General features: G+C 35.9%; 1 pseudogene; it reads right to left on the minus strand.

The window, feature by feature from the left end:
* Positions 1–38,391: 38,391 nt before the first annotated feature.
* Positions 38,392–38,739, minus strand: LOC122744310 (annotated as a pseudogene).
* Positions 38,740–72,089: the final 33,350 nt, after the last annotated feature.

Genomic DNA, 72,089 nt, shown 5'->3' on the forward strand with positions numbered 1-72,089 from the left:
TTATTAAGCATTGTGATAAGTGCTGGGCTTACAGATGCAAGCAAAAAGAGACATTGTTGTTCACCAGGAGCTTCTGTATACTAATGGAGGAAGACAACACATAAAAAGAGGACTGAAAAGCAGGGGGAAAGTAACCTAAAAGTGGAACAGAATGAAGTATGGAAAGTCATGAGCAGAGCCAGATGGGAAATGAAACATGGATAGCCTTGGCCTTCCCCAAAATGGAGACCCCAGTAGGAACTCACTAATGCGGGAAAGTAACTGACATGGTCAAGGGATGTTCCAGGGTGAAAAGGATCTAGAAGCTAATGGATATTCCTAGCAGAGCAGGGCAGCTAAGTCATGGTGGCAAAGTACAGAGTCAGAGGCACAGCCAGGAGAAGAATTCTACTCAACTTTTTACGAATCTAAGTCCTGAGCTTTGTCCAATGAATCATGAAGCATCATCTCAGCTCTCATGTCTTTTGAGGATTCCATAGACACAGAAACTTCAAGGTATTATCATCCTTGTGGTCAATAATTTAATTAATCCAACTGAAATATCTCTTAGCTTTCAACATGTTTAGAACAAGTTGCTATTTTGTTGTTGTTGTTTCCTTATTACAACTAGCTAAAGAAAAAACAAATATGCAAAACCAAAATTATTAATATTTCTTTAAATGTGTTTTAGATGAGTTTATATATGTTTAGTACCTTTCTAAATCAATCCCCTTATGTTTAACTTGGATGTTTAATTGTAATTTTTTTTGGGGGGGGCATAGCATTGAGGGTTAAGTGACTTGCTCAGGGTCACACAGCTAGTGTTAGGTGTCTGAGGCCGGTTTTGAACTCAGGTCCTCCTGAATCCAGAACCAGTGCTCTATCCACTGTACCACCTAGCTGCCCCCAGAAGTTAAAATAATTTTTAAAAAACTATACTGCTACATGCATACGTATGTGATATAGCTCATAAAATAATCAGTTTTACTGCCTTAGTTCTGCTGTTTACATGAAGATTTAAAAAATGGAAATGAATAAAAGTATAATTTATAAAAAATATACTTTTCTTAGATTTATAAACATATCCTCTTAGATTTGCTAAGGTTTTTCAGGATGCTTTGCTAAGAGTGTAGATGATACTTGCTTTCTATATTTTCATCCACTAGATTGCCATAAAAGATTACTCTATAACATTGGGAAATTAAGATTTTCTTTTCAGGAACTGAAATAAGACCCTATAACTCATTAAACATAATGTTTAAAATTTAGTCCCATAGAAGTGGGGCATCAGCACCTGAAACAAAAGATGACCAAGACAGGCTAGCAAGACCACCTCAAGTAGGAATTTTGACATCCAGGGACTGCTACCTACTTCCCACTCAAGGGGGAGAAAATGATATGTGAATCCTAGGCTAATTTTTAAATGATGGGAGTAGGGCATGGAGAATTTTATTACATGTAAATCACTGTATGGACCTTATGTGAGAATCAGAGCACCACTACCCTGTTGAGAAAGACATTTTGATAAACAGGGCAGGGTCCACCCCGAGGAAAAAGCATGTGACTAGCATCTGAACAGTTGCATCTCTTCATAGAAATGCCTGTAAGTCATGTCAATCAACACTACCAGCCAATTAGCTTGGAGCCCTGTGTGGAGGGACCATGCCTGGGTGGCCTGCAGGGAGCTTCCACTTGGGAAAAAGGGGGTCACCCTTTCTGCTGGAGATTGTGAGAGAAGCAGATGCAAGTGCAGGGATCTAGGGCATTTTTATTTCTTTCTCCACATGTTCTCTTTACTAAACCCTAATATACTTTAATAAATACTTAATGCCCAAAGATTGGTGCTATACATTTTTAATTTAAGGCAACCACTCATTGGATTTTTAGACATCACAGTTAGATTTTTAAGCTTCACACTTATAAAGGTGCTAGGAGGATACTTGAAGTCTTTGGAAATATTTGAAATCTTTGAAGGAAAGTCTCACATAAAAGCATTTCATGCATCAATCTCTGTTCCTCCCATATTGTCTCATTTTGTAGAAAGGGAAAACGAGCAGTATTTGTGTGTTCCTGATACTGTAACTGGTCAGAACAATTCATTGTAACTCTACTTTTTACTTTCTTCGGCAATCAAAGACCTAAATATTTATATTAAGTCAATGAAGATGCCCTGCAATTATGTCTAACATCTTCCCCATGTGTTTCTCTGTGTAGTCTCAATAACTTTTGTAGATTAATATATTAATGTTTCCAGCAACTTCCTTCCTTTCCTCTAGAGGGAGGAAATGATAATGTTTGATGTTGGTCAGAGGATTTGGTCATCTGTCTAACTGAGGATTTGGGGCTATAACTATATATAGAAATAATATTTTTCCTCTCACTGAAATAGGGGTGGGGGAATTAAAATCTTTTTTTTTCTTTTTAGTGAGGCAATTGGGGTTAAGTGACTTGCCCAGCAACACAGATAGTAAGTGTTAAGTGTCTGAGGCCAGATTTGAACTCAGGTACTTCTGACTCAAGGGCTGGTGCTCTATCCACTGTGCCACCTAGCTGCCCTGAATTAAAATCTTTTGAGGAGAGATACCTGAGGTAATTGTTTGGAGGATTGCTCATTAGGTGGTTCCTTGGGGATGTGGAAAGCAATAGAAGAAAAGGCAATAAAAGAATGGTCCTGGGGCAGGGAGGGGGAGAGGAGGCAGTGGTGAAGCCCAGTGCCCAATGTAGTTCCTATTACTGTCACTGCTTCTGTCCCACTTGGAAGAAATGGATGGGTTGACAGAGGCTGGGAAAGGACTATAGTTGTTATTTATTAAGAACTACAAATGGTAAAATCCCAACTTTCTTGTCTCTTACCTTGTGTTTGTATTCATATAGAGCTAATATATACCAATTGGCATTAAGAAAAAAAAATCTTTTCATTTTCTACATTTTTTGCTCTTTGCTTCTCAAAGCAAAACTTTTTTTTCTTTTATGGTTTAGTGTGTGTGTGTGTGTGTGTGTGTGTGTGTTTCTGTTTGTCATTGAGGAAAAGTAAAAGTAGCTAAGCAGGATTATGGTCAGTCTCAAGAATACCTGCAAAGAGGCCAGGACAGGTCACTCCCTTTTAATGATCCAAATGAGTCAGCAATTTTTCCTGCTTAGTGGCCAATAAGAGTACTTCTTTGTTATCTAAAGATACATAGCTTTTTATTGTTGAGCAGTGTGTCCTTGGAGTCCCTATAGGCCTATTTCCATGAATACCGCATAGATACCTTTTCTTTTCTTTCCTTCCTTCCTCCCTCCCTTTTATTCCACCCTTCTATTCTTTCTTTCTTTCTCTATTCATTAATATATTTGTTTTGACTAGGAAAAGGAGGCCACTCTTTGCCTTATTTCTTACCTAACCTTAATCACTGAATGGGCATTGCCTCAGGCAAACAGACCTTGGGAATACCTTAGCTTAAAAGGCCAAGGTCTCCCATTGCATCTGGGGCCATCTCCAGTCTTGCTGATGTATATTTTGCCAATGGAACCAGATGGTTTTGGAGGAGAGAGTGAGGTTGGTGACTTTGCACAGTCCTCCCTTACTTAAACCCAATTCACTGCAAGTCATGATATCACTTCCTCTTTGAGAATGAAGGGCAAACAACAGGCATGGAAGCAACCTGAGAAAAAGAAGGGAGGAAGGAATGTAAGAAGGGAGGAAAGGAAGGAGGGAGGGAGGAAGGGGAAAAGGAAGGAAAGAAGAAATATAAGAAGGAAAGAAACAAAATAGGAAAGAAAGTAGGAATGGAAGGAAATAAGGGAGTGAGGGAGAGACAATGTCAGTTTGCATTTCTCTCTATTGTTCCATAAAATAAAATAAACAACATTCAGTCCTTACTTTAATCTTGATATTTTTTTGTTCCCCAAATGCTTCTAGCTCCAATTTCTATGATTTCTTTGTCTTTTAATTGCAAAGCAAACAAACAGAAACAATGAGAGCATTCCTTAATTTCTTACACAGCTTCTACCTCTGTACTGTTTTGGTGCTCTTAATGTTTAATAAGTGCACAAAGCTAGTGTTCTAAAAATAATGGGGCCCAAAAGACAGTTTTCTACCCAATATAGTACTCACTGTATTTATCACCCTTTCTCTACAGCTGTTCATATTTTGAGCAGTCAAGAGAAAAGCTTCCTGTTTTTCATGATGTCAAGAAATATTCCTCTCTATCCAATTTGTTTGTCCTATGGTCAAGAGGGAGAAAATTAGTATCTTCCTTATTCATTATTTTATATTGGGAATGGTCCAAAGAATTAAGGCCCTTGCATTATATCTATATTTCCCTAAATGATATTTTAGTTTCATGAAAACTATACTTACCAGTTTGGGTTCTTCAGCAAGCAGTATTTTTAATTTATTTTTGATACTGTTTTTCTTCATAAATTTTAATTTCAAGATTCTCTCTCCCCCCAAAAAGACAAACAAAATATTAATTATACATGTGAAATCATGTAAAACTTATTTTCATATTAACTATTTTGCAAAAGAAAGACAAAAAAGTGAGAAAATTATACTTCAATTTGCACTGAGTTCATCAGTTCTCTCTCTGGAGGTGTGTGTGTATATATATATATATATATATATATATATATATATATATATATTTGTCAAGAGTCATTTAGAATTATTTGGAATCAGGGCAGCTAGATGGCTCAGTGGTTAAAGCACCGGCCCTGGATTCAGGAGTACCTGAGTTCAAATCCAGCCTCAGACACTTGACACTTACTAGCTATGTGACCCTGGGCAAGTCACTTAACCCCCATTGCCTGCAAAAAAAAAAAAAAAGAATTATTTGGAATCACTATATTGAGCAGAGTAGCCAAGTCTTTCACAGTTGATCATCATTAGAACATTGCTCTTACTGTGCACAATAATGTCTCTGTTTTTCTCACCTCATTTGGCATCAATTCATATGGGTCTTGCCATGTTTTTTTGAAACCATACCTTCTCATCATTTCTTACAGAACAATATTACTCCATCACAATCATATGCCACAACTTGTTTACCCATTCCCCAATGATAAGGATTTCCTTTTGTATATATAAGTCCCTTTCTTTTTCCTTTGGTTTCTTTGGGTGTACAGACCTTGTAGTGGTATTATTGGATCAAAGAGTATGAAGTTTTATAGCCCTTTGGGCTAAGTTCCAAATTTCTCTGCAGAATAGTTAGACCACTTCACTTTTCCAAAAACAATTGATTACCATACTTAATTTCCCTCATCCCTTCCAGCATTTGTCATTTCTGATGGGTGTGAGGTGATTTTAATTTACCTTTAGTCAATAGTAATTTAGAGCAATTTCTTCATGTGACTATAGCTTTGATTTCTTCTGAAAACTGCCTGCTCATGTCCTTTGACTCTGTATCAATTGGGGAATGCCTCCTATTTTTATTAATTTGACTCTTTTCCCTATATATTTGGAAAATAAGGCTTTTATCAGAGAAACTTATTTTAATTTTTATCATTTCCTTATTGATGGTATCTTTTAGCAAAATATAATTTCCCTGATTATCTCTTTCAATTAAGTCTAATTTTGCTTTTGCTATGTCTGAGATCATGATTGCAACCTTTTCTCTCTTAACTTCAGCTAGGCCATAATATACTCTTGATCCAGCCCTTCATTTCAACTCTTGTGTTTTCCAATACAGTCTGCCATCCACTTCCATTCTATGAAGTTATTGTTCTTCAGTCATACAGTCATGTCTGACTCTTTGTGATCCCAAGGACCTACAGCATGCCAGGACCTCCTATCTTCCACTATTTCTTGAAGAATGTTCAAATTCATGTTCAATATTTCTATTACACTATCTATTCTTCTCATACTCTTCTATCCCCTTTTTCATTTACCTTCATTTTCCCAACATCAGAGAGAGTCTTTTCCAATGAATCTCATCTTCTCATTATGTGGCTAAAGTATTTAAGCTTCAGCTTATGGTGACATTCTTCTGTTGTTTGCTTATTTTCCCAGCCTATTTCTTCATTTTGAACTTCATGTTAAAGTAGGTCTATGCTCACCTGGGGGTGGGGCAGCACTGTGTCAAGCTTCAGGTGATTTTTTTTGTGTTGTTGTTTTCAGAACTAGTTTTTTTTTGGGGGGGGCAGGGGGAGGCAGAGCTTCAAGTTTTTGGTACTTCCTAGGTGATGTTATCCTGGGAGAGGTGAAGTGATTGCTCTTAAGGTCTTCTTTCTGAGTTTTCCCCAGGAAGGACCCCTACTTGTCTGAAGCCACGACTTATAGTGCTCTTCTTGGCCATGGAACTACAAACAGGATCTCTGCTCCCTTCTGACCAATCATATTGCTCTTCTCTGTCCTGGAACTGTAATCCAAAACTCCTTATGTGAAATAGAGTTGCCAATCAGTGCCAGCTATACCCAATGTCAGGGTCTTCTGTAACTCTTTCTGACAACTTGTCTGACCCCTTACTGTCTCTGGTCTGAGAGCTCCTGAAGCCAAGGCTTCTGATGCTACTGCTGCTATTGCAGCTGCCTCCAAAGACCAGTGCTGATGCTCTTCCCATTAATTAACCCCAGTGTTACAGACCTTTACTCTTGATTGCCTATGTTATCTTAGACTGGAAAAAAAATGTCTCCCTCTGAACTTTTGTTGGTTCTGTAGACGCAAAAGATGATTTAAAAACTTATTTTAAAGTTTTTTGAAGGGTTATATTGGGGATTTCAGTTGGCTCTCATCCTGTACTCCCTCATTTTGGTTATGTCCCTGCAGCAAGTAGTATCAAAATACCCAGGATATGAAACATTTTCTCAAATAAACATTTAATTTGGGACAATACCTTGTTTGTGGGATACAAACTGCAGAAATTACAGTGTACCCGCAAGGAGAGTAGAGGGAAGAGGTTCAAAGTAGCCATTGAGGAGGAGCTTATTTCATGGGAAGGAAGTAGAAATTTCACATCTGATAGCCTCCTATTTTAACTAAATATTTGCAATCACTATATGCTAAACTCAGTTGTTTTAATTATTTATCTAAAGAATTTTAAATGTCTTCATATTTCTTCAAATTTCACACCTTAGAGCAAGTCGCAGAAGCCATGTCCTTTTTATAGCTCTGACAAGAACTTCTTTATATTGTCTCTATTTAGTATAATCGCAGCCCCAAGTTTAATTGATATGAGATTCTTTCCTCATTGGTGGAGAAGATCAATATTTTGTGCTTAGATGAGGGGTAGAGAACAGTTGTCAAAAGCACAAAAGAAGAGAATATTTAACTCCACTTTTCTTTGAGTCACTGAACCTCTTTGGACTTTGGGCACTAGGGGCTTCTATCAGAGATGTGAGGGTGTAAGGAGGCAGGAAGGGTGAGGGAGGGAGGGAGAGAGAGACAGAGAGAAAGACAGAGAGACAGAGACAGAGAGACAGAGAAAGAGACACAAAGAGAGAGATACAGAGACAGAGAGAAGCAGAGAGGTGGGATGGAAAATACCAAACCTCACTTCAGGTTGCTGAAGGAAAACACTGGGAAGCAACCAACCCCCAACAATATGCTCAAAGTATATTGCTTAAAGCGGGGAAGAATAGACATCTCTAACTTCTTATCCTTCCACTCTTCTGTATGGGAGACTTTATTTCCTGCCAGGAAGGGAAGTAGGAGGTAAAAGAAAAAGGTAGCCAAAACCTTGATGACTTTGAGCCAGTCCTCAATTGATAAATAAGTAAAAGATATGAACAGTTTTCAGATGAAGTAATCAAAGCTATCCATAGCCATGTGAAAAATGCTCTAAATCACTATTTTCCATAAAAAAAGTATTTTATTATTTTCCAGTTACATGTAGAGATAGTTTTCAACATTTGTTTTTATAAGATTTCTATTTTCAATTTTTTCTCCCTCCCCAAGAGAGCAAGCAATCTGATATAGGTTTTATATGTATAATCACATTAAGCATATATCTGCATTAGTCATGCTGTAAGAGAAGAATCAGAGCAAAAAGGAAAAACCTTAAAAAAGAAAAACAAAAAAATCGAAATAGTATGGTTCAATCTTCATCTAGATTCCACAATTCCTTTTTTTCTGGATTTGGAGAGCATTTTCCATCATTAGTCCTTTGGAACAATCTTGGACCATTGTATTGCTGAGACGAGTCAAGTCTAAAACAGTTGATCAACACACAATTTTGTTGATACTGTGTACAATGTTCTCCTGGTTCTGCTCATCTCACTCAGCATCAGTTCATTTAAGTCCTTCCAGGTTTCTCTGAAATCTGCCTGCTCATTGTTTCTTACATCTGTTGTTAAGCCATTCCCCAGTAGAGCAGCTAGAAATATTTTTGTACATGTGAGTCCTTTTCCTTTTTTTATGATCTCTTTGGGAAAAAGAACTAATAGTGGTATTTCTGGGTCAAAGGATATGCACAACTTTACAGCCCTTTGGGCATAGTTCCAAGTTGCTCTCCAGAATGGTTGGATCCATTCACAGCTCCACCAACAATGCATTAGTGTCCCAATTTTTCCACAGCTTCTCCAACATTTATTATTTTCCTTTTTTGTCATATTAGCCAACCTGATAGTTGTTTTAATTACATTTCTCTAATCAATAGTCTAAATCACTTTTGATTAGAGAAATGAAAACTAAAACATTTTTTTTAGGAGGGCAATGAAGGTTAAGTGACTTGTCAGGGTCACACAGCTGGTAAGTATTAAGTGTCTGAGGCCAGATTTGAATTCAGATCCTCCTGAATCCAAGGCCAGTGCTTTATCCACTGTACCACCTAGCTGCCTCCACTAAAATAATTCTTGAAGTACTACCTCATACCTATTCATTTGACTAATAGGACAGAAAAGGAAAATGACAAATATTGGAGGGTATATGGAAAAAGTTACACATTAATGCATTGTTGGTGGAGTTGTGCACTGAATCTACCATTCTGTAGTGTAATTTGGAACTATGTTGAAAGGCTATAAAACCCTGTGACCTAGCAATACCACTACTCTGTCTATATCCAAAAAGAGACTGAAAAAGTAAAAAGACATATATGTTAAAATATTTATAACAGCTCTTTTCTGGTGGAAAAGAATTGGAAATTGAGGAGTTACCCATTGATTGGGAAATAGCTGAACAAATTATGGTACATGACTGTGACGAAATGCTATTGTGCTATAGGAAAGAATGAGCAGAATGCTCTCAGAAAAACCTGGAAAGACTTACATAAGCTGATGTAAAATAAAAGGTATTGTGTACAAAGTAACAATATCATCAGATGATCAACTGTGAATGACTTAGCTATACTCAACAATACACTGATCCAAGACAACACTGAAGGACTTATGATGAAAAATGCTATCTATCCTCAAAGAAAAATACTGATGGTGCCTGAAAACAGACTGAAGCATACTTTTTACTAACTTTCTTTTTCTTTTTTTTTTGGTTTACATTTTCTTTCACAACATAAGTAATGCATGACCATGTATGTATAGCCTATATTGAATTGCTTGATTCTCAATGGGGCAGGGGGAGGAAGGGAGATAATTTGGAACTCAAAAATTTAAAAATAAATGTTAAAAATTATTTTTATTTGTAATTGGATAAAAAATAAAATACTAAACAAAAAAGTTTGACCACTGTCCTCTCCTCAGAGAGATGGGGTGCCAGGCTAGAATCTACTGCTCCCATAAATATTATTATTCATAGATTTGTGGTATTCATGTTCAATATAACTTCTGATTTCTGTTTCACTAGTCGTGGAAGCAGGAGGACCCTAAACTTTATATCTAAGGCTTAACACCTTTCCCATCAGATATTAATTTCACAAAAAACAAACAAAGCAATTATCAAAGAAGATGATTTATCCAGAATTCAGAGAAAGTATACCCAGGAAAATATGTATATACCATAGAGAGTATAGTTCTCCCACTGGGAGGCAAGTAACTAAGCCCAATTCAGAAAAAGTCTCAGTTCTCAGACAAGGGTAAACTCTCTAGTATAGCAAGGTGGAGATAGGGATATGATGGACATTGCTAACTCCTGCTAACTTCTTCCCAAAATATTTCCCTTTAGTAACCTGCAGTAGGGCTGGAATCATACATCCTTGCAACAAAGCTGGATGCCTGAAGTACCCAAAGTCTGAAGACACTTATAGACTCCAAAAAAATAAAAGAGACTTGAAGACACTCCTCTCTCCCATTCTCATCAACTCTGCCACATCTCTTATATGTGCCTAGGACATTATTGATCTCTATTAATGAGGAAAGAGTCACATTCCAATGAGTTTTGGGACTGGGGTGACATTAGGATAAAGCGATTTTGAAAATTACTTCCATCAACTGGCACCAATTGTAATAGTAATAGCCCTTATGACTCAAGGACATGGCATTATCTTGCCAAGCCTCGCAAGATGGCTCCACCCTGAGGCAGCTCTTTTCATTTTTGTTTTGTTTCATCTATGGCTTGAAAGCAAGTTACAAAAATGTACTGAATCCTTTTTTTAAAATATTACATGCATTTTAATATGTCCTTCCCTTCTCTTTCACTTCTCCTCTCCCCCTTCATAAGCCATATTTTAAGAAAGATTTTTATAAGGAGATTATAGTTTAGCAAGTCCAATCAACACAATGTGTCTGAAAGTATGTGTGATAGTCCACATCTCAAGTACCCCACTTCAGTAAAAGGAAAACATTTCATTTTCTCAAGCACTTGGCTTTTGTTATATAGCATTAAGTTTGAGTCTGACAATTCTTTTTCTTCATATTGTTTAGATAATATGCATATTTCTTTCCTGGTTCTGTTTGTTTTGTTCTTCATGTGTTCATATAAGAATTATCCTGTCCCTCTAAGTTCTTTGGAATCATCTACTTATGGCACAGTAATATTTCATTCCATTCACATGACACTGTTCTCAGTAAATCTTCAGCTACTTTGTTTTCAATTCCTTGCAAACACAAAAGTGCTACTTTTAATATTTTGATATATGTAGAATCTTTCTATCTTCAGCTTTCTTTGTATATATACCTAATAGTCAATAATCAGTAGGTCAGGAAGCATTTATCAAATAGTTATTATGTTCCAGGCACTGAGCTCGACTACTGGGATACAAAGATTTTTTTAATGACCCCCAACTGTCAAGTAGTTTAAATTTCAATGGAGGAGAATATACAAGCAACTATGTACATATAAGATAGATGCAGTATAATTTGGAGTTAATCTGAGAGAAAGCACTAGCAACAGGGTGTGCTAGGAAAGACTTCTTGCACAAGGTGGAATCTGAGTCTTGAAGGAAGCCAGTAGATGAAAATAAGTAAGAAAGGCATTCTAGGGAATGGAAGGAAACTAGCAAAAAGGTATAGAGTTAGGAGATGGTATGCTGTATGTGAGGAAAAACAAGCAGGTTAATAGCAGCTGGATCATCATGTTTTGTTTCAGCTCTATTTAGATGTTTATTAACTTTTTAAAGCATATTTCCAAATGCTAATGGTAATTAAAAATAACATGCTTGAGAAGGATCTTTTTAAAAATATAGGTGTGTCAAAGTCAATATGAACAATTGTTCCACTATGTCTAAAAATGCTTGCCCACAATTCTTTGTCATTCTGCAGCAAGTCATCCTGAAAAGGTAATGACTCCACTGTGCAAAGTGGCTGAGCTACAGTTTTTCCCTGTCTCTCATCCTAACATATGGAGGAGAAATCAATATTTCTTACCCAGGCTATTAAAAAAATGCTGCCGTTGTCTGGGTCATGATATGGAAGCTGATGCCAGATTTAAAAAAAATACAAAACTAAAGGATGCACTAGAGAATAATATTCAACTTTATTTTTACAGACAAGCAGGGCTTCTTTCACTTTAGTGGTGTTATAAGACTACACATATCTCTATTGCTGTCCTTCTCTCCTGAAGGTTAGACCCCCATCTGTTCAGCTTCTTTTCATTTGATCCAAGGAAATATAATTCAGTGAATTCTATTTTTCTGCTTTTTAAATTCTAATTTTCAATGAAAATTTATTAAACATCTTATGTGTCAGGGTGGAATGTTGTTTTTCTGCCATTTTCCAGCAGTGCCTGACTCTTCATGATCTCATTTGGGGTTTTCTTGGTAAAAAGATACAGGAGTGATTTGCCATTTCCTTCATCAGGCCATTTTAAAGATGAAGAGTATCAGGCAAATAGGGTTAAATGACTTGCCCAGGATTACACAGCTAGTAAGTGTCTGAAGTTGGATTTGAACTCATGAATATAAGTCTTCCTGATCACAGGCCTGGCACTCTATCCATTGCATCACCTACCTGCCCAGGGTGAAATTAAAAGGTAAAACTCTATAGGCCCTGCTCTCAAAAAGCTTGAAGTCAAATGGAGAAAAAGACAAGTACATATACCCAAATAATTAAGTTATAAGGGAGGAAGACATAAACATAAGGTTAAGACACAGGCAAAGTAGTGTGAAATATCGGATGTCAAAATCACTATATTCTGATATTCAGGAAAGTCTTCATGTAGGAAAAAAATCATCTGAGTTCATAGGATCATAGGATAATAATGTAACAAAGGTTACACCTCATAGAGTATTCATGAGAATAGAATGATAGAGGGCATTCCATAGAGCATTTGCTGAACTTTTCTGGAAACTTCTAAGACGGATTATTGAGTGGAATGTTGATTGATTCAAGTGGACTTCTGGTCTTCCCCAACCCTGTGACTGAAGCATGAGGATGGAGAGATACATCATGTAAAAAAAAAGAGAGAAATATTTTTATTATCTATTCTTGCTTCCAGGACATGTGGTGAGTACATTTTCCATGAGAGGGGGAGAGAAAAGTTAGAGGAAGAAGACAGGGCTCTCCCTCTGCCCTGGACACATGATGGCTCTGAGCACATGGCAGCAAAATACATGACTTGCCTAAGCAATCCTGATATTGGATCTCAAAGCCTTAGTTGCTTCTACTTTGTGACTCTTGTTTGATTGCAGGTAACCAGACAGGATTTTTGAGGTTCAACCTTTTAGGGTAGCTGCCTCAGTGTCTCTAGACATTCTGTACTCCTTAGCATCATATTGAATAATGAAGATGCCCTTTCTGCATCCACTTTATTACTTCTTGGAGCTGGAGTTAGCCATGGACTGGAGGATAACTCAAATTCATGACCTGACTTGTCAGAAGACATGGACCTAGAGAAAAGTGTATAGTACAGAAGAAGGTAAAGTATAAAATGCTTCTTCAATACTCTCACAAACTGATTCTTTTTTAGTGTTTAAGTCTCAACTTTCCATAAAACTAAATCAGGACTTATATTACAAAAACCTGTTTTCATTTTTATACAATTAACCTTCTTGAGTTGCTTTTAAGCATTTAATTATTTAGGGGAAATAATTCATTGTCCTATACATAAGTTTACATTGTGCAACTAGGACCCCTCTACTTCCTACATTGGAGAGTAACTAGACATGACTCAAGACTTGAGCTTAAGTAACATTTGCCCAGGATCCAAGGTGGAGGTAGAAAAAAAGAGCATCAAGAAAGGAGGCTGACTTTTTAAAAGGTGATCAGAGCCCCTCTAAGACTGAACCTGGTCTATGAATCAAGAACTGATAACTGATAACTCAACCTAAACCTCCTGGGTCAAGCAGTGTTTCATATTCCTAAATGATGTTAAATATTGAGAGTTTGATATAAGCATAGAAATTATCTAGTCCAACCTATTCATCTGAGAAGTCAATGGTGAGCCACTGAAGATTTTTCCACCTTATAATAGTATTTTATTTTTTCCAATTACATGCAAAGATTGTTTTCAACATACGTTTTTATAGGATTTTGAGGTACAAGTTTTTCTTCCTCCCTCTCTTGCCTCCTCACTCCTAAAGGCAGCAAACAATCTGACATAGGTTATACATGTAGACTCATGGTAAACATTTCCATGTTAGCCATGTTGTCAAAGAAGAATCCAAACAAAAGGGAAAAACCACAACAAAGAAAAAAAATGGAAAGAAAAAGTGAAAATAGTATGCTTTGATCTGTATTCAGCCTATGTAGTTCTTTCTCTGGATGTGGATAGCATTTCCCATCATGAATCTTAGAATTGTCTTGGATAATTGTGTTTCTGAGAGGAGCTAAGTCTATCATAGTTGATTATTAAGCAATACTGCTGTTACATTGTTCATCGTTCTCCTGGTTCTGCTCATTTCATTCAGCATCAGTACATATAAGTCTTTCTAGGTTTTTCTGAATTCTGCCTGCTTATCATTTCTTATAGCACAATAGTATTCCGTTACATTCATATAACACAACATGTTCAGCCATTCCTGAATTGATGGACTTCCCCTCAATTTCCAATTTTTTGCCACCACAAAAGTAACAGTTCTAAATATTTTTTGTATATATGGGTCCTTTTTCCCTTTTTTATGATCTATTTTGGATATAGACCTAGTATTGTTATTGCTGGATTAAATGGTATGTACAATTTTATAGCTCTTTGGACATAGTTCCAAATTGCTCTCTACAATGGTTGGATCAATTCACAACTCTACCAACAATGCATTAGTGTTCCAATTTTTCCACACCATTTACAGAACTTGTCATTTTCCTTTTTGGTCATATTAGCCAAACTGATAGGTGTTAGATGTTACCTCAGAGCAGTTTTAAGTTGCATTTCTCTAATCAATAGTTATTTAGAGCATTTTTTGGGGGGGGAGAGGGAAATGAGGGTTGTGACTTGCCCAAGTTCACAGAGCTAGTAAGTGTCAAGTGTCTGAGGTTCAGATTTGAACTCAGGTCCTCCTGAATCCAGGGCCAGTGCTTTATCCATTGTGCCACCCAGCTACCCCCATGAGCATTTTTTCATGTGACTAAAAATAGCTTTAATTACTTCATCTGAAAACTGACTCTTCATATCCTTTAACCACTTATCAATTGGGGAATGACTTGTATTCTTATAAATTTGATTCAGTTCTCTATGTATCTGAGAAATGAAATCCTTATTAGAAATACTTTCTAAAATTTGTTTCCCAGTTTTCTGCTTTCCTTTTTATCTTGGTTACATTGGTTTTGTTTGTGAAAAAAACTTTGTTAAATTTAATGTATTCAAAATTATCCATTTTGCATTTTATAATATTCTCTGTCTCTAGTTTGGTAATACATTTTCCCCTTCTCCATACATCTCACAAGTAAACAATTTCTTGCTCTCCTAATTTGCTTGTGGTATCACCCTTTATGTCATCCCAGTCATAGTCATACCCATTTTGAACTTATCTTGGTATATATAGTGAAATACTGGTCTGTGCCTAGTTTCTGCCATACTTTGTTCCAGATGTCCCAGTACTTTTTGTCAAAGAGTGAGTTCTTCTCTCAGAAGATGGAGTCTTTGGGTTTATCAAACAGTCAATTATTATAGTCCTTTAGTACTATTTTTTGTGTGGCTACCCTATTCCACTGATTTACCACTCTATTTCATAATCATTACCAAATAGTTTTTATGATTTCTGCTTTATAATACTCCTTTAGAACTGTTAAGTCTAGGCTACATTCCTTTGATTTTTTTCTTTAATTACCTTGATATTCTTGACCTTTTGTTCTTCCATATGAATGTTCATATTATTTTTTCTAGATCTACAAAGTATTGTTGGTAGTTTGGTTAGTAGGGCATTGAATAAATTAATTAATTTAGGTAGAATTCTCATTTTTATTATATTAGTTCAGCCTACCCATGAGCAATTTATAATTTTCCAATTGTTCAGATATGACTTTATTTGTGTGAAAAGTATTGTTATAATTGTGTTCATATAGTTCTTGGGTATATCTTGGCAGGCAGACTCCCAAATATTTTACATTGTCTATAATTATTTTAAATGTAATTTCTCTTTTTATCTCTTGATGCTGGGCTTTATTGCTAACATTGTTAAAGTTAATTGTTTCAAATAGTTTTTTAGTTGATTCTCTAAGGATACTATCACATTATCTACAAAGAGTGATAGTATTTTTCCGCATTGCCTAATCTAATTCCTTCAATTTTCCTTTCTTTTCTTATTGCTAAAGTTAACCTTCCTAGTACGATATTTTTTTAGTTTTCTATTTACTTTTCTTCCTTTATTTCTTTTTTAACTTACAAGAAAATATGTACTTCAAAAGGTATAAATATTAATATACACAAACTCCCCTAATACATAAAAAGCATAGTTCTACTCATCCACTCACCCCTCTACCACCTCCCTATCTGAGGAGAGGAAGGAGAATTAGGTTCATACCTTAGTTTAGTTCCTATAGAAAACAGTACTAGTTCCAAGATTTTAAAAATCTCTTTGGATTTGACTCTTAGGAACCCTACCTTCTCCAGATTACCCTACCAGATTAGTTGTCTGCACCTTGCTGCCTGGAATCCTGAATCCAAGTTCACCATAGCTTGAATTCCTTGTCTGGTAGAGATCACTGCCTACATATGAAACTGAGGACAAACTAAATAGAACATAGATTCACTATTCCTTTTCTCAGAGCCAAAGTAAGAGAGAGAGAGATGGAGAGACAGAGACAAAGAGACAGAGAGACAGGAATACAGAGACAGAGAAACACAGAGAGAAAGAGTTCCTAGTACAATATTGAATAATAGTGGTAATAATGGCTGTCCTTGTTTCATCCATGATATTATTTGGAAAGCTTATCCGTAGTGCCTATTACATATAATGTTTGCTGATGGTGTTAGATATATACTGATTATTATTTTAAAGAAAACACTCTTTCATCTGAGTTTTCTTCAAATTAAGCCACTCCTGTGCTTTCTAAATAATTGCTGTTGCACCATTTTTGGCAGCAAGAATATTATTATTTTATTAATATATCAGTAAAAGATATCCCACATGTCTCCCTAACTTCTCATGGTCTGAGGCCATCAGACTTATGCTGTCCTAAAAAGAGCATGTGCCAAGAGAGAGAGCCAAGTGCCAGCTAAGAGAGAGAGCTTTTGGCTTCTTCCAATTTTTATTTTTATTTTTATTTTTTATTTATTTATTTTTGTGGGGCAATGAGGGTTAAGTGACTTGCCCAGGGTCACATAGCTAGTAACTGTCAAGTGTCTGAAGCCAGATTTAAACTCAGGTCCTTCTGAATCCAGAGCCAGCGCTTTATCCACTGTGCCACCTAACTGCCCTCTCCCTATCCTCTTTTTTTTTGGTGAGGCAATTGGGGTTATGACTTGCCCAGGGTCACACAGCTAGTAAGTGTTAAGTGTCTGAGGCCGGATTTGAACTCAGGTCCTCCTGAATCCAGGGCCGGTGCTCTATCCACTGCACCAAACAGCTGCCCCACCCTATCCTCTTTTGATAGAGGTGAGTCATTAGACATTGATCGCTAATGTTTTTAATAGGAATGGGTACTGTATTTTGTCAAAAGCTTTCTCTCCATCTATTGAGATAATCACGTTTTCTATTGGTTTTGTTATTGATATGTTCAAATATGTTTATGTTTTTTCTAATATTGAAGCAGCCCTTCATTCCGGGTATAAATCCTACCTGGTCATCATGTGTTATCCTGATGATAAATTGCTGTTATCTCTGCTAATATTTTATTTAATTTTTTTGCATCCATATTCACTAGATAAATTGTTCTATGATTTTCTTTCTCTGTTTTGGCTATTTCTGGTTCAGGTATCAATACTATGTCTCATAAAATTAATTTGGTAGGACTCTGCCTATTTTCTAAAATAGTTTATGTAGTATTGGAATAAATTGTTCTTTAAATATTTGGTAGAATGCATTTGTAAATCCATCTGGTTGTAGAGATTTTTTTCTTAAGGAATTCATTTATGGTTTGTCGAATTTTTCTAAAATGGTGTTTGTTTCATTATTTTATTTCCTCATCCATAAATCTGGGCAATTTATAGCTTATTAAATATTCATTCATTTCACTTAGATTTCAGATTTATTGACATACAGTTTAGCAAAACAGCTCCTAATTATTGCTTTAATTCCCTCTTCCGTGGTGGTGAATTCACCCCTTTTATTTTTGATATTGGTATTTTGATTTTCTTTCTTTTTGAAAAATCAAATGAATCAAAGGTTTATCTTTTTCATAAAATTAGCTCTTAACTTTATTTATTAATTCAATACTTTTTCTACTTTTAATTTTATTAATCTCTCCTTAGATTTTCAGAATTTCTAAACTGGTATTTAATTGGGGATTTTTAATTTGTTCTTTTTCTAACATTTTTAGTAGCATTACCAATTCATTGCTCTCCTCTTTCTCTTTGTTATTCATGTAAGCATTTAGAGATATAAAATTCCTCCTAATAACTACTTTGGCTGGATCCCATAAATTTGGGTATGTTATCTTATTACTGTTATTCTCTTATATGAAATTATTGAAAGTTTTTATGGTTTGTTATTTGATCCACTAGTTCTATAGGATTAGATCATTTAGTTTCCAACTAATTTTTAGTCTATCTTTCCATGGTCTCTTATTACACGTAATTTTTTTTATTTTATCATGATCTGAAAATGATGCATTTAATATTTCTGCCTTTCTGTATTTGATTGTGAGGTTTTTGATGCCCTAATACATGGTCAATTTTTGTATAGGTGCTATGTACTGCTCAGAAAAAGATATATTTCTTTCTAACCCACTTCAATTTGTCCATTAAAATGTTTGTTTCTTCCTGTGACTCACTTAACTTCTCCTCTAATAATCTGGATGCTATACCACTTAATGTATACATGGTAAGTATTGATATCACTTTGTTGTCTGTGGTACCTTTTAGCAAGATATAGTTTCCTTCTTTATTTCTTTTAATTAAATCTATTTTTTTGCTCTGTCTGAGAAAAGGATTGCTACCCCTGCTTTTGCTTTAACTTCAGCTGTAGCATAATATGTTCTGCTCTGGACTTTTTTACTTTGTTCTATGTGTGTTACTCAAGTTCAAATGTGCTTCTTATAAACAGCATATTATAGGATCCTTGTTTTTAATCCACTCTGCTATCCAATTCCATTTTATGGGAAAATTCATCCAATTCACATTCACAGTTATGGTTACTAGCTGTACATTGTACTCCATCCTTTTCCCCCATTTAGACTTTTCTCTTTCCTTTCACCCTCTCCCTCCTCACTAGGGTTTTGCTTCTGACTACCACCTTCCTCAATCTGCTTTTCTATTAGCCCTCCACTCCCTCCCTTTTCTTTCCCCTTTCTACTCCAACTTCCCTGTAGGGGAAGATCAATTTCTGCACCCAACTGAGTGTGTATGTTATTTCCTCTTTGAGTCAAATTTGATGAAAGTAATGTTCAAATAATACTTACCCCCTCCCTTCTTTTCCTGTCATGTAATTGGTCTTTTGTGTCTCTTCATGTTATGTCATTTACCCTATTCTGCCTCCTCCTTTCCTCTTATCCCAGTACAGTCCTTTTTTCACTCCTTAATTTTTTTTTATCATAACATCAACATCAACTTAAATCTATACCCTCTATCTATATATAGCCCTAATTTCATTATAGTTCTCAGGAGTTACAAATGTCATCTTCCTGTGTAAGGATGTAAACAGTTTAATCTTATTAAATATGATGTATTTCTCTTTCCTGTTTATCTTTTTATATTTCTCTTGAGTCTTTTATTTGAACATCAAATTTTCTGGTTAGTTCTGGCCTTTACACTAGAAAAGCTTGAAAGTCCACTATTTCATTGAATGTTCATTCTTCCCCCTGAAAAAGTATAGTCAATTTTGCTGGATAGTTGATTCTTGGTGGTAGTCCAAGCTCCTTTGACTTCCTTAATATAATATTCAAAGGCTTCCAGTCTTTTAATGTTCAAGGTGCTTAGTCCTGTGTAATCCTGACAGTGGCTCCTTTATATTTAATTGTTTCTTTCTGTTGGCTAGCAGTATTTTCTCCTTGACCTGCTACTTCTGAAATTTGGCTACAATTTTCCTTGGAGTTTTCATTATGGGATCTTTTTCAGGATGTAATCTCTGGGTACTTTCAATGCCTATTTTGCCCTCAGGTTCGAGGATATCAGGGCAGTTTTCCTTGATAATTTCTTAAAAGATTCTGTTTGGGTTCTTTTCTTGAACATGGTTTTTAGATAGTTCAATAATTCTTAAATTATCTCTCCTGGATCTATTTTCCAAATTGGTTATTTTTTCACTGAGATATTTTACATTTTCTTCTACTTTTACTTTCAATTTTGTTTGACTGATTCTTGATATCTCATAGAGTCATTAGCTTCTACTTGTGCAATTATAATTTTTAAGGAAGTATTGTGTTTAGTTGGCTTTTGTACCTCCTTATCTATATAGTCAGTTCTACTTTTAAAGGACTTGTTTTCCTCACTGGATTTGTTTTTTTTTTTTTTTTTTTTCCCATTTGGCCAATTCTGTTTCTTAAGGAGTTGTTTTCTTCAGTCAATTTTTGTACTTCCTTTTCCAAGCTGTTGACTCTTTTTTCTTAATTCTCATACACAACTCTCATTTCATTTCCTGTTTTTTCTACCTCTTTTACTTGATTTTTAAAATGCTTTTTGAGCTCTTCCAAGAGGACTTTTGGGGCTTGAGACCAATTCAGATTCCCCTTTGAGACTTCACATGTAGGCATTTTGACATTATTGCCCTCTTCTAAGTTTGTGTTTTGATCTTCCTTGTCTCCATAGTAGCTTTCTATGGGCAATGCTCTTTTTTGGGTTTTGTTCATTTTTTAAAGTTGAACTCTGCTCCTGCAGTACAGGGAGTACAGTCCCAATCTACTTGCACTGGTGTATAGGGGCCTGGTCATTGGCTTTCTGCATTAAGGCCTCTAGTTCTGGCTGCTTACTCACTACACTAATGTGGCCCAACTAAGTTGTGCCTATTGTGTCCTGGGTTCCAAGATTGGCAGTTTTCCTGTTGTGTTGGGGCTGGAGATCTCACAGATAGCCTGCTGTGCCACTGGCCTGCTGAGCCAGGACCTAGGCATGTCAGTTTCTGATCTGTACTGTGGCTAAGAGCTTCCCACTGGCTTGCCCAGACACCCTCTGTGCTGAGCTGCTTTCCCCTTTTTACTCAAGTGAGACAGACCTTTACTGAAGTCTTTCTAAGTTTTATTAGTGGCAAAATTGGTTCACTCCTTCTTTTGGTAGATTCTGTGTTCTTTAGAATCTGTTTAGAGACTTGACTTAATCTGAGGGAAACTGGAAAGAGCTCAAGCAACTTCCTGGCTTCTCTCTGCCCCAAAGAAAAAGATTTTTACACAGAGGAATAGTATGATCAGGACTCTAGAAAGATTATTCAATGATACAAAAAAAATATTGTAGATGAGAAAGTTGGAAGGCATGAAACTAATTAGGAGAATATTATATTAGAGCATAGAAGAGGTGATTAAGACTTGGTTGGAAGGAAAGTAGAAAAGATGAAATGTATATAGAGATATTGCAAAAACAGAATTGAAAGGTCTTGTCAATGTGGAATGTTTATCTTGGACTATGCATTAAGTATACTATAAGAATGAATTATGGCTCCATAATTTAGCATAACATTGTAGATTTTCCCCTTCCATTGGACACATTTTTTGTCCCCTGAAGCTATGATGAAATGAGAGTTCAGTCGCAGTTGTTTGCCTTTCTATCTTTTTTTCCCCTTACATGAGAGATAAGTTAGAAAGGTCAGTGCAATTGCAGTGAGAAAACCTGAATTGAATTTTACTTACAGATATTGTGACATTGGGCAAGTCATTCATGCTCTCTTGGCCTCAGTTTCCTCATTTATAAAAAGATGAGGTTGGGCTGGACTTTCAAGGTCATACGATATAGAGCGATGGTATAAATGAAGGAGCAGTGTCATTGAAAGAGGAATATCTGGTTCAAATATTGACTTTGTTAGTTAATTACCAGAGTAACTGAGGGCAAATTATTTAAACTTTCTTGGCCATAGTTTCTTCATATACAAGTTGAAGGATTGGAGTAATTATCCTCTGACTTACCTTTTATCTGTAACAATTAAATGACATTTTCTTCTGAAAAATTAAATCTCATTAACTTGCATTGATCTGGGGGTTCAAATTTCTTGTCCAGCTTACCCAGTTAACCCATTCAAATACAAATTTCATCCCCTTTCAGTTTTTTGTTTGTTCATTTGCTTATTTGTTTTTTATTCAATGGACCCTTTTGGAAGTCTGATGAAGACTGTAAATCCCTTCTTTGAATAATATTTTTAAGTGAATGTAATAAATTAGGATAAAAAAGGAAAAACAATTATATTGAAATATAGTTGTCAGTATAGTTCAATATAAATATTCAATTGACAATTGCCTTTATATGAGCATTTCAACATGATTGTGTTTTGTGTATATATTCATATATGTATATATACACATGCGCATGTATATGTGCACCTATGAATTTTCATATGTATATATGTATACACACACATATAATACACATGTATATTTATATTGTTTTCTATGCTGGAGTCAGCTTAAAATGAGAAACTATTGTTAAACTTTCATTGTGAGTATACCTCAGAAAGCCTTGTACACCATAATTTAGGGATCAATTTATTATTTTGTTTATCGCCTAGACTTAGGAAAGTGATGGACAGAATAAACTTAAAATGTATCATGCATGTATTTTTACTTTTTTTCTTTGCATAAAAAATTATTAAACATTTACTAGTATACCCCTGTGTATATACACACAATATACATAAATACGCAAACAAATATATGCATATATATAAGTATACATATAGACATACATACTTGTATATGTATTGTACTGATATACATATATGTATATATATATGTATGCATGCATACATACACATAAATTCGTAGACTTCACATTAAGAATCCCTTTCTTACTGAGACCCTAGAGTTACAATTGTTTTTCAATTCGTATAAGAATATCCTATTGATATTCTCCTGAAATAGATTGTTGTGGAATTTTTTTTTGAGTCATTCAAGTGAGATGGTGTAACATGATTAATTAAAGATTAATCTTGGGGCATCTAGGTGGCACAGTGGATAGAGCACCAGCCCTGTATTCAGGAGGACCCGAGTTAATCCGGCCTCAGACACTTAACACTTACTAGCTGTGTGACCCTGGGCAAGTCACTTAATCTCAATTGCCTCACAAAAAAAAAAAAAAAGATCAATCTCCCCTACAATTAATTGGAGGTCAGTACTAACTCTTCTGGTTTAAATTCTCTGCATCCATTATTTTTTTCTTGAGACATTTCATAAGTATCAAGTGATATAGCATTCTATCAGGCTTTAGGAAGGATTTTACTTACAACTTCTAGAGGAGAAAGCTGTTGGGCCCCAAAGCCCTCACTGAACAGAATGCTTTTTCTCTTAAGAGTAGTCCACTGTGGGTGGAGGGCAGGGGGATTTCTGTGGTTCAGAATGCTAAAGCTATGGCTGAATATGAGGCAGCACCAAACCTCCTAGCAGGGGGTTGAAATTGAGAGTATGAATCTTGCTAAACAAGAGGAAGCATATCTGAAGGGAAAGAGTGTATACTGAGCTACCATGGATTGAAGAAAATAATTGCCCAAAAAAGACAAATACTTTCAGCAATACAGAGGAAAATAAAAACAGGGAAGGGAAGGAAGGGTAATCTCTACTAAACAGTGAAATTAAATGAAAATTAAGACCAGGCATCCACTAGTTTGTGGGATCTTTTTAACTGGGGTTGCTTGAAGAAATGACAATCTGGGGGTGGCATAGTGGTGTAGTGGACAGAGTACCGGCCCTGGATTCAGGAGGACCTGGGTTCAAATCCAGTCTCAGACACTTGATACTTACTGGCTGTGTGACACTAGGCAAGTCACTTAACCCCAATTGCCTAAAAAAAAAATACAAACCAATTTACCCTGTTATCTAAAAACAATGGAGTCTGAATTCTGGCATCAATAGGTGCCAGCTTTCTCATTTCTTTACCATTTCCTGAGCAAGGAAAGATTCCAAGAATGTACCTTAAATTTTATAGATTATTTGTTCATCTATCTTATAAAATGTGAATTGTTATTATCAGCCCACCAAATGAGGAACTTTGTATTTAAATTGTCAGTATGCTTGGCTTCCCAAGTACCTTTATCTTCTAATTTTCTATAATGGATATGCTATAGGAAGTCAATGGTATTTTAAAAAAATACAGTTTGTGAATAGAAGACTTACACAAACTCTTCTGTAACTCAAAACCAAACCAAAGGTGTACTGTTGACTGGTACTAGGCTTCTAGTGAGCCTAATATTGTTCCTAATTGAATCAGCTTTGAATAAACACCTTTCCAAATCTGGTTCGAAAGTAGGCCTGTCTGCTCAAAATGCTAAGTTTATATACATTAATGGTTTAAACAAGTTAAGTGACTCAGAGAAACACACCACATTTGTTTGTTTTCTGACAGTTATCTGTTTTCTAAAATATGCAGATTTATCAAATAACTAACCTAATATGCATGCATGTAACCAAACCAAGCATCCTCTCAGGAGAGCAAGAGAGATAGAGACAAAAAGAACACAGATGGAAATGGAGAAACAGAAAGAAGCAGAGAGATACAAAGAGAGAAGAAACAAGATATCAGTTGTATTTAGCAATCCGACCTAAAAATTGAGAACAATTGGATTAATATACTAGATGCATGATAATATGGAAATATTTGACCTTTTAGTGATCCCAGATAATGCTTTAAGATTGTAAATTGAGTTGTTGATGTTTAATATTGTAAAATTAATTACTAATCTATATTGATGGAGGGAATTTCCATAATGATATTTCCTGAACCAAGTGAGATAATGTCTCAACCAAATATATATATATATATATATATATATATATATATATATATATATATATATATATTTACATACATATGTACACACACATTTTATGCTACTTTTTTGGCTAAGATGTCTGATTTATTTTTATTTTTATTTTTTTATTTTTGGTGGGTCAATTGGGGTGAAGTGACTTGCCTAGGGTCACATAGCTAGTAAGGGTTAAGTGTCTGAGGCAGGATTTGAACTCAGGTCCTCCTGAATCCAGGGCCAGTGCTCTTTCCACTGCACCACCTAGCTGCCCCCAATTTCTGATTTTTTAAAAAAGGATGGGTGACTTAAGAACTGAATCAAGTTTACTGGAAGCCTGGTGGCAGTCAATAATGAATAATTACTTTTGTTTGAATATGGTTTGAGAGGTGTCCATTGAATATAGGCTGTGCTCTAGGTCCAAACAAGCTTGGCATATGGGGCATATCCTGTGTCTGGAAGGCCTCCTAATTATATCTAAATCAAAGAGTAGATGTTGTTGTTATTGTTGCTGCTATTTAGTCTCTAGAGCAGCAAGATGGTAGGGAGACACATGATGGAGATGGCTTCTTCCTCTCATGCCTTCACAGAGTCTTTTCCTTTAGAAACCTGAAATAGGGTTACTCCTCCATCATCTTTCTCAAAATTAGTAACTGACAATGTCTGAAGAGAACCTGAAGATTGAGGAATCCCCAAAGGGGATGAACTGCCATTTGAAAATTCCCAAAGTAGGGGCAACTGGGTGGCACAGTAGGTAAAGCATTGGCCCTGGAGTCAGGAGGACCTGAGTTCAAAACCTGCCCTCAGACACTTGACACTTACTAACTGTATTATCCCGGGCAAATCACTTGCTAAAAAACAGTTCCCAAAGTGGAATGGCCTTTGGAGGGACTGAAAGGAGGCTCTCACTTGGAGAGTTCCAAAAGGGACAATTGGGAACTGAAGCTCATATCTCTTGGCAACTATTGTTCTCCACCAATAAGGAGAGAATTCCATACCAATGAATGACCTTGGGACAGGGGTTAGTTACATATGTAAAGTAATTAAATTACTTAGTTGCTTTAAATGTACTATAATAACTTAAAATTACAAAATTTTTGGAATATCCTATATGAAAAACACTTCTAAACTAAAACTGCAATTATTTTGTTATCAAATTAATAATATTTAACAGAACCCTCATTCCTGTTGAGTTTCAATGGGGAACTTTTAGTAAATTAGCAGTAACCAAGAAAATAGCAATTATAAGGTTGAAGATTTTACAATTCTTTTCTTCTGGCACCTGAGAATTGAATCTCAGGAGTGAATCCAGTACACTTTTAGGAGGAAAGAACTGTCCTTTTTGTCTGATCCAGGAAGTAGAAAAGATCCCTTATGGGTATTACAATTCAAATAATCCAAACCAAACAAACACATTCAAAGAAGGAAAATTAAAGGAATGAAGAATGACTTCATGACATGGATCATCCCTGACAATTCTTTGCTGTGTCCTTGTAATCACTTTTGCAAAGTTAAAATTAAGGAAATATTAGTTGTTCAGTCCTTTCAGTCATATCTGACTCTTCATTACTTCATTTGGAGTTTTCTTGGCGAATATACTGGAATCATTTGCCATTTCCTTCTCTAGCTAGTTTTACAGATGAGGAACTGAAGCAAACTGGGTTGAGTGACTAGCTAAGGATCACAGAGCTAGTTAGTGTCTGAGGCCATTTTTGAACTGTGTTGTTTAAAATCTAAATTATGGGTTCTAATCTCCTGCCCCCTCACCCCAGTCTTGAGAGGAAGCTGGCTAAAATCACTGATAAATTCAGCAAGAGTTTAGGCTTTTAAACATTTATTAAAATATATATTATAAGTTAGTAAAGAGAGCTTGAGAACAGATTCCTTATAGCATGGAAATCCTAGCTCAGATCTAATTCGGTATAGCCAGAGAGAAAGAAAACAATTTCCTTTCCTAGTAGGTCCCATGAAATATCTCACCACCAAGCTGGTGTCTTAATGACTAACAGGGACCCCTCCGAGCCCCCCCCCCCACTGCCCCATTTTCCTTCTGCCACCATGCTGATGTGTTGAGTGGTTGAGAGTGGTCTCCTGTTCATGTCCCAGTCCACAGCCTCTGAGAACACTTTTACTCAGGGTTGGCCAAGTGTGGTCTCAATTTAACTAGGTTCTCAGTCTCTTAGTCTCACCCAATTCAATCAATTCCAAATCATTCTTCAGGTGGGGCTCCTAGGCATCTGCCAAATCCCATTATTTTATCACAGAACTCATGAAGATAAGTCTCCCTGAATCCAGTCTTGGCATTCTATGCACTATGCTACCTAGCTGCCCTTAAGGAAGTATATTTACATGATTAGGTCTTAGGGACTCAATTTCAGTACTTTATTTATAATCATCTGACTTTTTTTAATTGTACCATCAGATGAAAAATAAAATGCCTACATGTGAAGCCTCAAAGAGAAGATGAATTCATCTTAAGATCATAAAGCCTTCTTGGAAAAGTTGAAAAAATATTTTTTAATTAAATAAGAGAGGAAGAAGAAAAATGGGAAAAGAAATGAGATGAGAGTTATGAAGAAAAGTATTAAAAGAAGAGTCAACAGCTTAGAAAAGGAAGCAGAAAATTTGAGGGGAGAACAGTTCCTTAAAAAATATGATTGGGCAAATGTGGAACAAAAATTATCCAAATGGAAAAGGAGGTGAAAAATCTGAGTGAAGAAAATAATGCCTTAAAAATTAGAATTGGACATAGTGGAAGCTAATGACTGTAAAATGCCAAGAATCTGTTGTCAAATGGAATAAAAAGAAAATGTGAAATACCTCATTGGAAAGACAACTGATCTGGAAAATAGATCCAGGATAAATAATTTGAGAATTATTTGACTACATGAAAGCCATGATCAAAAAAAATCTAGAAACCACATTCCAGGAAATTTTCAAGGAGAACTTCCCTGATCTTGTTGAATCAGAGAATAAAATAGAAATTTAAAGACTCCCCCATTTACCTCCTGAAAGAGATCCCAAAATGAAAACTTCCAGGAATGTTATAGCCAAATTCCAGGGCTCTCAGGTAAAGGAGAAAATATTGCAAGCAGCCAGAAAGAAACAATTCAAATATTGTGGAGCCACAGTCAGGATAACACAAGATCTAATGGCTTCTACAATAAAAGATCAGAGTGCTTGGAATATAATATCCTGGAGGGCAAAGGAGCCTGGATTACAACCAAGAATCAACTACCCAGAAAACCTGGTACTCTATTTCGGGAGAAATGATGGACATTCAATAAAATAAGGGACTTTCAAGGTTTCTTGATGAAAAGACCAGAACTGAAAAGAAAATTTGACTTACAAATGCAAGACCCTAGAGAAGTATAAAAAGGTAAACAGGGCAAAAAATGTTATTCAATAAGGTAAAACTTTTTACATCCCTACAGGAGAAGATAACACATATAACTCTTGAGAATTTTATCTCTATTTGGGCAGATAGAAGGAGGTTACATAAAGGGTATAAGTATAAGTTGACTTTGATGTGATGATATAAATAAAATTAAGGGGTGAAAAAAGGAGTATATGGGGAGAAGAGGAAAGGGGAGGAGTAATGAGGTTAATTATCTCATATGAAGAGGCACAAAAACCCCATTACAATATTGGGAAAGAAGGGAGGGATGACCATTCTTTCAAACTTACTCTCATCAACTTTGGTTCAAATAAGGAATAATATATACACTCATTTGGATAAAGAAATTTAGTTTAGCCTTTGAGGAAGTAAAAGTATAAAGGGAAAAGGGAGGTACTGATGAAACAAAAATGCACAGGAAGGTGGGCTAGTTTTACCAAAACAGAGAAAGAAAATTATGGACTAATTTCCCTAATGAATATCAATGCAAAAATCTCAAATAAAATATTAGCAAAGAGATTACAGCAAGTGATCACCACAATCATACAATATGAAAAGGTGGGATTTATACCAGGAATGCAGGGCTGGTTCAACATTAGGAAAACTATTAACATAATCAACCACATTAATAACAAAACTAATCAAAATCACATGATCATCTCAATAGATGCAGAGAAAACTTTTGACAAAATACAGCACTCATTTCTACTAAAAACACAAGAGTATAGGATGGAATTTTCCTTTAATTCATAAGCTGCATCTACATAAAACCATCAGCAAACATTATATGTAATTGGGATAAGTTAGAAGCATTCCCAATAAGATCAGGTGTGAAGCAGGGATGTCCATTACCACCTCTATTATTTAATATTGGACTAGAAATAATGGTTTTGGCAATAAGAGAAGAAAAAACAAAGGAATTAGAATAGGCAAGTAGGAAACAAAACTATCACTTTTTGCAGGCAATATGATGGTATACCTAGAAAATACAAGAGAATCATCTAAAAAAAACTACTTAAAATCATTAACCACTTTAGCAAAGTAGCAGGATTTAAAATAAATCCACATAAATAATCAGCGTTTCTACACATAACCAACAAAGCTCAACAGCACAAGATAGAAAGAGAAATTCTATTTAAAGTACCTGTAGATAGTATAAAATGTGTGGTAATCTACCTGCCAAGACAAAACCAAGAACTCTATGAATGCAATTACAAAGCACTTTTCACACAAATAAAATCAGATTTGTATAATTGGAAAAATATCAATTGCTCATGGATAGGCTGAGCTAATATAATAAAAATGACAATTCTACCTAAATTAACTTACCTATTCAGTGCCATACCAATCAGATTACCTAAAATTATTTTATAGTGCTAGAAAAAATAATAACAAAAATAACAGAAATGTCCAGGGAACTAATGAAACAAAAATGCACAGGAAGGTGGGCTAGTTTTACCAAATCTGAAGCTATACTATAAAGCTGCAGTCATCAAAACTATTTGGTACTGGCTAAGAAATAGAGTGGTGGATCAATAGAATAATAGTAAATGACTACAGTAATCTACTGTTTGATAAACCCAAGGACTCCTGCTTCTGAGATAACTCAGTATTTGACGAAAATTTCTTGGAAAACTGAAAGATAGTATGGTGGGGGGGGCAGCTAGGTGGCACAGTGGATAGAGCACTGGCCCTGGAGTCAGGAGGACCTGAGTTCAAATCCAGCATCAGGCACTTAACACTTACTAGCTTTGTGACCCTGGGCAAGTCATTTAACCCCAATTGCCTCACCAAAAAAAAAAATAGCATGGCAGAAACTAGGCATAGACCAACATCTTACAACATGTGCTAAAATAAGGTCAAAATGGGTACATGCTTTCGACATAAAGTTTGATACTATAGATAAATTAGGAGAGGAACAGTTTACCTCTCAGAATTATGGAGAATTGATGACCAAACAAGAAATAGAGAATATTAAGAAATTAAAAATGAATCATTTTCATCACAGTAAATTAAAAAATGTTTTGTACAAACAGAAGCAATGCAGTCAAAATAAGAAAAGAGGCAGAAAGCTGGGAAACAATCTTTTTTTTTTGTTTTATTTTTAAAAATTTTTAAAGCCAATGTTTCTGATAAAGGCCTCATTTCTAAAAGGGAACTAAATCAAATTCATAAGAATGCAAGTCATTCCCCAATTCAGAAATAGTCAAAGTATATGAACAAGCAGTTTTCAGATGAAGAAATCAAAACTATCTATTGCCATATGAAAAGATGCTCTGAATCTCTATTTATTATAGAAATGCAAATTAAAACAACTCTGATATACCACCTCACACCAATCAGATTGGATAATATGACAGAAAAGGAAAATAATAAATGTTGGAGAAGCTGTGGAAAAATTGGAATACTAATGCATTGTTGTTAGAGTGGTGAACTGATCTAGCCATTCTGGAGAACAATTTGGAACTATGCCCAAAGGGCTATGCAGCTGTGCATACCCTTTGATCTAGTAATACCACTACTGGGTATGTATCCCAAAGAGATAAAAAAAAGGGGGAAAGGACCCATATGTACAAAAAGATTTATAGCAGCTCTCTTTGTGGTGAAAAACAATTGGAAATCAAGGAAATGCCCATCAATTGAGGAACAAGTTGTAGCATATGAATGTAATGGAATACTATTGTGCTGTAAGAAATGATGAACAGGCAGATTTCAGAGAAACCTGGAAAGACTTGCATGTACTGATTTTGAGTGAAGTTTGCAGAATCAGGAGAACATTATACACACTAACAGCAACATTGGGTGATGATTAACTGTGATAGACTTAACTCTTCTCAGCAATATAGTGATTCAAGACAACTCCAAAGGACTCATGATGGAAAATCATCTCCATATCCAGAAAAAAGAATTGTATTCTGAATGCAGATTGAACCATATACTTTCTACTTTGGGGCTGTTTTTCCTTCTTTTTTGAGGTCTTTCTCTTGTGCTTGGATTCATCAATCACATTATGACCAATGCAGAAATATGTTTAATGTGATTGTACATATATAACCTATATCAGATTGCTTTCTGTCTTGGGGAGGGGGGAGGGAAAGGAGGGTGGGAGAAAAATTTGGAATTAAAAATCTTATGAAAACAAATGTTGAAAACTACCCTTGCATGTAATTGTAAAATAAAAAAAATACTTTTATAACATTAAAAAAGGTAAATTTCATATTTGAAAAGATCACTTCCCAATATCCATTGTTTGGCAATCTTTTACCTTTAGCTGACCAATAGAAAAGTAAATTACTAATAAGTCTTTTTAACATATTTAAAATTTAATCAGAATATTTTATTAATATATGCATTTTCATTGATTTTTTAAAAATTATATTTCCAAAGCAATATGTCCTATCTACTTGTAGAATATAAGCTGAGGTCTGCATTATTCTTAGCGACTTAAGGTGGTATAAATGGTTGTCTAATGTTGTATGGCTCAATGCCCCAGTGTCACATCTATGCATGCCATAAAAACAGTGATAAACATGATATATTTTTATTACTCTGAATACTCGATGTGTCAATAAAATATTTTTTGAGCTAGAAGCAGTCAGCAGTAGACCTGCTTCCTCACCGGAGCACATAGTTTGTGTCCCTGGCTTGATCTGGCTTGGATGACAGACACATCAATCATCTCTGATGAAATTAGGCACTGAGTGCTTATGGCATATGCAATGTTTTAGTGTTAATGGGTGAAGAGTTTCTCCCCCCCCATACAAATTGAGAAACGTTTCCCTTGCTTCTTGGGGATGAAATGGATCAGAGCTATAATCGACCAGATGAGCTAAATGACCTTTCCTTATTGAAATGCCCAGGGATTTTACAAGAGGAAAAGATCTATATTTGCAAGAGAAATTGTAGGAGTAAACTTTTAAAAGGAATTTCAACAAGCATATTTTAATATATAATTTAAATCAGATTATACTGTTGGCATCTGGGGAAAGGATGAATATCTACCTAGGAACTTGCCTTGCATTTTAGGTAGTCTTTCTCTAGCTCTCTTATTGTGTAATAGGTGGGGAAGAGGAGAAGGGAATAAGCATTTATATAGTACCAACCATTTATCAGGCACTGTGCTAATCACTTTATAAATATATAATTTGATCCTTAGCACAACACTGCAAGGTAGGTGCTATTATTATACTTATTTTACAATTTAAGAAATTGAGTAAGAGAGAAATTAAGTGTTTTGCCCAGGTCACAAAGCTAGGAAGTAACTCAGGCCAAATTTGACCTCTGGTCTTCTGGACTCCAAAACCAGTACTCTCTCAAATGTGACACCAAGTTGTCTCTATACTATAATATATTATGATATATACTATGCTATGGTATGTTGTGCTGTGCTGTGCTATACACTACTCTACTAATCATGTTACTGTAGTACAGTAAATCATGTTTTTGTCTTATTGCAAGAAGAGATTGTATCAAATTTAAATTTTGTCTGTCCCCTAATACTTAGTATGTTTACGATATATGATTTAGTAGATGGGGAGGAGAGAGAGAGAGAGAAAGAGAGAGAGAGAGAGAGAGAGAGAGAGAGAGAGAGAGAGAGAGAGAGGTGCTTAATAAATGGCGAATGAATGAATGTGTTATAGAATAAGCATATTTTATCAGTACTTTATAATGTGGAATTAAGATTAAGTCTGGGGAATGTAAGTAAATGTGTATAGTAAACTATAGGATGATCATGTTACAATAGAATAAGTACTGGGTGTGGAGTCAAAAGACAGATTCAAATTCTAATGATCACATTTAATAGTTCTTTGACCTCAGACCTTTGACCTTAGACAAATCATTTTACTTCAATGGCCTGCATATTCTTCTACTGTGAAGTAGGAATGTCAATCCCTATCTTCTCCACCTCATAAGATTGTTGTAAGGATCAACTGAAAAAATGTATGTAAAGTATTCTACAACTCTCAAGAGTGATATATGTGTGATTTATTGGAGTAATGAAAAGAGCCCTGGACAATCAGGAGCCTCATACTTAATTCTAGCACTTGTTAACTGTGTCACCTCTGGCAGGTGGAAAATGAGTGAGGGATGGTGAAAAGAATTCCTCACTCAATGTGGAGTCAGAAGATATAGGTGTAATCTTCAGCACTGCTACCTATTTATGTGAACTTAGTCTAGTCATACATTAACCAAGACAGGCACTGTTAGCTACAAACTTGATTAGGTTAAATTTAGGCAGGATGGCCTTATGCCTGTCGAAATGTTTACATTCTTAACCAGCATGTGGAAGAGCTCAGGGAAAGCACCTAGTACTCTATAGTTCAAAGAGAGCTGTTACCTCCTTCCCCATCTTCCAATTTTGTAAGTGACAGTTCTTATTTGGCTAGTCTGGGGGTTATGAGCTGTGTGACTTTATCTTATTAAATTATGGGCATGAGACCACTCCCACTGGGAAATCTTTTCCTTCCTTCTTTAGTGCTATATATCTGTGGATCCCAATAACATGAACATGGCATAATGGAATAAATCTTATAAGTATGATTTAACTGCTTGTAGTTTTTATATATGCCCATATTGTCAAAAGCAATAAACTAAAAATGTACCAAAGCAACTAGTACATAGGCTATAGGATCATAGTTCTTTTGAACTATATTATCCTTGGCCAGTCTATAAATAGACATACCCTAAAAGCCACAAGTTCCTAGAAAAAAAATGCAGGTGCGTATACATAAATTTTATTCCCAGTTACAGAGTTGGCAAATGTCCCTGATGTATTCCCTATTTGTATTTACACTCATGGCTTCCTAGAATGTCAAATTCAGGGGAATTGGGATGTTTCTAAGTTGGATACAACTTCCAGTGATTCTTTTTTTCTGCTCACATTTGTTTTCAGAAGCCACCTCTGATGCTACATATTGACTATTTCTTGGCATGACTAGCCTATCACTTGGACTATGTGGATCCCTAATCAGTTCCTGTTACTTCTTTATTATTGGTGGAGCAATTAAGTGGAATCAAAGATAGTCTGGACATGGGGCAGAGACTCCACTGGCTGCTGTTGGGTTAGTCTCTACCTATTTCTCTGAAAGGTCATGCTAGCTGAATCTCTATCATTTCTATCCCAGCCCTTTTGACTCTTCATATCAGCTAAAACTTTATGGGTAGCACTGACCAATATCATGGGACCCAAAACACATCATAAAGGGCATAAATGCAAGCTTTCTTACATCTAACTTTTCTGGACTTCAATGCCCTATTCAGTAAAATAAGGCATTTGTTAATAGAACATTAGAGTCAAACAACCTGTGCTCAAATCCTTATATATTTTCTAGATTGAATTTTCTCTTCAGTTCTGGACCTTTCATCAGGAAAATTGTAAAGTCCTTTATTTCATTGAATGCCCATTTTTCCTCTCAAAAATTAGATTTAATTTTGCTGGGAAGTACATTCTGGCTTATAATTCAAGTTCCTTTGCTCTCTGGAAGATCATATTCCAGGCCCTCTAATCCTTTAATGCTAAAACTTTCAGGTCCTGTGCGAGTTTTAAAAATTGATGTTAAAATTTATTTTTACATTTAATTTGGAAAAATATAAAATTCAGACTAAAACATAAAAAATAATTTAAATTGTATTTAAGAATTTAAAAATTTACAAAAGAACTACAATTGGACAAATGGAAAAGGAGGGACAAAAGCTGACTGGGGAAAGTAATTCTTTAAGAATCAAAATTGGACAGGGGGCAGCTAGATGGTGCAGTGGATAGAGCACCGGCCCTACAGTCAGGAGTACCTGAGTTCAAATCTGGCCTCAGACACTTAACACTTAACTAGCTGTGTGACCATGGGCAAGTCACTTAACCCCAATTGCCTCACTAAAAAAAAAAAAAAAGAATCAGAATTGGACAAATGGAAGCTAATGATTCAATCCAACATCAGGAAACAGTAAAGCAGAATCAAAAGAATGTAAAAGTAGAAAACATAAAATACTTCTTCAGAAATGCAAGAGACATGAAAAATAGACCCAGGAGAGACAATTTAAGATAACTACCTGAGGGCCATAATGTTTTCCAAATTCTCTCCCTCCCTCCCTCCCCAACTTCCTTTAAAAGAACTCAAGGAATTTGAATTAAGTTATACATGTGTAGTCATGCAAAACATTTCCACCTTAGGTTGTAAAAGAAAACAGACAAAAAAATTATGCTTCAATCTGTATTCGGATGCCATCAGTTCTTTATCTGTGTATGAACTGCATTTTTCATAAGTCTTTCAGGGTTGCCTTGGATCATTGTATTGCTGAAAATAACTAAGTCATTCACAGAAGATCATCTTACAATATTGCTGTTATTTTGTATACAGTACAGTTCACTTTGGATCAACTCAAGTCTTTCTATATTTTTCTCATAGCATCCTGCTCATCATTTCTTATAGCACAATAGTGTTTCAGCATAATCTCACCCTACCATTTATTCAGCTATTCCCCAATTGATGGGCATCTCCCCAAATTTGAATTCAATTTTTGAAATCTTTTTTTTGGATACCAACCTAGTAGTGGTATTACTAGGTCAAAGAATGTGCATGCTTTTGTAGCCCTTTGGCATTTCCAAATTGCTCTAAAGAATGATTGAATAAGTTTACAACTTTACCAGAGTATGTTAATATCTCATTTTTACTATATCCCCTACAATGTTTGTCATTTTCCTCTGCTCTCCTATTATCTAATGCAGTAGGTATGAGATAGTACGCAGAATTCTTTTGACCTGAATCTCTCCAACCTATAGTGAGTTAGAGCATTTTTTTTCACATGACTATAAGTAGCTTTGATTATTTCATTTGAAAACTTCATGTCTTTGATCATCTATCAATTGGGGAATGGCTCTTTTTTTTTGTGGGGCAATGGGGGTTAAGTAACTTGCCCAGGGTCACAGAGCTAGTAAGTGTCAAGTGTCTGAGGCCAGATTTGAACTCGGGTCCTCCTGGACCCAGGGCCAGTGCTATATCAACTGTGCCACCAGCTGCTCCAATTAATTAATTAATTAATTTGTTCACTTATTTATTTATTTATTTATTTATTTATTTATTTATTTATTTATTCATTCATTTATTTCTACATTTGTATAGAATTTTATTTTCCAAAATATATGAAAAAGCAAGTTTTAACATCAATTTTTTAAAACTTTGTTTTCCAACTTCTCTTCCTCTCTCCAATCCCACCCCCCACCCACAAGAAGTCAAGTAATTAAAAATCAGTTTTACATGAGTAGTCATGGAAAACATTCCCATATTAGCTAGTTGTGAGAGAAACCATTAAAAATCCCCAAACTTCAGATTAAGGAATTGTCAAAGAGGAAAAGAAAAAAAAATGTGTTTCCATCTGTTTTCAGACACTATTAGTTCTTTCTCTGCAGATGGTCTGCAATCTCCATAAGTCCTTCAGGGTTATATTGGATCTTTGCCTTGCTGAAAATAACCACATGCTTCCCAACAGATCATCCTCCACTACTGCTGTTATTTTGTATACAGTACATTTCACTCTGCTTCAGTTCATGTAGTTCTTTACAGATTTTTCTGATAGTATCCTGTTCATCATATCTTGTATATGGTACCTTAAGCTTGACAGAGAATTTTCCTCATAATAGCCCAGAAAAGTAGATAACATACGTTTTGGGATGGCTCTTATTTTAACAAATTTGACTGAGCTCTCTATGTGTTTGAGAATGGAAGCCTATCAAACAAAATTACCTCAATTTTTTTCCAAAGTTACTATTGCTAACTGTATTCCCCTCCATCCTATTCCCTACCCATGACAATTATTTTCTATCTTCCTTCACCCTCTGCCTCCTAAAAAGTATTTTGCTTCTGACTGTCCCCTCCCCTAATCTCTCCTCTCTTCTTTTACCGCTTCCCCCCTTATCCCCCTCCCCTCCTTTCCTGCAGGATAAGCTAGATTACAAATCCCAATTGAGTGTGTATGTAATTCCCTTTTTGAGCCAATTCTGATGGAGTAAGGCTCACTCACTCTGCCACATCTGCCCCATCTTCCCCTCTACTCCTTAAACTTTTTCTTGCTTCCATCTCTCCCTTTCCATTTCTCCCAGTGCATTCCTCTCACCACTTAATTTTATTTTTCAAAGATATCATCCCTTCATGTTCAAATTACACCTGTGCCCTATGTCTAAATATACTCCATTCATTTGCCTAAATAATGAGAAAGTTCTTTTGTGTTACATGTATCACCTACCCATGTAGGAACTTAAACAGTTTGTCCTTTAATATCCTTTGTGATTTCTTCTTCCTATTTACCTTTTTATGGTTCTCTAGGGTCTTGTATTTGAAAATCAAATTTTCTGTTAGATTCAGTTCTTTTCATCAAAATTTCTGAAAATCCTCTCTTTCATTGAATTTCCATTTTTCCCCCTGAAGGATCATACTCAGTTTCACTGTGTAGGTGATTCTTTCTTGTAATAACAGGTCCTTTGCCCACTGGAATATTATATCCCATGCCCTCTAATCCTTTAATTTAGAAGCTGCTAAATGTTGGACTATCCTGACTGTTTCTCCACAATACTTGAATTGTTTAGGGAAAAAGACTGCTTGCAATATTTTCTCCTTGACCTGGGTCTCTGGAATTTGGCTATAATATTTCTAGAAGTTTTCATTGTGGGATCTCTTTCAGGAAGTGATGGGTGGATTCTTTCAATTTCTATTTTACTCTCTGGTTCTAGAATATCAGGGCAGTTCTCCTTGATAATTTCCTGGAGTGTGGTGTCTAGATTTTTTTTTAACATGACTTTCAAGGAGTCCAATAATTTTCAAATTATCTCCCCTGGATCTATTTTCCCAGTCAGTTGTTTTTCCAAGGAGATATTTCACATTGCCTTTTTTTTTTTTTTGGTTTTATTTTGTTTGGTTCTATTGGTTTTGCTTTATTTTTTCTTGATTTCTCAAAAGTTATTAGCTTCCATTTTCTCAATCCTAATTTTTAAGCAATTATTTTATTCAGAGAGCTTTTCTACCCCCTTTTACATTTGGTCAATTTGGTTTTTCAAGCTGTTGACTTTTTTCCTGATTTTCTTGCATCACTCTCATTTCTCTTTCCATTTTTCCTCTTCCTCTCTTACTTTATTTTCTTTTTTTTTTCAGTGAATTTATCATGTATTAGGACATATGTTTCTCCCAACCCCCCTGCCCCAAGGTAAAACAACTGGGCATGATCCTCCACTATGCCTCTGCTGCTGAGCTGGTGCCTTCAAGTCAGTCTCCTAAAAACACAATCTCTCAGCATCTGTATGTCCATCTTCCCATGTCCATTTCACAAATATGGTTGATCCTTTGACAGTTCCTACTTTTTCATGGGAGATGCTGGTGTAACTGGCTTTTTCCCAGAACTTGTGATAGCCTCATTTGAGCTCTTACCAGCAAGACCAGACTCCAAAGCTTTCACTGTAGACATTATGACTGAAGGAGGAGAGGCTTCCCATCTTCCATCATGAGTACAATAGTAATTGTTTGAAAGTTTATGGCTAGGTCCCACTGGCAGTTTAGGGGGTGGCTGAGTTCTCTTAGCTATTTCCTGTTAACATAACTGCAACTTAGCTTGGAGATTATGCCTTGAAGCTGAATTCTGGAGCCACTGGATGAAGCCAGTGGCCGCTGCCATCTTGAGTCCAGCCTGAAGGCTCTTACTTTATTTTCAAAGTCCTTTTGGAGCACTTCTGTGACCTAAGACCAATTCATAATTTTCTTGTTATCTTTCAGTGTAGGAGCTTTGACTTTGTTATTTTCTTCTGAGGGTGTATTTTGATTTTCCTTGTCACCATAGAAACTTTCTAAGGTCAGCATTTTTTTTTCTGTTAGCTCATTTTCCCAGACTATTTCTTGACCTTTAACTCCTTCCTAAAGTGGAGCATTACCAGCTTCAGGGGTTTTGAGCAGGTCTTCTCTGGGATATGTCTAGGAATTTGTAAGTCCACAGTTCCTCCAATATGGTATGATTTAAGGAGAGGCATATTCACCACTCTCCTGGCCTGCAACCATAGGTCTGCTTCTCTGCCCTGGGACCCAGAATCAAGCCCTGCTCCATTGCGACTGCAGGCTCTTGTATACTTGGGCTCCTCCCCTGCCTGGAATTGTCATACAAGACTGTGACCTGAATCTGAGCATGGGCAAAACAACAAAGTCCTGCCTCAGAATCAGCAAAGAGACCCCTGTAATCTCCCTCCTGCCAATTGCTCAATCCCCTCACCATCTACGGGCTGAGTCCTAGAAGCAGCAGCTGCTGCTACTGATTCAGAAGCTAGCAAGGTCTGGTTCACTGGCACTGCCTATGCTCGTGTTGGGTCTCTGTTGGCGTGGCCTGTACTGGGCTGTGCTCTACCTTCTCCCAGGTACAACAGACCTTTCCTGCTGACCTTCTAAGCTGTCTTTGGCTGGAACATGATTTAACCCTGTCCTTTTGTGAGTTCTGCTACTCCAGGAATTGTCTTATGGCATTCTTTGAAGGTATATTGAGGGGTCTTGGGAAGAGCTCATGGAAGTCACTGCCTTTCCTTCACCATCTTGGCTCTGCCCCTGTCCAATTGTATTTTTTAAGTGAGGCAATTGGGGTTAAGTGACTTGTCCAGGGTCACACAGCTAGTAAGTGTTAAGTGTCTGAGGCTGGATTTGAACTCAGGTACTCCTGACTACAGGGCTGGTGCTCTATCCACTGTTCCACCTAGCTGCCCCTGTCCAATTGTATTTTTAAGGAGTTATTTTCCTTTTCCAATCTATTGATTATTTCTTGCTTAACTCTAATTTCTTTTCCCAATTTTTCCTCTACCCGTCTTTTTAATTTGTATATAAAAGCTTTTTTGGAGCTCTTCCAAGAAGGCTTTTTGGTCTTAGGACCAATTCCTTTTCCTCTTTGAGACTTCAAATGCAGTCATTTTGATATTATCCTCTTCTGAATTCGTGTTTTGGTTTTTCCTGTCAATGTAGTAGTTGACTATGGTGAGGGTTCTTTTATGTTTATTTTTCATATTTTAGTCTATTTCATGTCTTTTAAAGTTGAGCTCTGCTTCTGGGATACAGGGTGCACTGTAACAAACTTCTTTTGCTGGGGGCCAGGGGCCTGACACTGACTTTCTGCTCTGAGACTTATAGCGTGATCACTGCACTGGGGTTGCCCAGCCTAGTTGTGCCTGTTGTGTAGCAGATACCCTAGATTACAAGTTGCCTTCTGTGTTGAAGCTGGGGACCTCACAACTGGCTTGCTGTGACAATATCTTGTTGAACTAGTACCATGGGTCCTCAGCTGCTTATCTGTTCTGTGGCTAAGAGCCTTTTGCTGGCTTGCCCTAATACCCTCTGTGCTGAGCTGCATTCCTCTTTTACCCAGGTGAGATAGACCTTTCCTGAAGTCCTTCTGGGTTATCTTAAGCTGGAAGATTGTTTCACTCCATTGTTGTATAGGTTCTGTAGTTCCATAATTTATTTAGATGAATAATTTAATGTTTCCAAGGGAAATTTGGGAGAGCTCAGGCAATTTCTTGGCTTCTCTCTGACATTTTGGCTCTGCCACATATATTTTCTAGCTATATGACCCCGAGTAATTTACTTAAGCTCTTTCAGTTTCAGTTCTCTCATCTCTGGGACTACTAATACCATTTACTTTGCATCTGCTGTTGGGAGAATCAAATGAAATAATATATAAGAGCTTTCAGATCCTCAAAAGTAATATATAAATACTTTGTTGTTGTTCATTTATTCCATTTGTGTCTGACTTTTCATGCCATTATTTTGGGTTTTCTTGGCAGTGTACTGGTATGGTTTGCCATTTCTTTCTCCATACCATTTTACATATAAGGAAACTGAGGTAAACTGGGTTAAGTGACTTGCCCAGCTTCACAAAGTAGTAAGCATCTTAGACCAGATTTGAGCTCAGGAAGAGTTTACCTGACTCCAGATCCTGCACTCTATTCACTGCATCACTTAGTTGTCCCAATAGAAATGCTAGCTATTATTATTATAAATTAATCTCTAAGATCTCTTTGAGCTCTAAATTCTATGACCATGGTATTACTGTACTACATATATTTATGTAACAGGTTGACTCTGATTTCCCTCTCTCAGGATCAGGGCTATTTTATTATCTTCCATTTAAGGTTCTTAGGTACCATGAAGAGGTTAAGATGCCTCTTTTTCTGCCATCTCAATAATCCATTTGATGTGTTTCCCTCATTTTATGGACTCACCAACCAACGTCTCAGTTCTACTACTCATTATTAGCTTTTACATAGGGGTATTTACTTGAAATAATAGTGAGAACCAATATGAAAATTATTTTCTCCATCATCTGGGGAGGAGGTCATAATCACCCCCAAGCCAACTCTTACTATGGAGTATCTGAGGCCTGATTTGAACTCAGGTCCTCCTGAATCCAGGGTTGGTACTCTTTCCACTGCACCACCTAGCTGCCCATACTTTATATATATATATATATTTTAGTGAGGCAATTGGGGTTAAGTGACTTGCCCAGGGTCACACAGCTAGTAAGTGTTGTGTCTGAGGCTGGATTTAAACTCAGCTACTCCTGACTCCAGGACCAGTGCTCTATCCACTACACCACCTAGCTTCCCTACTTTATATATTTTTAAAAGTTTTCATATACAATTATAGTGTTCGATCCTCAAGACTACCTTATCATTTATGTACAAGTTATATCATTCCTATTGAACATTAGAGGAAATTGAAGCAGAGGAAAGTTGTCTCCTGTGAATCAATGAGTTAGTGACAAAATTGCATTCATAGCTTGCATTTTCTGACTAAACCCAGTTCCTTATCTACTCACTATGCTCTTTCTCCTCAATATACCTCTGTGTAATAGAGTACCATTTTAGAAGTGTAACCATTCTTTGAATCAGAATAATTGGAGTTCATGGTGGGGCGGAGCCAAGATGGTGCAAAGTAGCCAGCAAATTGTGTGAGGTCTCCTTCTCTTCCCTAAAAAAGTACATTAAATCAAGCCTCTAGACAAATTCTGAAACTACAGAACCAGCAAAGAGACAGAGAGACACAGTCTTCCAATCAGAGATAATATAGAAGACTTCAGGAATGGTCGGTCTCACTCAGGCAAAAGAGAAGCACAGCTCATCTTAGCACAGCATGCGGGAGAGGGTCGGGGCAAGTCAGCAGGAAGCTGTGGGCCACAGCAGAGCAACTGAGGTCCTTGGATCCTGGCACAAGAAGTGCAGCAGAACAGTGGCAAAACATACCTGCACCAGCCAAGAGGGCAGGTTGCCAGCTGTAGGGACACCTACAAAACAGGTGCCAGAAGGCCTACTGATCCTAGCACGCACAGACAGGAAGTTCAGGGTGGTGAAAAATCTACAAGCCATAGAGTCCTCGGTGTAGAGAGCCAGTGACACATCCCCTATATCCCAGCAGAACAAGCTTGAAACAGGGACCCTGGTGCCCCCAGAGCATACTTCAACTTTAAAAAAAAATAAAAAATAAGCTGCTGTATCAGTAAAAAGCAAAAAAAAAAAAAAAGGGGGGGGGGCTCTCACCATTGAGAGCTTCTGTGTTGACAGGGAAGAGGCAAACACAAATTCAGATGAGGACAATACTCTGAAACTGCCTCCATGTGAAGCCTCAAGAGGGAAGATGATTTGGTCTCAAGAACAAAAAGTGTTCTTGGACGAGCTCAAAAAGGATTTTAAAAATCATTTGAGGGGGCAACTAGGTGGCACAGTGGATAGAGCACCAGTCCTGGAGTCAGGAGTACCTGAGTTCAAATCCGGCCTCAGACACTTAACATGTACTAGTTGTGTGACCCTGGGCAAGTCACTTAACCCCAATTGCCTCACTGAAAAAAAATCAATTGAGAGAAATTAAAGCAACACAAGAAAATTATGAAAAAAGAATCAGCAGCTTGGCAAAGGAAGGAGAAATATTGACTGAAGAAAACAATTCCTTAAAAAATTGATCTGGCCAAATGGAAAAAAAAAAAAGGTGCATAATCTCACTGAAGAAAACAATGCCTTAAAAAATTCATTGGCCAAATGGAAAAAATGTACATAATCTCACTGAAGAAAACAACAACTTAAAAATTAAAATTGGGCAGTTGGAAGATAATGAGTCCATGAGACACCAGGAATCAGTCAAGCAGAATCAAAAGAATGAAAAAATAGAAGAAAATGTGAAATACCTCACTGGAAGGAGAACTGATCTGGAAAACAGATCCAGGAGAGAAAATTTGAGAATCATTGGACTGCCTGAAAGCCATGATCAAAAAAAGAGTCTGGACACCATATTCCAGGAAATTATTAAGGAGAACTGCCCTGATATAATAGAATCAAAGGATAAAAATCATCACCGAAAGAATCCACTGATCACCTCCTGAAAGAGACCCCAAAAGGAAATCTCCAAGGAATATTGTAGCCAAATTCTAGAATTATCAGGTGAAGCAGAAAATACTCCAAGCAGCCAGAAAGAAGCAATTTATATATCATGGAGCCATGGTCAGGATTGCTCAGAACCTAGCAGCTTCAACATTAAAGGATCACAAGGCTTGGAACATGATATTCCAGAAGGCAAAGGAGCTTGGACTGCAGCCAAGAATGCATTACCCAACAAAACTTATCACTCCCTTTAAGGGGAAAAGATGGACATTCAATGAAATAGGGGACTTTAAAGGTTTCCTGATGAAAAGACCAGAACTGAATAGAAAATTCAATATTAACATAAAAGACTGAAGAGAAGTTTAAAAAGGCAAACAGGGGGAAAGGTTACTCAATTAGGTTAAACTGCTTACATCCCTACATGGGAAGATAATACTTGTAACTCTTGAGAACTGTATATGTATTTGGGCAGACAGAAGGATTATACACAGAGGGTATACATATAAATTGTCTTTGATATGATGACATATAGGAAACTAAGGGGTTAAAAAGGGAGTTTATAGGGAGAAGAGGAAAGGGGAGGTGGAATGAGGTTAATTGCATCATATGAAGAGGTGAAAAAGCTATTAAAATAGAGGGAAAGAAAGGAGGGGTGAACTTTGTTTCAACCCTACTCTCATTAGATTTAATTCAAAGAGGTAATAACATATAAGTTCATTTGGATAAAGAAACTTAGCTGATTCTTTAGGGAAGTAAAAGGGGAAGGGGAAGGGGGGGACTGATAGAAGGGAGGTCAAAATAAGGAAGAAAAGGGTAAAGAAAAGGGAGGGGGTGATAAAAATGGAGGGCAGATTGGAGGAGGCAGGGATAAGAAGCAAAATATCAGTGAGGAGGAATAGGGGGAAAGAAGGGGGAATACAAAGGGGGTAAATAGAATGGAGGGGAATAGATAGTTAGTAATAATAACTGTGAATATGAATGGGATGAACTCTGCTGTAAAAGGGAAGCAAATTACAGAGTGGATTAAAAGCCAGAATCCTAAAATATGCTGTTTACAAGAAACACATTTGAAGCAGATACACATAGAATAAAGGTAAAAGGCTGGAGCAGAATGTATTATGCTTCAGCTAAAGTCAAAAAAGCAGAAGTATCCTTATCTCAGACAAAACACAGGCAAAAATAGATCTTATTAAAAGAGAAAAGGAAGGAAACTACATCTTGCTAAAAGGCATTATAGATAATGAAGCAATATCAATATTATATATGTATGCACCAAGTGGTATAGCATCCAAATTCTTAGAGGAGAAGTTAAATGAGTTACAAGAGGAATTAGACAGTAATACTATACTAGAGGGGGATCTGAAACTTCCACTCTCAGAATTAGATAAATCTAGCCAAAAAATAAATAAGAAAGAAGTGAAAGAGGTGAATAGATTACTAGAAAAGTTAGACATGATAGATGTCTGGAGAAAATTGAATGGGGATAGAAAGGAATATACCTTTTTCTCAGCAGTACATGGCACATTTTCAAAAATTGACCATGTATTAGGGCACAAAAAGATCATAGTCAAAGGTAAAAAGGCAGAAATAGTAAATGCATCCTTCTCAGATCACGATGCAATAAAAATTACATCTCAGCAAGAGCCATGGAAAACTAGACTTAAAATCATTTGGAAACTAAATAATTTCATTCTAAAGAATGAATGGGTCAAACAACAAATCATAGAAACAATCAATAACTTTATCCATGAGAATGACAATAATGAGACAACATACCAAAATCTATGGGATGCAGCCAAAGCATTGCATAGGGGAAAATTTATAGCTCTAACTGCTTACATGAATAAAAAAGAGAAAGAGGAGATTAATGATTTGGGCATGGAACTTAAAAAGCTAGAAAGAGAACTAATTAGAAATCCCCAACTAGATGCTAAACGAGAGATCCTGAAAATTAAAGGAGAAATTAATAAGATTGAAAGCAAAAAAACTATAGAATTAATCAATAAAACTAAGAGCTGGTTTTATGAAAAAAACAATAAAATAGAAAAATATTGGTTAATTTGATTAAAAACAAGAAAGAAGAAAACCAAATTATGAGTATCAAAAATGAAAGGGGTTATGTCACCACCAATGAAGTGGAAATTAAATCAATAATTAGGAATTACTTTTCCCAACTGTATGCCAATAAATTTGACAATCTAAATGAAATGGATATTTACAAAAATACAAACTGCCAAGGTTAACTGTAGAGGAAATAATATCCTTCAATAAGCCCATATTAGAAAAAGAAATTGAACAAGCCATTAATGAACTCCCTAAGAAAAAATCCCCAGGAACAGATGGGTTTACAGGTGAATTCTACCAAACATTTAAAGAACAATTAATTCCAATATTATATAAATTATTTGGAAAAATAGGTGAAGAAGGAGTTCCACCAAATTTGTTTTATGACACAAATATGGTGGTGATACCAAAAGTAGTCAGAGCAAAAACAGAGTAAGAAAATTATAGACCAATTTCCCTAATGAATATTGATGCTAAAATCTTAAACAAGATATTAGCAAGGAGATTACAGGAAGTGATCACTAGGACAATACACTATGACCAGGTGGGATTTATACCAGAAATGCAGGGCTGGTTCAACATTAGGAAAACTATCAATATAATCAACCACATCAATAAGAAAACTAACCAAAATCATATGACTATCTCAATAGTTGCAGAGAAAGTTTTTGACAAAATACAGCACCCATTCCTAATAAAAACACTAGAGAGCTTGGGAATAGGTGGAGCTTTCCTTTAAATAATAAGCAGTATCTACGTAAAACCATCAGCAAGTATTATATGTAATGGAGATAAGTTAGAGGCCTTCCCAATAAGATCAGGGTGAAACAGGGATGTCCATTATCACCTCTATTATTCAGTATTGTACTAGAAATGTTAGCTTTAGCAATCAGAGAAGAGAAAGGAATTAAAGGAATTAGAATAAGCAAGGAGGAAACAAAACTATCACTCTTTGCAGATGATATGATGGTATACTTAGAGAATCAACTCAAAAATGACTTGAAACAATTAACAACTTTAGCAAAGTAGCAGGATATAAAATAAATCCACATAAATCATCAGCATTTCTATACATGACCAACAAAGTCCAGCAGCAAGAGATAGAAAGAGAAATTCCATTTAAAGTAATGGTAGATAATATAAAATACTTGGGAGTCTACTTGCCAAGACAAACCCGGGAACTCTATGAACACAATTACAAAACACTTTTTACACAAATCAAATCAGATCTAAATAATTAGAAAGATATCAAATGCTCATGGATAGGCTGAGCTAATATAGTAAAAATGACAATTCTACCTAAATTAATTTACTTGTTCAATGCCATACCAAAGAGATTACCTAAAAATTATTTTATAGAGCTAGAAAAAATAACAACAAAATAAATCTGGAAAAACAAAAGGTCAAGAATATCAAGGGAGATAATGAAAACAAAATGCACAGGAAGTTGGACTAGCTGTACCAAATCAGAAGCTTTACTATAAAGAGGCAGTAATCAAAACTATCTGGTACTGGCTAAGAAATAGAGTGGAAGATCAATGGAATAGGCTAGGCCCAGGAGACACAGTAGTAAATTACATTAGTAATGTAATGTTTGATAAAGCCAAAGACTCCAGCTTCTGGGATAGGAACTCAGTATTTGACAAAAACTGCTGGCAAAACTGGAAGAGAGTATAGCAGAAATTAGGCATAGACCAACATCTTACACCTTATACTAAAATAAGGTCAAAATGGATACATGATTTAGACATAAGAGGTGATACTGTAGGTAAATTAGGAGAGGAAGGAATAGTCTACCTTTCAGATCTTTGGAAGAGAGAACAGTTTTTGACCAAACGAGATTAAGAATATTATGACATGAAAAATGGATGATTTTGATTACATTAAATTAAAAAAGGTTTTGTGAAAACAGAAACAATTTTTATGGTCAGTACTTCTGATAAAGGCCTAATTTCTAAAACATATAGGGAACTAAATCAAATTTATATGAATCCAAGTCATTCCCCAGTTGAGAAATGGTCAAAGGATATGAACTGGCAGTTTTCTGATGAAGAAATCAAAGCTATCTATTCCCATATGAAAAAATGCTCTAAATCACTATTGATTAGAGAGATGCAAATTAAAACAACTCTGAGGTACCACCTGACACCTATTAGATTGGCTAATATGCCAAAAAACGAAAATAATAAATGTTGGAGAAGTTGTTGGAAAATTGGAACAGTAATGCATGGTTGTTGGAGCTGTGAACTGATCCAACCATTCTGTAGCGCAATCTGGAATTATCCCCAAAGGGCTATAAAGCTGTGCATACCCTTTGACCCAGCAATACCACTTTTGGGTCTTTTTCTCAAGGAGATCATAAAAAGGGAAAAGGACCCACATGTACAAAAATATTTATAGCTGCTCTCTTTGTGATAGCAAGGAATTGGAAATTGAGGGGTTGTCCATCAATTGGGGAATGGCTGAACAAATTGTGGTATATGAATGTAATGGAATTCTATTGTGCTGTAAGAAATAATGAGCAGGAGGAGTTCAGAGAAACCTGGAAGGACATGCATGAACTGATGGTGAGTGAGATGAGCAGAACCAGAACATTGAAAACAGTATCATCAACACTGAGTGTTGATCAACTTTGATGGACTAGATTCTTCTCACCAATGCAATGGTACAGGAGAGTTCCAGGGGCTTCATGATGGAAGGGGATCTCTGAATGCAGAAAAAAAAGAACTGTAGAGTATAGATGCTGATTGAACCATACTATTTCTTTTCTTTTTGATGCTGTTGTTTTTCTATTTTGAGGTTTTTCCTCATTGCTCTGATTCTTTTCCTATAACATGATGAAGAAATATGTTTAATGTTATATATGTATATGTATATATATATATATATGTATATGTATATATATATATATATATATATATATATATATATATATATATATATATATATATATATATATAAAATCTATTTCAGATTACCTGCTGTCCAGGGGAGGGGGGAGGGAGGGGAGGGAGGGAGGGAGAAAAATCTGAAATTGGAAAGCTTGTATAAACATATGCTGAGAATGCTGACAACTATCTTTACGTGTAACTGTAACTGGAAAAAAAAACAATAAAATACTTTTTATCAGAAAAAAAAGAAACAATAGAGTTCAATAACCTTTGATTTGGTACAGGAGAACACATAAATAATTTAGGAAAGAATTCCCAATTTGATTTTTAAAAGCCAAAACAAACCGTTGGCAAGCTGGAAAGTAGCCTAGCAGAAATTAGACTTAGACTAACATCTATGCCATATTCTAAATGAATATATGTCCCTAATATTGAAGATGATATTATACAAAAGGTTAGAAGAGGGGCAGCTAGATGGTGCAGTGGATAGAGCACTGGCCCTAGAGTCAGGAGAACCCGAGTTCAAATCCAGCCTCAGACACTTAAAACTTACTGACTGTGTGACCCTGGGCAAGTCACTTAACCCCAATTGCCTTACCTCCCCCCCCTCCTCAAAAAAAGAAAAAAGGTTAGGAGAGAAAGAACACATACCTCTCACAACTATGGGTAGGAAATGCATTCTTTTTTTTTTTTTACAAGTGTACACGTTTAATTAATTCTTATTTATTTTTTGGTTTGCTTTGATATTTTTTTCAAAATCTATTTCTAAGAGGGTGTTAAGGAAATTTTCTTTTTAAAAATTGTTATTTGTTTTAAAAGTTTTTATTTCAATGTTCAGTCCCAAATTCTCTTCTTCTTTAAGAAGGCAAGAAACACATTGTCCATTATAGATATAATGTCATGCAAAACATATAAGAAATATATTCTTATCCAAACAAGAATTACAGGCAATTATAGATGATAAAATTGATAACTTGTATTATATGAAACTGACAAAAGACAAGATAATTGCCCCTATGATAAGAAGGGAAGCTGTTGAATTGGGAAAAAATATTTATATCAAATTTATATCATAATGGTTTGATATATAAGATAATTAACAGATATGTATTGTTAGATAGATGATAGATAGATAGATAGATAGATAGATAGATAGATAGATAGATAGATAGATAGATATAGATGACCAAAAACTATTCCCCAATGGATATGTTCAAATAATATGAAAAAATCAATTTTCAGAAGTTCTCCTACCCCTTTCTCTGGAGTGTAGGATTGGGAAGCTATAAACTTTGTCCTCCTTCTCAAACTCCCCCAGCCATTTCTTGCCTAAACACTTTCTTCTCTTGGTACCCTTTTCCAACTAGTGGAAAGGAAGGGTAGGTAAAGGGAAAAGGTTCATTCTTATGAGCTGCCCCTCATATTTGCACCCTGTTACACCTTGTGTTTAATGTTTTTTGTAGCCTAGGCTCCTTTGAGCATCTATCTAACATGGAGTTTGCTAAGTCCCCCCTCCCCCCAGTTGGTCAAGGCTGTATCCTTTGGTTGGCTATTTGCATCTTTAAAACTGAAACCAAACTGGTCATTCTCTTTTCTACCATCTTTTCCACCATATTCCTTTTGATAACTCTCATCTGCTATACCCAATATGAATGCTAAGAACTCAACCTTTAAGAAAGGAAAGTCCTTCTCTCTCTTTCCTTTTACCTCTATTTTGATAAATGGGCCTGGATATGTTTGTTTCTGTTTTGTGTTGTTTATCCTTAGTTTCAGGTATGAGATATAATCCCTCCAGGGACCACAATTTTAAGACATGGCAACCTTGGAACCAGGATTGCAGGTGAGGTGGGCTAGCCAGTCCACTCATCATGGAAAACCCTAGGAAGCCAGGGTACCTGGGACTCAAGCCCAAGGGGAATTTTGCACCTGGAACTGAAATTGTACTCTTTTGGAACCTAACTAAACTATAAAACTAATCCTTTTCCCCACACTAGAGACTGAAGTGGTAAAAGGGAGAGATTATGTATCTCATGTATAGAGATGGTAAGTTCACATGTTTTATTATCTTTTGAAGTAAATACTACTTTGTTAAAGTTCCTGTGTTATACTTGTTTATGTACCAATGCTCCTAAACATAAGGTTTGTGGATATTTAACGTGTTTTTTGTTCAAAGACTGAAATGAATGATTTGGAATTAAGACATTTTCCCATAGCTCAGGATGAAGAGAGAACAAATAAGGGGTAAAAAAGTGAATGCCTACAATTTTAGTTATTTCTGAATCTATTTATACCCTAGTTTGTTTTAAGAACCCAGAGAAAGAATTAACAAGGAAATGAGGCATTTGCATTGATAGGTGGACTAGAGTCTATTTTTCAGGTAAATAAGTCCTGCATACAACATTTGACCAAACTTCCTCTTGATTATAGAAGAATAGATTTTTGAGAGGAAAAGGAGGTGGGCAAAATGGCTTAAAGATCTGAATACAAATCATGCCATTTTCATAGATAAAGCTCTTCATCCCTTGAAAGGCCAGTATAGAATATCATCCAAGTCTGTTTTTCATTACCAAGTTCTAGGAACAATTTTTAGTCATGAAACTTGCAGATTTCTAGAATAGTCATAAACATCACATATAAAATAGAAGTAAACCCTTTCATTTTGGGGGCCCGTTTTCCTACCATACGTAATATACTTTTCCTAACTCTATAGTCAAATCTCCTATGTCTATTGTAATCAGAGGCCAGTAGCCCATATTTTGAAAAGAGGATTTGCTTTGGCCCACTTTTTTCCACTCATTCTTGAAAGAGGAAGACCTCTTGTTTGAGGGGTCCAGTGCATTATCATAGGGACCTAAATTGCAAATCTCCCCAGAAGTGGTCTTTTCATAGTGATTTAACATAAATTAAGCATCTAAGGTCAGTGCCCTAACCTGTTAATGCATCCAGCACTTACAGGGAATAAAATACAAAGTATTAAAATGGATTTTGTATTCAATTATGTGTCATTTTGGTCAAAAGTTAACTTGACACTGTTTTAACCTATTTTTGATGACAACCAAATGTCAAGCTGGCTGCATGTGAGCACTAGAACATGAAAGAATGATAAGAATTTTACATTAATTAGTCCTGCACAGAATAGCAGGGTACACACTCAGATAAGTACAAATGACATTCTTGAAGATGAGATTCTTAGTGGACTTAAGGAAATAGATTTCTCTGTTATTACTGACATTATCAAGGGACCTCAGTAATAGTGATGGTGTGATGATAATGATGGTGATAACAAGAACTTACATTTAAACAATACTCTGTAGCTAAAGTCCTCTCTATGTGTATATATCTATATATTATCCAATTTTGTATTCATAACTCTGAGAAGTAGGTAGGGTAGTCATGTTATTTCTACTTCATGGATGAGAAAACTAAGACTCAGAAAGGCTTCATTAATTGACTAAGGTCTCACAATTAGAGATCTACATGTCACACCATGCCTATGTTTCAACTGAATGAAAAATAAAGGAATATTTTGCAGATGTTCTAATCCTTTACTAGTATGTTGATAAGGAATTGAAGGCAAATCGTTTACTAAAAGCAGTGCACAGAGTCAATATCTATAGCTATTATGATTGTTATCTGGGGTTTGAATTGAGGGCTTCTAATTTCTAGTCTGGTGTTCTTTCCACTAAAATCACCACAAACTTGTGCTTTACTGACAAAACCTTCAAAAATTCAGAGTCACTGCTGCAGTATGATAAGGCATTGAAATAGATATTAATTATGTGACAACTGGGATAGGGTCTGCACAGTGAATAGAGTTTTTGACCTGGAGTCAGGGAGACAGTTTAAATCCAGCCTTAGATACTTTACAGGCTATGTGACCCTGGGCAAGTCCTTTAACTATTCTCTGTCTCAGTTTCCTTATCTGTAAAATGGGGATAATAAATGCATCTATCTTCCAGGGTTGTTGTGAGGATAAATTAAAATATTACTTGAAAAAATATTTGTTGTTGTTCAGTTGTTTAGTCATGTCTAACTCTTCATGACCACATTTGGGGTTTTCTTCTCAAGGATACTGGAATTGTTTGCCATATCTTTCTTCAGCTTATTTTAAAGATGAGGAAACCAAGGCAAGCCAGGTCAAGTGACTTGGCCAGGGTCACACAGTTAGTAAGTATTTGAGCCAGACTTGAACTCAGGAGGATGTCTTCCTGACCCCAAATCTTGAACTCTATCTACTGTGCCACCTAGCCTCATAGGACATTTTTAAATTCTGGCCATTACTGTTATTATTATTATTAGGATGGGGAGGATACCTGTTACTTTTCATGTAAAGGGAACTCCCAGGTGACTAAATTCTTACCACCAATTCAGCTTGTATTTTAGTTAACTGCAACTTAAATATTTGACAGTATACTAAAGAACTGAAAGGTTAAATATCTTTCACAGGATTACATAACCAGCATGTGTCAAAGATTAATATAAAACTCAGCTCTTAGTGGAACTAAGAGCAGATTTCTGTCTACCATGCCATACTGAATCTGAGATGAAAGATAAATATAATGTAGTAAATTAAATTAAATACTGAAGGACTGATGAAGAGTGAATCTAGTTAACTTTTTATTTCTTATACTTACTTGTTAAACTAGACTGATTAGCTGAACACTCTATCTTTTCAGGTGTTAGGAGAAATGATTCATGAGCAATCACATCTGATTAAAAAGCTATTTTCCCAAACAGTTTAGCCGTCATCTCAGATTTCTCTCTGCTACATTTTCTATTTAATCCTTCCTTTGTGAGTTAACTCAGTCTTGTAACCCCACAACCTAGTTAGAAGTAATAAAAACATCACTTCTCTGCTCCCTTCTCTCCCCCTCTCCCCTGCAACTTTTGTTTCTATCACTAGGACAGTTGTGGAAGTAAAATAAATAAATAAATACATTCATACATACATACATACATAAAACTAATTGTAATATCACATATTTATATAATTCTTTGTGTGTTTCATAATATGTACTATGTCATTTGGTAAGGTTATTTCAGAGCATTTCTTTTCATCTCAAATATCTGTATAAAATTATGAAAGGGAATGGCTCACTGCCTGCTAGGTTCTTTTGGATTTGGGAATCCTGGGATTATACAAAACATTAAAATTACTGACAGGATAAGTTTGGGAACCAAAAAGTTCTGTCTAAAAGGGAATCAGCTAGTAGGAATTTAACGATAGTAAAATAATAAATGCCTCAATAAAAGATGTAGATTTTTCAGGCTCACAGTACTGTATTTCATGAACATTCCACAAATTAAAAAAAAGGGGTCTTAACATTCATCAAGTGATCTAGGGTTCTCAAAGGATATAGCACTACAATTTTATTTACTGCAGGTTCTACTAATCTTTAAAATAGAGACCTGGTATGTCAAAGGTTGGCCAGCAGGTGATGAATTTTATTTGGCTATAAAGAAGATGGAACCATCTCCTAAAGCACAGAAAAACTAAGATGTGACTTGGTAGGAAGTTCTCAAACTGATGAAATCATAGATCTTTGAAAGGTAGAAAATATAGCTGACTTTCTGTAACCTCACTGTTAAAATTTACATACAGTTAGGCATTAAAGATTAGGATATGAACAAAAAAATAAACCATATTCTATGGAATTTGATTTTCCCTTACCACCCCATCTCTCCTGGCAATAACAGAAATCATGAACCATTTTTTTTTCTTTCCAGTTATTCATTTTGTAACTGTCCATACAAAGAAATTCTAAACAATCAGGATGGCTACAGTTAAATTAGAATACTTAAAAGGAAAAAAAATCTGATATCTGAAGGAGGTAGGATATAAGAATTGACAAACCACCTGGGATATTATGAAAGTCATTTATCTAGAGAATCCTCTACTAAAATCCTACTGATGCCTTAATGTGTCAAGGAGATGACCCTGAGTTTTCCAAAGGTTTAGTTACATATCATAGTCTGCCAGATTACACCAATAACAAATGGCTTTGACCACATGACATATTATATATCTATTATTTGGGGATGAATCCAACTCACATAAAAGAAACTTGTAACTAGAAGTTTGGCCATCAGTTATTGACTTTCTTTGGTCATAGCAACTTTCAAAAGAACATCTAAATAGGCATGGAGAGATAGAAATCTGTATCTATGGGGGGAGTCCTTAAACCAATGAAACCCTATATCTGTGCAAGAGTACCATGATGATTACTGGGCAGTGATGGAGAGCTAGAAGGGACCTCAGAGATCATTTTGTCCAGTTCTCTCATATCGATCTGTGGTTGACAATTCAGATATGAACTTCCTGTGTTTTCTAGTGGCCTTATATTCAACTTGGAGATTCTTTAATGGTTGTGAGATTCTGATCTGGTGGTAGGATCTTTGCTTTATTTAATATTCATAACATTTATTGATTATTCATGTAAAGATCTTTTCTACATTTCATATCAAACTCAAGGAAACTGATATCCATGGAGGTTAAGTAACTTGCCTAAGGTCACACAGATAGTAAATATCAGAGTTGGATTAGAACCCAGGTCTTCTACCTCTAAAGGATATCTCCACAACAGTGTATCCACTTGGCTCTCATAATAGCTAATTTGGTTCTTGTAATCCTTGAGTCCCAATGGCATAGACTTTTCCAATGACTTATACAAAATCACAGAGCAAATGCTTCAGAAAGCTAAGGATCAAACTCTTAGTTCTTTAAAGCTGAAATAATGATGAGTTTAGCAGGTAGCATAACTCCTGGGAAGGAGAAATTACATAATGATGAGCTTTAAATTAATTTTGTAATCCTATAAGACAGGTAAGTAAACACAGCAACATATCTCAATATTAATATAATGCTCTGCATTTCATTTGCAAATGGAATCAGCAATAAGAAGTTTATTCTCTGGGTATTTAGTTTTCTCTGTCATCTCAGCCTTAGTCTTGACTTAATAGAGTAAGAGATTGTCAAGCTCCTTGCATTATAGGAGAAAAAACAAATTAGAGTATATTTGGTAAAGGCACACTGGACACGCCTGTGAGTATGTATGTATACATGTTGGGGAATAGGAAGTAGTGGCTACATATGTGTGGAAAAACATTCACATGTTAAAACATCACCTCCAGTATTTGCTGGAGCAACTTTCATTGATTCCAAGTTCAAACTTCTGTGTTTGAACAGCTAATGATCCATTTTTTAATTCAATAAACATTTAAGTGCTTAGTCTCTAGTCCCCATAATGACCACTCCAAATCTTCTCTTTACTCTATACTCTTGCCAGGTCCTCTAACTGCAAATCCAAAACTCTCCTCATTGTGTTATGTTGCCCCTTACCCCAAATTCATTCTTCTGCCATATGTTATTGTTTTGGTTAGAAGTAGGCAACATAACACAATGAGGAGAATTTTGGATTTGCAGTTAGAGGACCTGGGTTTAAATCCCTCTTTGAATATTACCTTTAGCAATAAGAGAAGAAAAAGGAATTAAAAGAATTAGAATAGGGAAGGAGGAAAAAAAAAACTATCACTCTTTGCCGATGATATGATGGTATACTTAGAGAATCCTAGAGAATCAACTCAAAAATTACTTGAAATAATTAAAAACTTTAGCAAAGTTGCAGGATATAAAATTAATCCACATAAATCATCAGCATTTTGATACATGAAAAAAATAGTCCAGCAGCAAGAGATACAAAGAGAAATTTCATTTAAAGTAATGGCAGACAATATAAAATACTTGGGCATCTACCTGCCAAGACAAACCCAGGAACTCTATGAACACAATTACAAAACACTTTTCACACAAATAAAATCAGATATAAAAAATTGGAAAAAATATCTATTGCTCCTGAATAGGCTGAGCTAATATAATAAAATGACAATTCTACCTAAATTAATTTACTTTTTAGTGCCATACCAATCAGATTACATAAAAAATATTTTTATAGAGCTAGAAAAAATAATAATAAATTTCATCTGGAAAAACAAAAGGTCAAGAATATCAAGCGAACTAATGAAAAAAATGCACAGGAAGTTGTACTAGGTGTACCAAATCAGAAGCTTTACTATAAAGAGGCAGTCATCAGAACTATTTGGTATTGCCTAAGAAATAGAGTGGAGGATCAATGGAATAGGCTAGGCACAGGTGACACAGTAATAAATGACTTTAGTTATGTACTGTTTGATAAACCCAAAGACTCCAGCTTCTGGGATAGGAACTCAGTATTTGACAAAAACTGTTGGCAAACCTGGAAGATAGTATAGCAGAAACTAGGCATAGACCAACATCTTATGCTTTATACTATAATAAGGTCAAAATGGGTACATGATTTAGACATAAGAGGTGATACCATAGATAAAGCAGGAGAGAAAGGAGTAGTTTACCTCTCAGATCTTTGGAAAGGAGAACCGTTTATAATCAAAGAAAAGATAGACAATAGTATGAAATGCAAAATGGATGATTTTGATTATATTAAATTAAAAAGTTTTTGTACAAGCAGAACATTGCATCCAAAATGAGAAGGGAGGCAGAAAGCTGGGAAACAAATTTTATAGCCAGTATTTCTGATAAAGGTCTCATTTCTAAAATATATAGGGAACTAAATCAAATTTATAAGAATCCAAGTCATTCCCCAAATGAGAAATGGTCAAAGGATATATACAGGTGATTTTATGATGAAGAAATCAAAGCTATCTATTCCCATATGAAAAAATGCTCTAAATCACTATTGATTAAAGAGATGTAAATTAAAACAACTCTGAGGTACCTATCGGATTGACTAAGATGACAAAAAAGGAAAATACTAAATGTTGGCAAAGCTGTGGAAAAATGGAACACTAATGCATTGTTGGTGGATCTGTGAACTGATCCAACCATTCTGGAGAGCAATTTAGAATTATGCCCAAAGGGCTATAAAGCTGTGTATACCCTTTGACCCAGCAATACCACTATTAGGTCTTTTTCCAAAGAGATCATAAAAAAAGGAAAATGACACACATGTACAAAGATATTTATAGCTGCTATTTTTGTGGTGGCAAGGAATTGGAAATTGAGGGTTTTCCCATCAATTGGGGAATATCTGAGCAAGTTCTGGTATATGAATGTAATGGAATACTATTGTGCTGTAAGAAAAAATGAGCAGGCAGATTTCAGAGAAACCTAGAAGGACTTACCGGAACTGATGCTGAGTGAGATGAGCAGAACTAAGAGAACATTGTACACAGTATCAACAACATCGGGTGTTGATCAACTGTGATAGACTTGACTTATCTCAGCAATATAATGGTTCAAGGTAGTTCAACAGAACTCATGATGGAAAATGCTCCCCAAATCAAAAAAAAAAAAAGTGGAACCTAGGTGCAAATTGAACCATACTATTTGTACTTCTTTTCTTTTTGTTTTTTGAGTTTTTTCCCTTTTGCTCTAATTCTTCTTTTACAGCATGGCTAATGTGGAAATATATTTAATGTGATAGCACATATATAACCTATATCAGATTGCTTGCTGTCTTTGGGACGGGAAAGGGATGGAAGGGAGGGAAAAAAATTTGAAACGAGAAATCTTATAAAAAATGTTGAAAACTATCTCTACATGTAACTAGAAAGTAATAGAATACTTTTATGATTAAGATAAATGAATGAATGAATGAATGGATGGATGGATGGATGGATGGATGGATGGATAGATGGGTGAATGAGTAAATAAATACATAAATAAACAAATAAATAAATAAATTTAAGTTTTAAACATTTCCCCTTTGGACATTTATTACCTGTGTGACCTTGAGGAAATCATGTAACCTCTGGACCTCAGTTTCTTATTTATAAATGGAGGGCTTTGGACCAGATACTCTCTAAGGTCTCTTCTAGTAGTACATCTATAATCCTTTCTGTTGTCATTCAGTCATTTCAGTTGTGCCTGATTCTTTGTGACCTCATTTCTGGGTTTCTTGGAGAAGATGCTACTGGAGTGGTTTTATGTTTCCTTTTCCCGCTCATTTGAAAGATGACCAAATTGAGACAAACAAGGTTAACTGATTCACCCAAGGTCACAGAGATAGTAAGTATCAGAGGCCAAATTTGAACTCACAAGGATGAATATTCATGATGTCAGACACAGCACTCTATCCACTGCAATATGTTAGCTGCTCCTAAATCTATGATCCTATGATACTTCTAATCAGTGAAGTTCACAAGCTCAGTGTTATCCTCATTCTTACCCCCTCCATATCCAATCAGTTAAAGAGTCTCTCAAGGTTCTCATTCTACATATGGCTTGCACCTTCACTGTCTTTTTACACATGTAGACACCACCAAGTTAGGCCTTTATTGATTTTTTTTGCCTCTATTATATCCATAGACTTCTAATTGGACTAAGCTTCCATTTTCCCTTCTATTTATCTATCCTCTAGACAGTTGCCAAAATAACTGTCTAAAGCATGTCTGTCTACACCATTCCTCTACTCAAGTAGTTTAATTGGCTCTCTATTGGCCCTAGAAAAGAAAAACAAAACCAAACCCATATTCCTCAGTTTCACACATAAAGTCCTTACAGTCTGCCTTCAGAGTACCATTCCATGTTTATTTCACATTACGTTCACTCACTACATGTTTTCAGAGCCAAAATGACATACTAGCTCTTCCCTAAATGTGACATTACATCCCTAGTCTGTATATTTGTCTCCAGCTATCTCCCAATCTTAGAATTCATTCTGTCTTCATCCCCATCTCTTCAAGTCCTTTGTTAAGGGATCATTTCATGTGCTACCTTCTATAAGATCTTTCTATATCATTTCATTAAGGCATTTTTAGTCACATCCTATTCTTCATGACCCCACTTGGAGTTTTCTTGGCAAAGATATTGGAGTGGTTTGCTGTTTCCTTCTCCAACTCATTTTACAGATGAGGAACTGAGGCAGAGTTAAATGACTTTCCTAGTGTCACAAAGCTACTAAGCGTTGAGGCCATATTTGAACTCAGGAAGGTTTGTTTTCTTGACTCCAGGTGGAGCACTTTATGCCCTGTGCCACTATATCTATATTATCTATATCTATATTTATGTTTTCTAAATGTGTGTGTCTGTCTATTTCTGCATCTGTATTCTCATCTATCTATCTCTAACTCTCCTTATCTAAATCATATCATAGCATATCTTACCACATCACATCTATTTCTATTTCTGATTTTCTCTTATTTCTTTAAAAGAAAAGAGGAAAAATGCTTTGTAAAATAAAAGCCAGACCTAACCTCTTCTCTCCTCTGACACTACTGTCACCCTGAGGCAGGCTTTCATCATCTCATACCTGCATTATCACAGTAGCCTGCTGGTTGTTCTCCTTGCCTCTAGCCTATCCTCTACTCTAATAGACCCTTCATTCAACTATCCAAGTCAACTTCCTAAAGCATATGTCTAACTATGCCCCCCTTAATCTGGAAACTCTAATGGCTTCCTATTACTTCAAGGATCAAATACAAGATACTCTTGACTTTTTAAAGACTCTCTACCTTTCCAGACTTCCTACACCTTATTGACACCCCTGTATTATATAATTCAGTGGTACTGACCTATTTGACATTACTTAAATAGGACGGTGCATTTCTAGCCTCTGGATATTTTCACTAGCTGTCCCTCATGACTGAAACTCTCCCTTCTTATCTTCATCATCTGGCTTCCCAGGGTTCCTTTAAGTCTCACGTAAAGTCCCATCAGCAAGAAGCCCTTTCCAGCTTTCTTCCCCTTTTAATTTTAGTGCTTCTGAGATTATATACAATTTATATTTTGTTTATATGTATTTGTTTATATGTTGTCTCACCAGTTAGACTGTGAGTTCTTTGAAAGCAGGTATTTTTATTTTCCTTTATTTGGATCCCCAGTACTTAACATAGTGTCTGACATATATTAGGAACTTAACAAATGTTTATTGATTTAACTTGATTAAAAGATTCTATCACAAAGATATGTCAGGCACTATTCTTTTTTTTTTTCGTTTAATAGGTTTATTTATAAAGACATCTATTATGGTAAATAGCTTGCTTAATCCATTCTTCTGAACTGCTTATATAGGTGGTTCTTGTTCTTTAAATCTGATTCCTGTATAGGAGAATCTTATTTCTTAATATCTGATGTCTTAATCTATAGAAAGGTGCAGCAAATCCAGGTCCAAAGTACACAGTTACCATTGCCAGCAACCGCCTGAAAAGGGCAGGTTCTTCCTGGGCCCTCCTCATAGTGGTTCCTGCTAACCAAGGAGGTAGAAAATCTGCACAAGCTCTGCCCAAACATGGCGTTGCTGAGGGCTCCGCGACGACTACAGAGAAGGCTGCGCCAGAGGAGGAAGAGATGGCTGCTCAGTCGTTTTCTCTCAGGCACTATTCTTTTTTTTTTTTTTTTAATGTATGAAGTATTTTTTTTTCCGTTACATGTAAAGATAGTTCTCAACTTTTGTTTATACATGCTTTACAATTTCAGATTTTTCTCCCTCCCTCCCCTCCCTCCCCCCTCCCCTAGACAGCAGGTAATCTGATATAGGTTATATCTATATATCTCTATACATATATATATATATATATATATATATATATATACACATAACATTAATCCTATTTCTGCATTAATCCTGTTACAAGAGAAAGAATCAGAGCAGTGATGCAAAACCTCAAAATAGAAAAAAAAAAAAAACAACAGCACCCAAAACAAAAGAAATAATATGGTTCAATCAGCATCTATACTCCACAGTTCTTTCTTTCTTTTTTTTTCTTGGATTTGGAGATCCTCTTCTATCATGAGTTCCCTGGAACTCTTCTGTACCATTGCATTGGTGAGAAGAATATATTCCATCACAGTAGGTCAACACTCAATGTTGATGATACTGTGTACAATGTTCTTCTGGTTCTGCTCATCTCACTCATCATCAGCTCACGTAAGACCCTCCAGGTTTCTCTGAACTCTTCCTGCTCATCATTTCTTACAGCACAATAGTATTCCATTGTATTCATATACCACAACTTGTCCAGCCATTCCCCAATTGATGGGCACCCCCTCAACTTCCAATTCCTTGCTACCACATAAAGAGCAGCTATAAATATTTTTGTACATGTGGGTCCCTTTCCCCCTTCCATGATTTCTTTGGGCAAAAGACCTAAAAGTGGGATTGCTGGGTCAAAGGGTATGCACAACTTTATTGCCCTTTGGGCATAATTCCAAATTGCTCTCCAGAATGGTTGGATCAGCTCACAGCTCCACCAACAATGCATTAGTGTTCCAATTTTCCCACAGCCTCTCCAACATTTATTATCTTCCTTTTTTGTCATTTTAGCCAATCTGATAGGTGTCAGGTGGTACCTCAGAGTTGTTTTAATTTGCATCTCTCTAATCATTAGAGATTTAGAGCATTTTTTCATATGGGAATAGATAGCTTTGGTTTCTTCATCAGAAAACTGCCTGTTCATAGCCTTTGACCATTTCTCAATTGGGGAATGACTTGGATTCTTATAAATTTGATTTAATTCCCTATATATTTTTGAGATGAGGCCTTTATCAGAAGCACTGGCCTCAAAAATTGTTTCCCAGCTTTCTGCCTCCCTTCCAATTTTGGATGCATTGCTTCTGTTTGTACAAAAATTTTTTAATTTAATATAATCAAAATCATCCATTTTGCATTTTATAATATACTCTATCTCTTGTTTGGTCAAAAACTGTTTTCCTTTCCAAAGATCTGATAGGTACACTATTCCTTTCTCTCCTAATTTACCTATGGTATCAGCTCTTATGTCTAAATCATGTATCCATTTTGACCTTATTTTAGTATAAGGTGTAAGATGTTGGTCTATGCCTAATTTCTGCCATACTATCTTCCAGTTTTCCCAGCAGTTTTTGTCAAATACTGAGTTCCTATCCCAGAAGCTGGAGTCTTTGGGTTTATCAAACACTACATTACTAGTGTCATTTACTACTGCATTTCCTGAGCCTAGCCTATTCCATTGATCTACCACTCTATTTTTTAACCAGTACCAGATAGTTTTGATGACTGCCGCTTTATAGTAAAGTTCCAGGTTTGGTACTGCTAACCCACCTTCCTGTGAATTTTTTTTCATTATTTCCCTAGATATTCTTGATTTTTTGTTTTTCCAGATGAATTTTGTTATTATTTTTTCTATCTGTATAAAATAATTTTTAGGTAGTCTGATTGGTATGGTACTGAATAAGTAAATTAATTTAGGCAGTATTTCAGGCACTATTCTTAATGAAAATTTGAGAAAAGGTGTACTTGCAGATAATGGTTTTGTAAAAACAAAATCCTCATAATCATTTCTGCTGTTCAGTCATGCTGACTCTCTGTCACCCCATTTCGTGTTTTCTTGGCCAAGGTACTAGTGTGATTTATCTTTTTCACCCTCCCACTCATTTTACAGATTAGGAAACTGAAGGAAACAGAATAAAGTGACTTTCCCAGAGTCAAAAAGCTAGTAAGTATCTGAGGCTAGATTTGAACTCAGGAATATGAGGCCTTTCTGATTCCAAGCCCACACTCTATCCACTATGCCATTTAGCTGTTCCTCTCTATAGTCATAAGCTTGAATAAGATATGTAGAGAATGCAAGCCCTCACTTTTTTTTTGTTGTTTATTAATGACCAAAAAAAATCATTTGACTCTGGGTTGAATGCAACCTTGAAGAATCTCTTCCAATAAGGCTACTCAAACATCCATCAGAACCATCTATAATCCCTTCATAGGTTCTATCCTACAGATGAATTTGTCCAATGATTTTTTGGGGGATTATTGCTAGAATATGAAGCATAAAAGATAAATGCTTTCCTTCCAAAGTATCCACCCTTAATATAGACAATCTTCTGGAACAGAGTCTACTTAGGAAGAGGGATTCATTAAGGTTCATCAGGATGTTCCTGTTTGCATAAGGATGGAATAGTCCTAATTATAATGTCAATCTCCAGAATGATAAACATCCTCCAGGATAGTGAAGGATCCTCTATAGAGGATGATACCAAATCACATGGTATTAGAAGACATGGATTTGTGGAGGACTGGGATGATAGGAATACCTTCTTCCTTGTGATTGTGGACCCATCCAAGGAAGAGAGCTTTTTCTCAGGGTGGTATGAGGGAGAAATCTGTCACCATGCTGATCAATTTAGACTTGCTGATATGCTTGTCTCTTTCACCTTTTCACCTCATTCACCTTGCCAATGTAGAAATGACTATGATGACAGGATTTGTTTTAAAGGATTACAGCACAATTCTTGTGCAGATATTTTGTTTTTGTTTTAGAGATTGGATCTCTCAATCTCACCCAGGAAAAGGTTAGCCCACTACATGGAATGACCAGTAATAAAATTAAAGTATTGCAAGAGATTAGTTGTGGAGGTGTGTGTGGGGGGGGGGCCCTAAACATAGGCTGAGGGAATTAGTACTAGGGTGTCACACGGTGGATTACATCTGATCCCACAAAAGCTAATGCCAGTTTTACAATTGCCTGAAATTTGTAGTATTGTTGGGGGGCTTAGTGGGGTTAGGGGAAATGTAGAAGTTCTTTCCCCCCTCTAATAACTCTAAACAGGTAAAATCAAATTAAAATGAGCATCAGTTCAAAAAAAAATTAGTTTTTTTAAACTTTTAAAAAGTCAGTTAACAAACAATTTGGAGCTCATGTTTTGAGCTCAAACATCTTGAGCACTATGTTCTAGTCATTATTCTGAGCTCAAATGAATAGTAACAGTATCTAACACATAGAATGTGCTATATAAATACTTATTTCCTATCCCCCAAGCCACCCCTTTCCCCATGTGGAAAAGAAAAAAAAAACCTTATCTCAAGGACCTCCTATTTTAATAGAGGAAACAGCATGAAAAATGGTACCTACACAATCTAGAGAATGAAAATGGAATGGAAATGGGAGCAGTCTCATAAAGGAGAGCCATCATTTCTACTATTCAAAAGAGTGTGATGACATGGGTTCCTGTTTCCTAAATAAACTTAGGAAAATATAGTGATGGTACAATATATTTGAGGGCTTTCTTTTCTGTTTTCATTCACAAGATTTAATGATTCTTTGGTTCCATAGCACAGTATTTAGTTTGCATAAGCATGTTCTCATTAAATATTCATTAGGTTAAATCATTAGAAAGTGATTCAGAGTTTTACCTCTATATATCTATATCTCATGAAAGTGAAGGTTCCTAGGTATTTTAGAAGAAAAAAAAAAGATAAGACAGTTCTTAGAGTTCCCTCTACTTTTAGGGTATTCAATGTTGGTCATTGTAAAAAATGATAACCTTACATTAAAATCCCTTAAACAAATTTCATTGAATCCAGTGATACTGCTATGAGACCTATACTTCAGGGAGATCAAAGAAAGAAGAAAAGGACCCATACACACACACACACACACACACACACACACACACAAACCAAATTTAGCATTTCTTTTTATTTACAATCATTGTAAACAATTGGAAACTAAGGAAGTAGCCATCACTTATAAGAATGAATAACTAAACAAATTATAGTATATAAATGTAATGGACTATGAACTGTGAGAAATTTTTTTTTTTAAATGGAAAGTTTCAGAGAAATTTGGGAAGATAACATGACCTGATGCAGAGTGATCAGAGGAAACAGGTGAATAATTCAGATGAATTATAAAGAAAACCCATTTTGAAAGACTTAAGATCTCATTAATGTAATGACTAAACTTGATTACAAGAGACTGATAATGAAGCATGGCACCTACTAAGAGAGGTAATCTACCCAACAGGAAAAATGACATATTTTTTAGACACTTCCTGTGTAAGATTGTTCCTTGTTGACTATACATATTTGTTACTAGAACTTTGTCCTTTCCTTCCTTCCTTCCTTTCCTCATTCCTTCCTTCCTTCCTTCTTTCCCTCCTTCCTTCCTTCCTAATTTTCTTGCTTCCATCCTTCTTTCTTTCTTTTATTTCTTCCTTCCTTCTTTTTTCTTTTTTTTTTCTTTTCCAATGTGAGGGTGGGAAAGAAAAGACAAAAAAAGGGTGAGGAAAAAGGAAATCAAAAGAAAATAGGGTAATTGAAATATACTTTTAGAAATACCCCCAAAAGAGCATAAGGAAGTATCACATCAAAGTATCACAGGATGATAGGAATGCTTTTAAACTTGCTGGATTTGCTATATATTTAGATAAAAACAAGGCATATATAATAAAGATGTGAAGTTTCATGTAAATTCTGCTTTTGTTATGCTATGTATATGAACACATTCACTTCACTTGGTATTTGTTAAGTTCAATATATGTATATATATATATATTTTAAGGTTTCTTGGAAAACTTGACTTTCTGTCATAACTATCCAGCACCTAGTTATTAAGAAAAGGAGATATCACAATACATTCTCTGGTGGTGAGACACAGAGGATGATAAGCAAAGGTATCAGACCACAGGTACCTTAGAGCAAAGTTAGGGAGACAAGACCTATACACATGAAAATAGAACTTGTAATAAAAGGCAATATGATAAGAAAAAAAATTATTGGAGCCAGCAGTGATGTAATGCTTGAAGATTTCAGAGAAGAAAAAGTTATTTGTATTGAGGTGACCAATGGCAGCTTTATGAGAGGAAGAACTAGACAATGAAAGATAAGTGGAAAGAATTTAATGACAAGTCTCTGACTCTGGATTGAACTTCCTTTACATTGTAACCATATACATTGTGGTGGTAATTAGTAGCAATGATCAATCATATAATGAATGGCCTACAGAAACTGACTGTATTTTAACATCCTGCTATTTATTAAGGAAGATATGGATTTAATCCTATCTCTACCAATGATATATTGTATAAACATGGGCAAGTCATAATTTTTCAGTCTTAATTTTCTCCCTCCTTAGTTTAGTCTTAGTCTTACCTCCCCTCCCACAAACCCAAACAAAAAACTGATGGTATTAACTTGTGACTAGATTGATTCTATTTTGGAGTAATGGCACAGGTTTTAGAATCTGTAAATTGGGATGACAATATTTTAACTGTTTATGGGCAGCTGCACGATTCAGTGGATGGAATGTGGGGCCTGGAGCCAGGAATACTTGAGTTTTTTTTTTCTTTTTTGTATGAGGCAATCGGGGTTAAGTGACTTGCCATGGGTCACACAGCTAGTTAAGTGTCAAGTGTCTGAGGCCAGATTTGAACTCAGGTCCTCCTGAATCCAGGGTTGGTGCTTTATCCACTGTGCCACCTAGCTGCCCCAGGAATACTTGAGTTTTAATTTGGTCTCAGACACTTAACAACTGTGTTACCTTAGGAAAGTCACTTAATCTCTGTTTGCCTCAGTTTTTTCAACTATAAAATGTGGATTATAATAGCATCCGCTTCCCAGAGTTGTTATATGGGTTAAATCACATAATATTTATAAAGTACTCAGCATAATGTCTAGCACTTTAAAAATTACCCCCACCACCACAACCACCACAACCATCACCACAGCTTCTGATGTAATACTACTACTACTACTACTCTACACAGCAGTAGATATCAAACACAGAAGATTAGAAGATATCAAAACATATTGTAAATGTTAACTATTATCATGATGATGATGGTGGTTAAAGTAAGTCAAGGAGAAGTTATTTTATGACTTAATGCCATTACTTCAAATGGAAGATATTCATACTGAGTCATTGCCTTTTGGTGTAGGGTTATTACTGCTTTTAAACAAGGAATGTGGTTGGCACACTTGAAGGAATGTGGTTGGCACTCTTGATGTCTTGGTTTAATTGGATTGTGCAGATTTCTTTTGACCTTTTGATCAAACAACTTACGGTATTAACTTATGACTCTCTTGATCCTATTATCAAGTAGTGACATAAATGTTAGAATTTTTAAAAATTTATGTTTCAGATTATACATTACAGGTGAGCATGTGTGTTTATGGGGCAGGGGAACAGGAAGGACTCACTGCATTTGTGTAAGAGGAATAGGAATTTCAGATAAGTCTCAGAAAAGATTCCCAATGTTTGGATTAATACTAGCTGATCTTTGCTATGTTTGCTTGCAATAGGCAAGTCTAAGTCGTTTACGGTTATTTTAGCCACCAGATTGGAAGTCTCTTCAATTCTAGGAGACTACCCAATTTCCACATCTGAGAGTTTCTTTTTTTTTTCTTTCCTCCTTTATTTCCCATCTCTCCTATTTCTCTTTCACTACCCTCCCAATATGAAGCTTAAGGCACATTTCAATTGTGAATTAAATGACCAAATTAAAAAGGAAATTTATCATTGAAAAACATATTCATCCTTGTGGAGGATCAGAAGTCTAGCTTTGTGTCCAAACTTCCAACCCAATTTCAGCAGAAAGTAAGGTTAATGACTTTTCTGCTCTCTCTTTTATTGTTTTCTCTCTTGTATTTATCAGGCTTGTCCTCATTTCCCCCCATCTCACATTCATTATTCTGTCTTCATTTTCTCTTTCTTTGAATTGTGTTGTTTCACCGGATTATTGCCAGTTACTATGTTCAGATTGCTGTTTGTGTACTTGTTTCACTGATAAGGTGCCTTATCTCTATTCTGGAATGCCTTGTTTCTCTGTTGAAAGGTTTTCTCTCAGTTACTCTTACCTCCCTCTTGTAGCCTAAGGGGAAAATGAAAAGAAAAAATTACAAAAAGGCAAAGAAGAAGAACCCATAGCCATTTGACTATTTTCACATATAGAAAGAGAGTAAAGAAATCAGAACCTAAAACCTAGAACACTAAAATAAACGTAGTTTGTAATGTGGATCTGCAAACAGATTTTTCTTTATCTCTCAGAGGAGAGAGATTTTGTGGGTTCTAATGCTATATTATATCATATTGAAGGCATAGCCACATGGCATTCTCTAATATTCTCCTCTAGAAAGACAAGTTAAAATGCCTCTAGATTTTTTTAGTGATATTCAATTAGGGGAGATTTAGGGCTTCATTGAGCTCTACTGCCTAACTTCTTCTTCTTCTTCTTCTTTTTTTTTTTTTGCAGGGCAATGGGGGTTAAGTGACTTGCCCAGGGTCACAAAGCTAGTAAGTGTCAAGTGTCTGAGGCCGGATTTGAACTCAGGTACTCCTGAATCCAGGGCCTGTGCTTTATCCACTGTGCCACCTAGCTGCCCCTACTGCCTAACTTCTTGTTGCTTGCATTTGATCAAAACTCTTACCTATCTTTATTTTGATTTCCAGGGTGCTAATTAAATTTGTAGCCCTTCGAACTTTGTTCACTTGTTTATTCAACAAACACTTATTAAGCAACTACTGTGTGTCAGGTACATTGTACAAAGTACTAGGGACTCAAAGACAAAAATAAATTTGGAGCTTACATCATTCTAAGCAAAAGAAAATGTGTATGTATACATACATACTCACATATGTGTATACACACACAAAGTAATTCAATTTAATTTGGGGAAGATTTGGGGAAGTGGTTGCAACACTAGTAGTGGCTGGAAGGATAAGCAAAGGCGTTATTTAAGAGATGGTACTTGACTTGATATTTGAAGGAACATAGAGATCGTCAATGGTGAAAGTGAGGAGGGAGTACTATATGAAGGATGGATTGCCTAGACAAAAAACATGGAGGTTGAAGATGAAATTTAACATATTAGCAATGAGTACACCAGTTGGTTGTAAAGTAGAATAGATGATATAAAATAATAAGTAATAAGCATGGAAGGCTCGACTGGAACCAGATTGAGAAGGGCTCTAAAAGCTAAAAAGAAGAGAGTTTTATGCCCCCCCCACAAATAGCTATTAAGCTGTCTTCTTTATTCCCTTTACTATGTTGCTTTTCTTGTACTCATGTTAGAACACAGCTATAGCAGATTAATATTTTATAATTCCTTGTATCTTCCATTTTGGATGTCCCCTTTTTCAAAATAAATTGCTTTAGAAGAGGGGTTCTTAACCTGGGGTAAGTGAAAAAAAATATGTACACACATCTCACTCTATGTCAATATAATTGATTTTTGTACTTTAATGTATTTAACTTTATACATTTAAAAACTCTAGGTGGTGCAGTGGATAAAGCACTGGCCCTGGATTCAGGAGTACCTGAGTTCAAATCCGGCCTCAGACACTTGACACTTACCAGCTCTGTGACCTTGGACAAGTCACTTAACCCCCATTGCCCCGCAAAAACAAAACAAAACAAAACAAAAAAACCACTCTATTCTGAGAAAGCATCCATAGGCTTCACAAGACTGTCAAAGGGTTCCATTGAATAAACAATATTTAAGAACTACTACTTTAGAAGTTAGATATGTTGCTGGAGAATAATAGGAATTAAGCAGAAAATTGAAGGAAGTAAACAGTGTAAAAGTAAAAAAAGAATGTCTTTCAAGATTATATAGTTGCCAAATGGGAAATAGTAAACATAGATTACCCATCCCAGAGAGGAGATTAAGCTGGGTGCAATTGATAAAGAGCATGTTGTAGTAATATAAGGAACTGGGTTTGGATCCTAAAATATCATTTTGATCTCATTTGGTCCTTACAACCCTATGAGATACATACTATTAATATCTCCATATTAGCTGTGTGACCTTTAAAATTCATTTAACTTCTCTGGGCCTCAGTTTCTTCCTCTGTAAAATAAGAGTGTAGGGATAAAAAAAATGAAAAACAAAACAAAACAAACAAACAAGCAAAACCTCTAAATTCTCTTTCAGCTCTAAATGCATTAATTCTATGGGATGTTTGATGAACACGGGCTAAAAAATTTGAGGAAGGAAGTTTGCAAATTTAAGCACATTTTTTTTTTTTACAATTCATAATATTTAGAACTTGTCAACATTTAATCTGAAGAGTGGGAAATAAAGGGTAATAGTAGGTGAAGCCAGGGCCATGTCTCTGATATTTGGAATGGGGATTGATCCTACCCATATCTCCTGTCTCCTGAATGGGAGACAAATGTCTTCCAGAAATGAATATCTAGTACCTGAGAAATATTCTTCAAGGCAAATACTGTGTGTACAGGGATTGAGTTAAGCATCCAATAGAAATATCTTACGGAAGTGGGAAAATGATTTTTAAAAATCCAGATGCTATGCAACCTTTTTGACTGATAAACTTCTCTTTCTTCTTTGAATGTGCAAAATACTTTCATATGGTGTCTTGAACACCTTAAGGAACACACTCAGATCAGCAATTTTGCCTTCTCTTTCCTCCTCTGAAATATTCTTTTTCAGAAATGCCTTTCTGGATCTTTTGGGGATGGCTGACAGATTTTTTTTTTAATCACTGAGGGGTTTATTTTTTTTTTAAAGACGCATCTTTCAAATGGTAAATGAACAGGAATTCAAAAGTTGCAAATGTGCAGCTGCTATCTGTGGTAGAGTTGTGCACATCTAATTTGCAAAATGTAGGACAATTTACAAAAATCTATGGATTGGCAGCTGCAGATATTTACAGCTTCTCTCATTTAATTGCATAAAATCAGAGAGGAGAGAGACTTCCCTGGGTTTGGCAGGAATATGAGTACAGTTCATTTCCTCTCAGCTAAGTGGGTCCATGGTACTGATTATTAGGGAATACCTTATTTAAGGGGTGACATTAGAAGATGTAACTAGAGAGACTATGGGCAAATAAGGATAGTGTAATTTAACCAGGAGGCAATATAAGCAAGCAAGGCAGGCTAAATTGCCAGTGTGCTTGGAGGAGGTGGAAACTCCCTCTTTCTCCTAGGTATGGATCTCAGGTCTTTCCTCCCTTAGGGGAGGGGCTTTCCTTTCAAATCCATCCCTTCAATAATGATGGCAGTAGATTCAGTAATTAACAAGAGCTTATCCATACACTGCTTCATGCATCCAGCCACTCTCACTGGTTTATATCTAGGGCTATATGAATACTGGATTCCTATACTAGACCTCTTTATCTCCCTAGAGCAAGGAACAGTTTTTCCCTTACCTTTTTCTCTTATAAGCTTGAAGTACCATGCGCACACACACACACACACACACACACACACACACACACACACACACACACACACACAGAGCTTAGTGCTGCTGCTGACCAACAAGATTTTAGAGTAGATAAATATGATCTAAACTGAAAACAGCTGATAAAGGACAGAAGGTAAAGTGCCCAATCCACTGGGGCAGAAAAGAACAGATTTGTGAGGGAAAGGAAGAGAACAAGCAGGATTAAACATTTACTATGTGCCAGCCATTGTACTCTGCACTTTGTAAATATGATCTCATTTGGTCCTTACAACCCTATGAGATACATACTATTAATATCTCCAAATGCCACTCTGCTGCATTTTACAATTGGGAAACTGAGGCAGACAGAGGTTAGGTGATTTGCTCAGAGTTATACAGCTAGTAAGTGTCTGAGGCCTGATTTGAACTTGGACCTTTTAGGTTCAGTCATCTTCTTGCCTGTCCACCTAGTTAAAAAAGATCCCGAGTTGGTCTAGGCCTCTAATCAACTCTTACTCCCTTGGTTCTACAGATCCCTGTACTACCACTCCAGAAAACTATTGCAGCATCAGGATTTCCCTTACTTTCTGGTAAGCTCTCTCATAGTTCACTAGTCATCCTATGACTGATGGCTTTCAAATCTATGTTTTTTTCTTGGGAGCTGAGGCCATCCTTCCTCCAAGTCTTATCTAACCCTATAAGCAAGCATCTGTAGTATCATGGAAGACAAGGGAA

Source organism: Dromiciops gliroides, chromosome 2, assembly GCF_019393635.1.
Source record: "Dromiciops gliroides isolate mDroGli1 chromosome 2, mDroGli1.pri, whole genome shotgun sequence".
NCBI lineage: Eukaryota > Metazoa > Chordata > Mammalia > Microbiotheria > Microbiotheriidae > Dromiciops > Dromiciops gliroides.